Here is a 71,710-nt window from a genome sequence, read left to right as displayed (position 1 = left end):
AAGCCAACCGTATCCTGGGCTGCATCAAAAGGAGCGTGACCAGCAGGTGGAAGGAGGTGATCCTGCCCCTCTACTCTGCTCTCGTGAGACCTCACTTGGAGTGCTGTGTGCAGTTTTGGTGTCCTCAGCATAAAAAGGACATGGAACTGTTGGAACAAGTCCACAGGAGGGCCACGAAGATGATCAGGGGACTGGAGCACCTCCTGTATGAAGATAGGCTGAGAAGGTTGGGGCTGTTCAGCTTGGAGAAGAGAAGGCTGCATGGAGACCTCATAGCAGCCTTCCAGTATCTGAAGGGGGCCTATAGGGATGTTGGAGAGGGATTCTTCATTAGGGACTGTAGTGGTGGGACAAGGGGTAATGGGTTAAAGCTTAAGCAGGGGAAGTTTAGATTGGATATTAAGGAGGAAATTCTTTCCTGTTAGGGTGGTGAGGCACTGGAATAGGTTGCCCAGCGAGGTTGTGAATGCTTCATCCCTGGCAGTGTTCAAGACCAGGTTGGACGAAGCCTTGGGTGAGATAGTTTAGTGTGAGGTGTCCCTGCCCATGGCAAGGGGATTGGAACTAGATGATCTCAAGGTCCTCTCCAACCCTATGATTCTGAACAGGGTTTTGACATGACTGAGGGGACAGTATTGCAGAACTTGGTCAGAATTTCGGTTTTCCTTAGATGTGATGGATCTTGTGTCTCCCTGGCTTCCCTAGCAGAACACAGTATGCCTTCAGCTCTGCTTCCCTTCTCTGCAGCCTCCAAGAGCAGTTAACACACAATGGAGAAAGGATAAAGGCAAAAAAAAAGTGGACCATCTGTAGATGCAGATGGGATTTGTGGATGGTGTGTAAGTTGCAGTCACTGAGTAAGCAGAGATGCCCAAAATATGTCATCCACATTGACCAATCAGGCTGATAAGGGGAGCATTAGCCTGCTTGGATGCTTGTGGGTCTTCCAGGCCCACCCCAGCAACTGTGTGCTCTCACTGAAACTCAGGCTCTCTGTCACTTTTCTTCCCTGCAAAGCCAAGCTGCTTTCACTTCAAAAAGAGCTCATCAAACCCAGTCTGTTTTCCATAGAAAGTTTTTTATTTCTGTTGAGTGTCCCAGGTACATGTTGTCCTGTGTCAGGAGAAAGAAGAGCCAGCTCTGCAGTGCTGGGAGATGGTGGTTTGGCAGAGCTTTCTCTCAAAACAGCTTTGATCAGTGCTGAAGGGGCAGGTGGTTTTTCTGCACACCCATGGGCTAGTGTGGATAGATAGAAGGTGGGAAGAGGAAGAGTTAACTGCTGGTATGTGAATTCCCTGCATGAGCAGAACCTCAGTGAGGGTGATGAGCTCATGCAGAGGTCCCTCAGGTGGAAATTGTACTATCAGGATCTTTTTAAAACCTGGACAGTGTTTCATGCATCTTCACATGGGGATCAGGCCAGGGCTGGCAAGAGGATGGACGCTGATCCCTTAGCACATTTTTCATGTTCATATGCTTGCAATGGCTTCTGCTCATGTGAAAAAAGGCAACCTGCGTTCACTCCTATAAGGAAGCCGTCAAGTGTTAAATGTTCAGGACAGAAGGTGGGACAAGGCTTATAACATGTCAAGAGTACTGTCCAGGGTTGTTGAGTTGCTGAGTCGAATTATGTGCCAGTTTGTCAGCTATAGCCAAACCTGATCCCAGACCTGTCAGCTCTGCAGTGGGGTATCAGAATTTACTTGAATGATTTATATCAGAATAAATGAGATCAAAGCAAGCCATCAAGCATAGTGAGTTGTAAAGCTAGTTCAATACACTGTTGGTTGCCAAGTCCCTGAGAGGTTTTTAGGGTGTCTGAGTATGTGATATCTTTCTAGTGAACTCTCAGTAAAAGAAACGGTGTGGAGAGGAGGGTGGAAAGACAGGAGAGGAGAGTGCAGTGCAGCTGTTTTTGCTGGTGTTTCTGTGAAGCAGTGGGCAGACACTTGCCAAATGCAGCTGGAAAAAAGCACCAAGGGGAGGTTTGGCTACAGGCTGGGTTCCGTCAGAGCAAGTTTTCTTCAGGTGGGGCTTGAGATTCAAACCCCCATGATTGCTGTTAAAGGTCCATTTGGGTCGTTAGATCTTGACAAAGGAAAAATGCCAGCTCGGGTCCTGCATGGCATGCCCACCCAGCATGCCTAGGCTCTAGTTAGGCATATTGCATTTATTTGCTCAAGTATCCAAAGACAGTTTTTATTTCAGAGAGGGCAGTTGTGACTGTGGCAGTTCAGCCTTGCAAGCATTTTCTCAGTTTGTGTTTCATGCCACTTCTTTTAAATGGGCCTGGTGTTTCGTGAGCTGTAAAGAGTCTCTGAGCCTGCTTATGCAGGACTGCAGAGCAACAAACCTCCTTGTAATGCCTTTCAGGATGGCTCCATTTATATTAATTGTGTCACTGAAAATACTCCCTTTTACTTAGGGGAGCATAGTCTGCCTCACAAATCATCCGGATAAGATGAACTGTATCCACAGCTGGTAGCATTTTTTTTAAGGTATGGATTTTTTCTCTGGCAACTTTAAAACAGCACCCACTCTTCACTCTCTTGCAGGAGCTGGTATAGAAAGCTGCTGCAGTTTACTGGCTGGCTCTGTTGTTACACAGCAGAAGTGGTTAGAAACAAAACCATGAGTGTGGCCTAGAGCCATTCAGAACTTTCTCTTTTCATTGCTATTACATTACTTAAGGGTAAACTCAGGTACCATTGTGTTTGGTGAAATATAGCACGATGACCATGCATTTGTTTGTGTTACTTACTCTCTGCTAGGAACACTGAAAGTGCAAGGGCCATCACTGAAATGTCCATCAGGGCTGTCAGGCAGGTTTCGCCTCAGCGAGTGTTTTGTGTGCCTGATAACCATGGGGATGTGCTGTCTGCATCCATGTCACTCATTGCCTGGCCTCCTGAGGAGAAAAACAGAGGCAGCGAGGTGAGTGGACTGATGGAGGGTGGGCAGTGAGAGCTGGGGGCAGAACTGTTCTCGACCCCTGGGGCTGCCAGTTCACATCAGAAGCTTTTTGCTTTCATAGAATTATAGAATCATAGAATGGTTAGGGTTGGAAAGGATCTTTCTTGTCTACATGGGCCTGTGATTCCCAGAGCGCTTGTGTACAGTCACCAAGCTGTCTGCTGTACAGTCACCAAGCTGTCTGCCTGCCCCCTGGCTGGCACTTGGACTGACAATGGTGGTTTGGCACTGCTGTCCATTCTTCCCTGCTGACTTGGACTGAAGGTTCCTCCTCACAGCCTGCTCTGGTTCAAGCTTCCACAGTCACTATGAGTCTTCTCCACTCCCTCCAGTCTTTGGCTTTGGGCCCTGTTCCATGTTGGGCGAAAGGCTGTAGAGCAGTACCGATAGCAGCAGCCTGTGTCAGCTTCTGGGTGTTGCTGTCCCCTCCCACTCTTTGCTACTCATTCCACCTTCCCTGGCTCTGTGCTTTTCCCCTACCTCCTCCAAAGCCCCCCTTCTCTTCCTCCTACAGCCCCTTCCTCACCCAACCAAGTCTTAGGTTCTTCCTGCTTGTAATTTGTCGCTAATCAGCTGTCAGTGTTGGAGCAATGATGAGAGGTTCATCTCTTGCTGAGGGTAATGGCCTTAAAAGTCACAGAGTCAATGTCAATGGGATCGCTCCAACTCAATCAGAGACCTGAATGAGAAATGGCCCCCACTGACATTAGCACTCATTTTGAGCCCAAGCATCTGGGCCCTAGTAAATAACCATCAGTGGGTGGGTCTGGGGGACAGGTCATTAGCCCCACAAAAAATAAATATCGTTTCCCTTGATGGCTGCGAGTAATTTAGCTCAGACGAGGAAATTTCACCCTAGATTAAGTATGATGAGCCAATATCAGTCAGAGGAGGCCAAACAGTGAGAGCTTGATGAGATAGAGGGAAATTTATATGCAGCTGGCTGAATGCAAGATGAGTTTAAAGAAATGATGTTCTCTTCCACTCTTTAGCCATGTGAAATGCCAGGCACTGTGTTCCCTGCAACCCCCTCTCCACACTCCCAGGGCTCCACCAGCCTGTGGGCAGACATTTGTGCAATGCTTGGACTATCCATTGCCATCCCCAACAGCACCAGCCTCTGCTTCCAAACAACTGGCTCTCACACTGACAGCTTTTGCATGTGATGCCTCAGAGTCAGAGCGGCCTCAGCTTCTGGAGAGGAGCTTGCCATGGCTGCGGGCTTGCACACACATCACAGCCATGGCCAGCCCTGCAGATCCAAAAACAGCAACAGGGCTTAATTGCTCTGGAGGCCCTCAAGGCCCATCCCTGTTCCCTTTCCTTTACACAAGGGGCATAATAAGCCTGCCCCTGTATGTTTGCTCTGTATGTGCTTTTTTTTTTGCTACTGATGTAACACATCAATCTAGGACATGATATGCTCGATGGCTAATAATTCCACCCCTCCCCAGCCCCTCTTTAGTGGGAGCACACATTGGGAGTCATGTTTTCTGTCTGCTGGAAGCAGTAAGCAGGCAGCTTCTCTGTCCCTCATTGGCCAGATGTATATACTAGAGCTGTGGCTGGAGGCTGGGGCTTGTCCCACTTTGTGCCCTGAATACAGACCAGACACACTGCAGTAACTAGTTCAGCTCTCCCTCTTTGTCAGGTCTTTTAGCTGGACTCTGTGGGTGACTGGGACAGGAGCGTAGGATGAACCCGATGAGTTGGGATGTCAGAGGAAAACTGAAGCAGGCCAAGAGGAGACAAAAATCAACAGACACTGCATGAAGAAGTAGGTTATTTTATTGTAGGTATGAAACAGGGACCTGTGAATGGAAGGAAACAAGAGGCCTTGCTACAACCAGTACACCTGTTGACTGTCTCTTAGGAGGCCAGTTTCTTGGTGTTAGAGCTAAGAACAGGAGTCGGTCTAGTTATGTGGGAGAGCTGGGTTGCTTTGTCCTTTATTTCTACCTACCTGCTGCGTTTCCTTGTGCCTGAATGTTTGTCTTACTTGGCTTATGTTTTCTGTTGCCCCAGTAAAATACTTCAGCAATGACAGGCCAACAGAAATAGCAGCTGGACTGGGAATGCTGAAGGACATTTACATCTTGCAGGGTTTCCGTGCTCAACCCCCATATATGACCGTCAGTCATTTATATAATTCATGCAGAGGAGTGTCAAAGCCAGTTTTATCATAGCTGGCTGTGTGTCCCATTCTTATCTCTTCTGCTTCCCCCACGCGCCTCTTGTCGCGGAATGTCCCAGCTCACACAGCAGAGCTGGTGTGGATTTTTGAGATTGTTTAGATATGTGCATGGTAGCCTTAAGGCTGGCAGAAAGTCATGTTCTTAACAGTGGAAGGAGTTTCTATCTGACTCATGGAAGTTTCTGTGGGGAGCAACTGAAATATGCTTGGTGTATTAGTTTATTCCATGGTTTACCATGTTACTTTTTGATAAAAAATAGAATTGAGTGTTTTGTTCTAGAAAATGTTCTGAGATTTTAGCTTTTTAACCCACATCAAGGTAAAAACTATTTATCTATCAATCTGACTATTTTTTATTTTATATATATATATAAAATTATTGGAAACTCCTAAGGCATTGAAAATCTGCTATTATTATTCTGCTATTATTCTACTATTATCACATGACTCAGAGGAATAGGAAGAAGAAGAGGTGAATTCTCAACCCCGGACCTCAACTGAGCTACGGAATATGCAAAAAAAATTTTACCCACCAACCAGAGGAGCACATCGTCACCTGGTTGCTCTGATGCTGGGACAATGGGGATGATGGTCACGAAATAGAGATGGACAGGTTATTAATGAGACTTCCCAGCATTGTGATGACTTGGAATAAAGCTGAAGTGAAGATGGATACTTAATCAATGCAGGAGAAATTCTTACCAGCAGTGGGCAGTGGGACTTTCAAACATTAGGATACACATTTACCTGGTGATATAATATTGTTAGCTGAAGAGAAAGGCTGCTTATAGGGGAGGAAGTGGAACTGGTGTTTTCATCTAGGTGAAGCAGTATACCCAACAGAAATAAATGTGGTTACTGACCTGGGACCTCTTTGTAAAGGTGTGGAAATTTTTGTATACTTCTAGCAGCAAATGGAGCTGAAAAGTCAGCCCTAGAACATAGAGGATGTGATTTTGACATTCAGATTCTTGGTGATGATGTGAATGTGAGCCTCTCTTCTCTCTAATGCTTAATGCTTGCTTTGCACATTCTTTGCCTCTGTCTCTTGAATTTGTCCAGGTCTTAATGTAGCAGACATGTGGGTTCTGTTGCTAAATATTTTTACATGTAGTTTACACACAATAGCTTTTTCTCTCTCTCCTCTCTGTTCTGAAGAAATCAGTTGGCAGGACTTCTTGGGCCTGAGCACAGATCCCTTTGGAGGGCGCTGGTCTGTGTTTGGAACTATGGACAACAACTGTATCTCTGAGGATCAGTGCCTGGGATGGGTCATAGTAATGTGGCCTGTCTGACACTCAGCAGCAGTGCACTGGTGGTACAAAGATGGCCCCGTGCCTGCGCTGCTCCCTTGCCAAAGCAGAAATTGCCATTCCTTGTTTTTTTTTTTTCTGCCCTGGTGCCCTCTCCCTCCCTGTCTCTAATCATTCTCTGTGCTGCAGTATCTGTCTCCTGATCTCTTATGTTGGTGCATGAGCAAATTGATGAGCATAGCATTGACAAAGTCCTGATGGTAGAGAGGTTGATGATGAATTGGGGGCGATTATAGCAGGTATTGTGTGTATTCTACCAGCTGACACTGAACTTCCCTTCTAATGCCAGTTGCCTTCTATCATCTGGTAAACGGATTGGATGCAGACTTCTCCCAATTAAAGGCAGTGAGGTCATATACTTCCTAATTACAAGCTAGCCCATTGTGTCTAAATGTGACAGACGTGCTTGGGAAATTGCTTTTAATGCCTAAATAAACATAATGAACTAAATGGCAGATTTGAATCCTAATTGCAAGAGCTCAGTCTCTTGAATTCTGCACTGACTTTCTGATAGCCACTTGTCCTGCTGACCACCCCCCTTTGGGGTGCTTTGTTCTTTGCATAGCAATACTGTTATGTCTCATCTGGGCCCTCACCCTTTCTCTGGGACATTGGTGTTTTACAAACATGCCGCAGGATCACACAGTGGAGAGCAGTGCAGCCCTCCTAGAAGAGGAGGAAAGGGTTGCAAAAAGAGAGACAAATTAAGTCTACACCAGCAGCCAGAGTAAGTGAGTGACTAGGTCTAGGGCAATGCAGGTAGCACAGCACAACAAAGGATACTTAAATAGAGAAACTCTGAGTATTCCTGAGGAATCACAAGTGACTGCCATCACCATCCAGATGGGGAGATGTCTCTGCATGGGTGAATTCTGCTCTCTGGTATTTAGGAAGAAATCTGGACTGTTCCCAGACAAGCAAAACCAGTCACTCTTAATTCAGATCACAAGCATAATGTTGCCTTCCATGCTAAAACTTTGAGCAGGAGAGGATAAGACCTATGCAGATAATCAGGAACAATCTTTTTAAGATACATGTATGTCAAATAAGACACTTAGTGCTGGACCAATGGCAATGTAAGTGTTGTGTTTTATCTGAGGCCGAAGGCGAAAAGCTCGGTTTCCCAGGCTGCTTGCTACTTACTGCTTATATTAGTTTCTATTGGTAGTATTCCCTGCAGGATTATCTAAACTGGCTAAAGCCTCAGTTGCCATTTTCCTGTGTTTTATAATGGCTGATAATATTCAGTGCTCACTAACAGTCACAAATGCCTGCTGTGCCTGGCTCTGTTCTGCTTCTGCTCTGTTCATTCCCTAGGGCTAAGTTTGTATCTGAAGGTTTGACTCTCAGTAAGGCAACTGGGTTTGTCTGTGAAAATCAGTAACCCTCCTAATGATGTCCAGAATAGGTGATGCCATTGCAGGATGAATGTGGGCAAGTTTTGGCCATAGTCACAACTTGTTCTCCAGCGCTTGTGGTCTCAGCCAGCTGCTTAGATGTCTGCCAGCCTTGAGCAGGATGGCTAACAGGCTGGAGGCCATGCCTCCAACCATGTGCTTTGCTAATGTACAACCTGTTTTCTTTGAACCAGTTTAGACTGACATGCCACAAAGTCCTGAAGCTTTCACTTGAAGGGTCCCTCCAAACCCAGGGATTCCGAGCCCTTCCTGGCTCCTAGACACGTCTGCCCAGGTATCTGCTGGGAGCAGAGCTGAATGTATGTTTGTTCCAGCCCTGTTTTCCAGCAAGGTGTCATGCTCAGTGTGGAAATGCCAGCAGAATCATACAGGTACCTTGAGTTAAACCTGAGCAGAAGGATTTTGTGACAGTACAACAGGGGAAAAGTTTTGGGGATTTGAAGCAAGGAATAGGTGAAATGCTAAAGTCAGAAAAGACTTGGGTGAGGAGAGTGGGTATTGTCTTTGTCTTGTGTCATTCATTCTCAGTGTCTGATTGTCACGTGAGCCATCCGTAGTGTATCCTATTTGATGGGTGCACAGCATTTGCTGGCTTCAAAATAATACATCATCTAATCAAACTTTCAGTTGTTCAGAAGTTGTTCAGCTGCCTTCCCATGAGCAATGGGGAGGTGATGATTTTAAATCAGTGAAATTGGTAATGGACATGGTGGAATTTGTGGTGAAGACTGGGTCCCAGGCTGTTTCAGGCAAGGAATATCATCTGGTCCATTTGAAACACTGCAGCAAGGCAACGTCTGATGGATCCTGTTTTAGCATGCCCTGGAATATGAATAAAACAGAAGTATGTGCATGACTTTAAGACTGCAAGCAGCTCTCTTGAAACCAGTGCTGGAGGTTATATGCCTGCATAAGCACCCAGCTGGACTGAGGCTTGACCTGACAGATATTTTCCTGTGGAACAGATCAGCATTATTTGCCTTGTGCTTCATTGCCTGAGTCATTTAATGCTGCCTGAACAGAGAGTGCTGTCTTCCTGCCCAGCTGTAGGGACAAGCTCTCTGGTGTGGGGCCAAGATGATTCCTTTTGCAAGCTGTTTTTTATCTTGTGAACTGATGGGTGTCAGACTTACAGTGGTGTCAAGACAGATGTGAAGTGCTTGGGACTTGCAGTAATGTACTGTGCCCTGTTGTTTTATGTTGATAGCATGCTGGTACAATTTACATCAGCTATTCTGTCTTACCTTGAACTTTAAGGTACAGCAGCTGTTTATTTGTATTTATTTACAGCAGCTGTTTATTTGTATTTATTTACAGCACTATAACTATTTGGGCTATGCTTTTGACAAGCACTCACATATTCCGTGGTGCTCTGCATCCTCTTGGACTCTGATAGACCAACGGCAAGACTAGCGACAAGACACTTGGCAGAAAATGGCCAGCTTGAGCTAGTCAGAGATGAGGTCAGCTCTGAAGGTTTGGGATACACTGCTCTTGAAATGAGATGTTCGTTCTCTCCAACCTGTGTTTTTTCCAGCTACCTATTTTCACTTGCAGAACCTTAACTGCCTTAAAGAGTGTCAGTGCTCCTTCATATGTGGTTACAGTAGATTAGTATGCACAAAAGTTACTGGTCAAGTGGAAGGTGCACAGTCTGAGTCTTTTTTGTTTGCTTTTCCCCATGAGAAGCTGGGTTAAAAGTTAAAAATGTGAATAAAATATGGGGGCATTCATAGCTAGGTGGGAGCTGTCGCTGAATCCAAGCTGCTGTTGAATCCATTGCTGAATCTGAGCCCTAGATCAGGTGTGCTGAAGCATGAAATGAAGTCTTTATTACCCCAAGATGTGTGCTATGTACTGGCATGGGAGAAGGGCTGTTTGCTGCAGCTCTGCAGAGGATTTCTGTCCTTTGCAAATGATATAACATCAACGCTGTTTATTTGGCATGAGGTAAGGACATTAAAATGAAAACCAAGTCTTGCCAGTAAGGGCTTCATTCCTAGGGGGTAGATTTAATACCATAACCAATCCATTTTAAATGACCTAGCTGCAGCAGGCACAGAGTTTTCTGGGAGATGAGGAATGCTCAGGCAGGCAAAATAAGAGCTCTGATCTCTCTCTAACTTTTTGTAAGGCTAGGTGAATTCTGTGCAAATACAGGATGCTCTTTTCCATGCTGGATGTATTTTCTTAGCAGTAATGAAAGTAAGATTTCCTTGATAACTTTGGAGATGAGTCTTCTGCTGTGCTGCGGACTCCTTGTGTGAGCTTGGGTTAGTCACTTAGGTCAAAATCCTCAGGTGTATTTACACATTGACAGTGGTTTTCTGTGGCATGCAGGGGCTGAAGTGCCTTTGACAGTCTGGGTCCTACTCTCTTTAGCTTCATTTCCCTGGCATACTCGAAATTTACCCAGGCAATCCTGCTCCTGTCTGAGATCTGTGTTTTCCTCCCTCATCAGAGTGTTATGACAATAAACACAGCAAAGATTGCAAAACGCTAACTTGATAATAGGAGCCATATAACTATCTGACATGGATAAGCTGCTCTTTTGTGCATGTGGCTGGTAAGAAAAAGTGTTATTTATCCTTGCAGCATCCTCTGAGAGTCAAAAACTCTCTCTGGGCTTCACCTTTAGGCTGATTACTGTCAGCCCCGCAATCATCCTCTGCTTTATTCCCACATGCTGTAACCCACACATTAACTCTTTTTCTCACTTGAATTTATTTAGTGGCCACTACCTCCTTTTCTGCATCATGTGTAGGACCCTTGTTTTTATCTCTGCAGAGCCCCATTGTACAAAAGGAAGTTTGCTGTTTGTTTTCAGTTCATATGGTCACTCTGAGCCCCACTTGACCTCTCAAGTACAGACTCTGGACTGAAAATCAGGAATTAGCAGGCTTCATCTTCTCCTTTGCAACCAACTGTGAAGAGCGTCAGCAGGAGGTTGGCTTCAGGGAGAGGCAACGTATTGGAATGCATTGCAAAAGACACTGTGCAAGAAAACATGGCTAAGTAAATGAATTATTGTTTTTATTCCTGTAGCTGGAACTTGCTTTCCAGCAGGGTTGGAGGGCCCGAAGACCCTGCTGAAGGAGAGACCTCTCTTGGGTGTTGTCTCATGCAGATATTTTCATTCCCAGGTGTCCCATTCTCTGTGAGTGGCACTCGTGAATCCATTTTCCTATGCCCTGTCTGCCTTCTCTTGAGTGTGTCCTGGAGAGCTCCTTACCTGGGATAGAGGAAACAGTGGGTACCACTGGTCATGAGTCTTACTCACGCCAACAGTGAAGGTTGGTGGTAGCCATGGTGGTGAAATGCTGATGAAAGGGGTAGCATTTGCACCTCTGGAAGCAGCTGAAGTTTTAGCAATAAAGGCAAAACTTGGCCTGTAAGTGACAGCAGGCTCCTGTGCAGGGAGTCGAGAGGAGTTATCTGTAAACTCTTCCAGCACTGTATGAGTTTGTGACCAGACTCAATGGTGTAGACCATGCCCACTCAGGGATAGATAGAAGTCATTACTGACACCACCATCAGCGTGTGGATGCTGGGAGAGGGTCTATCTGATATTAATTCTACCTTACTAGTGTAAGGCTACATTATGGTTGGGTATTCACCTGTTTTGTTTCTGTATTTTCTCCTATAACCGATCTTCCTTTTCTAAATGTTTTCACATACTTCAGTAAATATATTTGTCTTGTATTTATTACCCTGTGCATGTGTGCTGTTTGTTCTGTTACCTATTTTGAGTGCCCTACAGAACACTGTAAGTTTAGTCTCTCCATCCAGAGAAATTGTTTCCAGTTTTGGATCCTGCAATGCCTGTTTTAACTCCTCATGCTTGACAATAGTGTAAAAGCAACTGTTCAACTCAGATCTTGATCAGTTCAATTTTCAAAGGAATGCTTCAGAGCATGCTGTTGGTTTTAAGACATTCAGTCCCAGTGACATCTTTATGGCTTGCTTGTAAACAGAAAGGTTTCCAATAGAAAACCCCTAATTTGGCCAGTTTCCCTCTACACCTTCAGGCTGGATTCTGCAATCAGATACAAGCTTCTTAATAAAGCTGTTGTCCCCAGGCTGAGGTTTTACCTAAGCAGGTGCTATATGAAGTCTGAGTATTTCAGTGCTTGTCCCTGCAGCAAGCAGCCTGCTCAAAATGCAGGTTACCAAACATTGAATCAATAGCCAGCACAGAGGAAAGTATCCTGCAGAAGGTAAGAGGTCTCAGCTAAGATATTCTTAAATTTCAAGTGCTGCTATCGGCAGGAGAGCATGGTAGTGCTGTCTCTACATGTCAGCTTTAGGAAGAGACTGCCTGTCTCCTGAATCGCTGTCCAACCTAACAGCAGATCATCCTGTTTTTGAAATGATGGCATTTTAATCAATTGGAAAAAGCAGCTTGAACTGGCAAAGTTCCTCTTCTTTCTCCCCCATTTTTTCTCCCCTTTCCAGCACTCTTTCAGTGCAGTGAAACCATGGCCAGAAAGATTTTGCAGAGAGCAGTTCCAACAATATTCTCGCCAGAACCCAAACACCCTCCGCTCCTTATTTCTGCCAGCAGCAAATTTTTAAGAGTGATTTATAAAGTCTCAGGCCTGGGGGCTTTGTAATGGAAATGCTGACAGACCCTTAACTGTAGCATTGTGAAATGCAATGCTGTAATGCTGTGACTAATATTCATGAATCCGCCATAATGCTGGGTATTATCACTCATTACCATTGTAAGAAAGGGGTGATTAAACTGATAGTTATTGAGAGACATTGCTGGTGACAGGAGGCAATGATTAGAATGAACTGACTTCAATATACAATTTAGAACTGGGAATAATGGGATGTGGCAGGAAGCCAATAAGTGAACATGGCCCACAGCTCTGATCAATGAATTACTTTTTCTCTGCTTTACAGCAGTACATGGTGTTTAATGAAAAATCAATAGCCCCCTGTAACTCAAAACCTTAATCAATCCTTTGACCTGAAGCTTTCCTTTTTTTTTTCTTGTTTCCCTTCCCCGCCTCCCTTCCCAGAGAAGATGTCTTCAGCTGACCACACAGTTCAATTGCAGGTACAGTACTTCACGAGGTTCACAGGAGGAACCTGACACAGATCTGCTGCAATTGATACCAGCTGCAACAAGTATATTTGTATGGAAATGAGGGTTGTATGGATGAGGATGGACTTGGTCAGATGTGGCTGCAGCCTCGCCATCCTCCTGCAGGTCCACAGCTAAGATTGGAAGGTGAAATGAGAACTCTTTGCTTCTGCTTTACCCTCTCATCACTAGCCACAAGGAGTTTTATGGCTATTAGTCCCATGTAGGCCCAGGGCAAGTTGAGAATTGTTGGCCCTTGTCTTCAGGCTGCAGACACTTGTGCAACCCAGAGTTAAGACACTGTGCTGTGCTGGTCCTCCCATTGGTACACACTTGGGCAAAGCAGGTCCTTCAGATTCAGCAGAGCTCTGTTGGTTGACACCATTGGATCTGACCTGCTAAACCTCAACTTCATGTTAAACCTCACTTCACTTTAATGTGAATTAATTCAGCTTTGTTTTGAGGACAGAGATGGGGGCACAAGTGAGAGAAAAACACTGCAGTTGAGTTTCTTTCGGTCAGATAAGTCAGAGCCATGCTTTTGGCAGGTAGGTGGGTTGTGTCATCAGTGCCTTAGACCTCCTGTGCCTGTCAAGGCTGTCAGAGGGGTTTTCTATTGGAGTTTTGCTGTGAAGTAGAAGAGGTGTTGCTGGTAATGCCATCTATCCAGGGTCTTACTGGGCTAAACTGGTAGGAGGTGCAATGTCGGGCTTATGTGCAGTTGCTTCTGAACAGGAAGACAGTCTGGTGTGTTTCAGCAGTGCCTTGTCAAAAAGGATAGTGAAGCTGATGAGCAGCATGTCCATCCCAAGGATAACCCATTTCTGTGAACCAGTAATAAAACCCTACTCTCAGCAGAGTCTGGAAAGAACAGATTTTGGAAAGCTACGGTTTTATTTGAGAGCTACTTGAGCAAGGGTTTGTTCTTTTTGTGTGTATGTGTCTTTCTTCTCCCTTGCTGGCTTGCCCTAGTCTTGTCATCAACTACCAGAATCAGACATCTTCTCCAAGGAAAGAAAATGAAGCATCAACAATGGCAAAGACCTGTGTACTGCAGGATTGTTCTTAACAGCCTGTTCCTGGCTGGTTTACTCAGCCTACTTCTAAATGATTCAGTGACAAAATGTCACCCTTTTTCATTCCAAGAAAGCTCATAAATGGGAAGGTTTTCGCTCGTAACTTAAGCTCTAAGATACCATCTCAGTATGTTAGTTTTGGTCCCTCCTCAAGCACTGACTAAGCAGTTTTCATCCTTGATGCATTAGAAAGATAAATGGCTTAAGCTAAAATTTACAGCTTTTCTCTGGTTCCTCACTCCCCAGACCCACCCCTACCCCCCTTCTATTTGTTGTAGCACATGAAGGAAAGAGAGCTAGCATGTCTCTTGGGTTTGACGGCTCCCTTCTGCTTCTCTGTCTTCTGTGGCCGCTGCTTTGCCTGTTAGCTGAATGGCTGATTTCCTGGCACAGAGACAATGCCAGTCCCTTGGCGGGGAGCTATGCACACGCCGTATTGCCAAGCAACACTTTCCCATGGGTTGTGTGTGCCACAACTCTTGCTTGGTGTCATGTGTTGCAGTCTTTGAACTTTTCTTTCCATCCGGTGAAACAGTATATGACTCAGGACGGGAGAGTGAGTGGGTAGAAATGGGATCTTGGTGGCAAATGCTAAGATGGAGGGACCAGGTTTGCTCTGGGGCACAGCCTTAGTCAGAAAAGCATGTGTGTTTTGGTCTGTTTCAGAGCTTTGGGTGAAAGATGGACTGTAAAAGAACATTCCATGACATAAGCATCAATTGCTTCCCTGTCCAGTGACCTGCTGGGCTGGCATCTGTCACTGCACTTTGCATGCCTGGGCTGAACATGGCAGGTATGGCCCTGTAGGCAAGCTGACCTTAGGGGAAACCCAAGCACTCTGACAGCTCTACACTACTGCTTAGGTTCCCCCTCTTCATTCTTCTCTCAACAGTGCTTTCCCTAAAATGACTGGTATTCCCTGTGTAACATCTTACTGGCCTCTTTGCATTGAAAATGCAAGTCTTGGTTTGAGGAAAACCTCCTTGTATGTACAGACTGCTATAAATTCTGGTAGCCTGAGTAGTTGCACTGTTGTGCTGTGTCCATGCAAGCTAAGCAGTTTCTGCTGTGGTTTCTTTTCTCTCCCCTAGTTCCCAGAACTTTGTTGCTGTTTATTCTGAAGGAGGACCGGACAAGGGCTTTGAGATTTGGCTTCAGGAAAGGTGATGCCTTTGACACGAGAAAAACACAAAGAGTGAAGCCAACTTCCCTCAAGAGCTTGCTCCCTGCTGCCACCAGAGCCACATTTGTGGCTACGAATTGTCCACCTGGTCACTGGAATGGTGTGTACCAAGTACCACCTCAAATGCAGCAGGGAAGAAGTAATAATGCCACTAGTAATGGCTTTGTGGGTCAGAGAGGCAGTGAAACTCTCAGTCTGGATGTGGCAAACCTCATCGTGCTGATGGAATGAATGAATTTGCAATAACACTGCAATTGCTGCAATGGCAGCTTGTCAGACGGCTGCTGGAGCAACGAGAGCTCTCAAGCTGTGGTAAATACACTCTGCATCGCAATTCTCTAACACACTATGTCCTATCCCCTGCTCCTTTGTTAAACAAAGAGAGCCAGCTCCTTGCTGGTGTAACTGGGGTAGGGCTGCTGACTTGGATGCACGAGGGCTGAAGTCTGGCCTGCTTCTCTGAAGTCTCGCCATCAATCTCTTCATCTCTTCTCATGCCATTTCAAGATGAACCTGTATTTGTACCTTCTGCTGCGTGACTTAATTGATTTCTATTTTTTTTCCTAAATACTATTTGTTAATTCACATTGTGTATTTGGCCGACCAATTATATGCATGGCCATATTGTGTGACTGTAGCAGTCTGGTGCAGTGCAAGGAATGCCACATCATGTGAGACGCTTCATCTCCATGAGTAACCTAGTCACTGTAGTAAATGAATACATGAATACAGTACACCCAAAAGAGATTAAATGCATTGACCGGTTCCTCTAGTCACCACGCAAATGTCATTCTTTTTTAATTCTCCCCCCCGCTTCTTGTTTTCCTGACACCTTTTGGTCCTCTTTTCACTTCTCCCCTTTTCCCTTAAGTAGAGATGACACAGATCAATACCTTTGATGGAAAGTAATAATCAGGCCTATTAAGTGACAAAGGTTTACTCTGTAACAGCTGTGCTGGCGGGAGAGGAGAGCTTGTCTGACTAATGAATCATGAAACAATCAGGCAGTAGCCATTTGTGTTTAGATCTGTAAATATGGTGTGGTTCAAGTGCCAGACCATCTCCAGCACTCCAGCTGGGGGCACAGATGGTCCACATTCAGAACAGCACAAGTGTAAAGAAAAGCTTCCCCCCCCGCCTTCCCCCTCTATTCCTCTGTCCCATACTGCCCCTCTCAAAGGAGCAGATCAGCTCGCTTGAGGATAAGCTTCTGTTGGGGGCAGGAGTCCTAACATTGGCCTTTCTCACTGAGCAGCTCCCAGCAAAGTCTTTGCTCCATTATTTGCCCAAGGCTAAAAAAATGCTAGGAAAACCCTCCAATCCTATATGCCATATATAGATCCAAAACTCCTACATTTTGGACTTTTTTTTTTTTCCTTGCTTTCTACCATTTTGATTTCTTCTTCATGCTGCACTGACAGATTTCCTTCTGAGAGGCATGATGATGTCAACATGTTAGGTCCTAGAGGGCAGCAAGTGGCACATCAGGGATTCAAAGATGAATCGCAGGAGCATGGGCCCAGGGGGAGAGATAAAGTTGTCAGGAAGTCCACGCTGTTGCCACTCTCTTGACTTGAACTGAGACTGCTGCCTCCAGTGCTGGCTCTTGGTGCAGCTCTTGGCCTCTTGCGGGAGGCTGGGACTCTCACCTGACACTGAAGATGCTTCTGATTTCCCCCCTATCAAGAGCTGGTAATGAATCTCTGTTCAGAGTTTTCTCAAGGCAAGGCAAACAGCAAACCAAGTGTCCCTCTTTATGCAGCATAAAAGGGGTTCCATGTTGACAAGTTTCACTGTGTTAAACATGGTGAATTAGACCTGGTTTGCTGCTGTCTTTTACACTGATGGCACTCCAGAGAATCCAAACAACGGGGACAGCATCATACAGAAATAACAATTTCAGGCCACAAAAGTCTCCCTTTAATTTGCGTGTGCTGGTGGATGCTTAATTGCCATTGCAAGTAAGCTGACTACTCTGGAACATTCTTTTTCTTCCACAGCATGTATAGGTGTTTGTATGTATGTGCACTTGTGTGTGTTTCTAACTATGTGCAATACATTTGCCTTCTGTCAGCTCCTTATTCCCAGCCCTTTGGAGCCATACCTCAGTTAGGCTTAGTGAAAGAGGGTGATGCTGCAGTGGGGCTGTTGCTATTGCACATATGTATTCTTTGGACAGGCTTCTGATTTCTTTTGCTGCTAATGGGTAATTTAGCAGAAGATGAAACAAAGAAATAGCTTTACGTATGGCATACCAAGATGCACTGGCTGGTAGAAACAGGGTGAGCGTACAGCTAACTGATTGCCTGGGAGTAGCCCTTTTTGTGTGTCTGAGACAATGTTTGCGTAACTATATGTCTGTCTTTACCAGGCAAGGATTATGGGATGTACTTGAAAGCATTTAAAAATGGTTTTGTTGTCTTTTTGTTGTCTTCTAACGGGGGAGATGGTGGTGGGATACCATTGTCTGCATAGGTCAGTGAAAGGAAAGGATGAATGATGAGCACTGTGATCTGTTCTTCAAACCTCTCTGAAGAAGGCAGTACTGGCAGAAGTGAGGGCATGACTTGCCATTCTTATTTTAGTACTTATTTTGGGAGTATCAAGTCAGCTAACATCTCTGCTCTCTGCTGATTTCTTTTACAGATTGCCACTCCCCCAGAAACTTTCTGGCTGCTGAGGGAAACATCCTTCTAGAGCATGCCTTTCCAGCGGGTCCCGCCTGAGGCTCCAGCTTTGCCTAAGCAATCCTGAATGATTTTGCGCTTGTTCCGTGCTACACCTCCCGTGATTATTCCTGCTCAGACAGCACTGCACTGCAAGCGTGAGTCAGTGAATGCATTTCAGTTGTTAGTAATTTATGCTCATTTCACTCTTGCGGTATAAATAACAGGGCACAAGGCAGTGAAGAGACACATCCCTCTTTTCATGTGAAAAAAGCAGATAAGTTTTCTGTGCTTGCATTCTAACTGCATCTGACCCTCTTGGCAGCCTACATGGGCCAGAAACACATAAAGCCATGTGGTGTCCAAAACCTCCCGGGTAGGTCACCCCACCAGCTGCTTGATGGTTGAGACATGTGCAAAGAATGGAGCACACCACAGGCACTTGTCCTGTAAAGTCTGCTTTCTGCTGTGCAGTAGGAAAAATATCTGAGGGGCTCAGTGAACGGATTTCTGCTGGCAGGCCCACTAGTTGAAGTTGGTCTTCTCTTCCCTACAAAGGGTCAGAATCTAGATGACATCATGAGCACTCCCTGCTCAGTACAAATGACCTAAAGTGTGGTGGAATTCAGTCACCTGTGTTTTGGACTGCCTGAGGTGCACTCTGTGAATTTAGTTATGCTAAAGGACTGTACAGACCTGTTTGAATTGCATAAATGTCAGCAAAGGAGGGTGATAGCTGGCTTGGCTTGAGATGGGTTTTTGTTCCTCAGTGTCCTAGTGGGAGGCTGGTTTGGACTCTAATCCTCTTCTGTTGTGAGTGAAAAGGGCTTTGGTGCTGATGTTACTGCAGACCAGCATGTCTAAGTGCAGTCCATTCACAGAAAGTTCCTGAACCCAGAAACAAATATCTGTATCTCAACTGAACTGGGGAGGAGTGTATTGCACTTGGAAAAATACTTTAATTCAGATGCCTTTATAAAAAGGCTATTTGAAGTGTAAAACGAGGCCAAAGTAAGCAAAAAGCCCTAAAGAGAGGCAGGAAGACAGCAGAGTCTCTGAGGTTCTGGGTAGCCATATGGCCAGAGGTACAGCTTCTTGTCTGACAAGGGCTCGGCCCATGACGTTTGCCCTTGCAGGGCTTTTTCATGAGTGTTTAAAAGTCCCTCATCCGTGATAACTCAGAATGACATAGTCTGAAATAGGGATAAAGGGCAAAAGGGGAGAGGGAGTGCACCTTTTTCTTTTTCTTTTCTTTTTTTAAGCCATTATTTGGAGTGGACAAAGAAGCAAGTTTGCCAAAACCCAAAGAAATACAGATTTTTTTTTGGACTTCAACAATAGTACTATTCTTTCCAAAAATCACATTATGTCCCACCTCATTTGAGCTGGTGAATGGTTGTGTCATGCAGGAAGGTGGATGAGAGAAGAGAGCCCCCAGACTCTTTCAGCTAGATCACTGCAATCAATAAAGCTCACAAAAGTAATTATTCTGTGATTTAAGACCTGCTCTTCTGTTTTCAGTATTATTTGCTTGCACTGATCAAAATGCTTTGGAGAACAAAAGGAAGTTTAAACTCATGTAAAAATAATTTCTCCAGGAAGTGGTTTTCATCCTGCTCTTGTTCAGTAACCCTTCTTTCCTTTCTTCTTCTTCTTCTTCTTCTTCTTCTTCTTCTTCTTCTGGGGAGGAGGATAATTTCTTTTTCTTTTCCTCAGGAGCAAGGCTTAATTTTGCATTTTGAAGGCATCTTCATAGAAAATGTGACTGGGGCCATGCGCAGCTGGCTTGGGAAAATTGAGTTTCAACTGAAACTTCCCTGCTATTATCTTGACAATCTTCTTATTATCAAAGCATGCAAATATTAGGTAGGACAATGAGTGCTCCCAGCAGGGAGGAACAGAGCTTGGCCATCAGAGGAAGGGGGCCACTAACAATTGTGCTCCCTGTTGCAGGAGCCATAATAATTTAATATTCTCATACTGGGAGTCTCCATATTCTTGGGCCTGCAAAGAGCCACTGAGCATGTTGTTTCCTTTTGGCCAAACCACAAGGGCCATTCCTTGAACATTTTGCAAGACTTCAAATAGAGGATCATGCTGATAATGACTTCAGGGCAGTTTTTTTTTTTAATTTTATTTCTTTTTTTAGCCTAGGAATAAATGATTTAACTATTAAACTCAGCCAGGCTTCTAGCTTTCGAATATGATTTATTTCAAGGTTGTGTTAAACTTGTTAGTAGATGAACCATTTTTCTTCTTTTGCCAACCTGCTTAGCAAAAAATAGGGAAGACAGATTAGCTAAATGTCATTGACTTGGTGTATTTGAAGTGTCACATATTGTAATCATTAACTCCCAGCTGCATTATCTGGGTATGAGGTTTAGTTTTTAGGCTGTGTTTATTCTGGGCTACTGAAATACATCAGCATATAGCAGGACATGTTAAATGTCTCATTTTAAAGACAAATAGCTTGGCAAATTGGTCAATTAGGTGATTTTAACGGATGTTCATGTTTCTTTGTACAAATGTGCTAGCTCCTACAGGAGTCAGACATCAGGACTTCCATCTTCCTGGAAGACAGGCCCTTTGAAACCAATTAGTTCTATATCCACTTGAAGTCCTGTTCTGATGTGCAGAGGAGGAAGTGTGCAGAGAGGGGGCTAAGCCTGTCAAAGCTGGCTACTTGAGGTGAAGTAGCACGTGAAGCAACAGCTCAGTCATTTCCAGCTCTCAGAAACCTGTTTGTTGCTTTTACGTAGAATACCAAGGAAAGAGAGTCCTGGGACAAAACTGCTGTCTTCATTAGGGCATTGATTTACCTGTTTAGAGTATCAGAAAGCTCAATAGCAATTTTTATTGATCAACTGAACTAAAGGAGCAGGGGTGATATGTGAAGAATTGCAGGCAGTAGCTGCCGCTATCTCATCATTTAAAAGCTGTTATGGGGAGTTACCTCTTTCTCTTCCTCACCTTGCGTGCATGTCTGTGCATATGCAGAGTGCACAACATTTTGCAAGTAGATATGCACCTGGAAAATGTTAAAGATAGTTTAGGCAAAGTTCACCAAGAAATATAGTGTTACAGTTTTAAACACATGCTGGAGATTCCCATGACCACAGGGGTCCTGCCTCTTGTTTAACAGCGTGGTGGTCTGAAACTTCAAGGTCAGAGTGCATCTATTGGTCTGTGTATCTATTGTCTGCATTTCTAACTTGGGCTGGTGAAAAGGATTATCATGTCTGAGACAACCTTCTCTTCCAAGCCTGCACCATTTGAAGCCTGTTCATGAATTATTATGGGGAGATACTTATGCTGGGTGGCCATTTAGAGACAAGGAAGAAAGGCCTCTTTCTCCCAGAGTGGGTACTGGGAGCAAGGTTTGGGTTAAGTTAGCTGGGGCACCGGGGTTAGCACCCTTGATCTTCTTTTGTTCAAAATTGTGGGATTTTTGGCATGCAGAAAGCCAGGGTAGGGAATTCCTGCATTTCCACAGGGTTTACCAGTGTCCCGGCAGCGGGGATGTCAGCCTCTGTCTCTACAAGATTGCCGTTCTTTTTTATCACAAAGGTAGGACTTCTCCTACCTTTGTGAGAAGAGTAGATCACACTGACCGAGGTGAACATGGGCTTGCAGGACGTGGGGTGATGGAGACCATGTGGAGAAGCACTTGCAGAAATTTGTCTTTTTGATATGCCTGTTGTCATGAAGAAAACATTTTGCAGCTTGTTCTTGTGAGTTGCCATGTTTGCCTATCCCTGTTTGACTTTGGAAGTCAGTGAAGGCATAGCTGGAAAAAGAGAAGGGGGTAGGTTGTTGCTGCCAAAGAAAGGAATGCTTGAGGAAATTGAAAAGCAGGATATTGCTTACAGGAAGAGATAATAGGCCCTTTTGTACCACTGACCTTTTCCCTTTGTTACTGTCTGTAACTGAAAACAGTTTCAGGCAGGAAGTAGATTTTTAGCTATGGATATTGAGTGTTGCTTCAAGGAAGTCACTGTGGCTGTCTGCAGTGTCCCCGGACTGCCCAGTTCTGCAGTCCTATGGTCAGGAGAGTGTTTTTTTTAATGTATTTATTTATTTTACTCTGTGTGAACTCTTCACAACTTGATGGGGATAAGGAAGGCATTCCTCCTGCAGGCAGGTTTCTCTTGCAAACCATCACAGCAGATACCGTCTGAACCTGCTGTCTCTGGCTGGCTACTGTGGCAGGCAGGATAGCAGGCTGAAAGGACCTCTCCTCAGCACTAGCTTGTCAGTTTCCACAGCCTCACAGCATAGAACAGCAGGTTGAACTTATATTAAACTCCCCACGGAGACTGTCAGGGTTGCATTGCAAATGAGACTTGTGCAGGTACGTTGGAAGTTAGTTGCGTTCCCTTGCAAGTGACTTCTGAGGGGGAAACTTGCTGTATACTGATGAGGGACACAAGGCTATGTTAAATTGGTGCATTATACTGCTCATAGCATGTAAATTGGGGTACAGTTTGGTCCCTTGGGTCCAGTGGTTTGATCCCGTAGCAGTGAAAATTAGGATGGTTGATCTCATTGTAGAGTGAGAGAATGCAAGAGGAATTCAATAAGGCTTACTAAGGGATTTCTGTTTGCTTTACCACCCCCCCCCCCCCCCGAAGTAATTCTAGACAACAGTGAGTTTGAAAAACATTCCATGTACTTAGACATCATAGTGATGAATTTGGTGTAAGCATCAAGGGAAGGCAATGTGCAAAGGATGAAAAAAGGCACCCTAGGCTTACATGCAACCAAATCACATTAAGCTGAAAGAAAATCTGTCCTAGTGCTTGAAACATAGACCAGGATGGAGGGAGAGGAGAATTGCAGCAAATCTGACATACTTTTGTGAGTGTCTTCCAGTGGGGTTTGGAATACATGCTGCTGCTGTGAGGGTGGTGAGGCACAGATTGCCCAAAGAAGTGGTGAATGCTCCATCCCTGGCAGTGTTCAAGGCCAGGCTGGACAGAGCCTTGGGTGACATGGTCTAGTGTGAGGTGTCCCTGCTTGTAGCAGGGAGTTGGAACTGGATGATCTTAAGGTCCTTTCCAACCCAAACCAGTCTGTGATTCTATGATTCTATGAGCATGTGAGAATGACTGGAAATTCCTTGAATGTTTCTCAATCTGCATGTGGAGTCTGCTTTGTAAATCATGGAATTGTTTTCAAATCCCCAGCAGATGCCTAAGGCACTGCTGGCAGGGTAGGGGTTAACTGGGACATCACCTCTGGGTCCCACTATTTGGGCTCATTTGCCATGGTGTGGCTTCCAGCCCATATCAGAAACTTGAAGATGTGAAAAAGATGGAGCGAAACCAATGCAAAGTGGGCTTAAAGTGACTGCTCTTCTAAATTACAACTGCACAACTAAATATAACCCGAAAGTAGAATTTATGCTTTGCACTCCTCTGCTTTTTTATTGTGGTGAGAGAAAAGCCAGGAACTCAACGGGCTGTAACTTTAATAGGTCATTCCAACCAGTGCTTACCTTTACAAAATCTTGATAATACCAAAAAGACAATGCAGCGATCAAAAGCAGTGATGAGATTTTTTAGCAGCATTAACCGTCATGACCTAGCAAAATGAAAGAAAATGGTTTAACAGAACTGTCAGATTCAATATAGCTAATAAAGGCATGGATAAATGTTTATTACATACTGGAGACAGATCATTTCTGTACAGAAATTGAGGATGACCTTTACTGATAACTCATATCTGCCTGATATCCTGAATAAGAAAAAGAGAGGGGGAGAGAGGGCTGCACTATGGCTGATATTTATGAAAGGTGGAAAAAAATTACAATTTGCAGATGATTATTTTTAGGAAAGGGCTCTCAAGAAAATAAAGATATGGAACTGCTCATTCTGCAGAAGAGATTTCAGTCTCTGGCTTGGCTGTGTCAAACTTAATGAGTTTGTCTGACCACAGGGGACTGTTTAGGAGACTTGATTTTCATACATTTTGTATCTGTATATATTTGTGTGTGCATGTGCCTGTGTTCAGGGGAGTACAAGTTGAATTCATATTGATTTTTCTCTCTGTTTAGGATGTTCCACAGTTACTTGGGTAATGCTGCTGTGAGCTGTCTTCCTGCCAGCCAGGTTTCTAAGCTGAGTTGAAAGCAGACTTCCAAGAGAAACCAGCTTCCAAAAACTTCCATTATGAGTCAGTGGTCAGACCTGTGGAGGAAAATCGGAAATTCAAGCCATTTATTTTGGACTATAAATGCAGTGTAAGCTTTTTGAGGCAACTTGCTCTCTTCCAGTTCCATACAAAGAAGCACTTGAATATTTGAGATGCAGGTAATTGCAGTGCTGAACCTGTCAAATGAGGCTGCAGCAGCCCCACCTTATCTGACAGCCCTGCAAATATGGGAGTCAACAGACAAGTCACTGGGCTGCCTAAAGCACCAGGGGGGCAGTAACCCAGTGGGTGGGCTAGCAGAGTTCTGCCCGCAGGGAAATCACTTTAAACACAGCCTTTTTTCCACTCTGCCTAGAGTTCAAGCACTGAAGATGTTCTCAGTGTGATGCAGAAATTCATATGCTGAAACCACAGCTGTAGCCATGAGGGCTGGCCTCTTCCAGAGCACCGGAAGCATCAGCAGCTGCCTGTCAAAAAACTGCCTGGAATGAGATGTGAGTGAAATCAGAATCAGGACTACTATATGCAGTTGATCATAAATAATGCTGTCTTGGTAATGGTTGCCATTAGTTATGAACTTAAATCATTTCTAGCGTTTCCATGTTGGCCAATTATGCTACAGAAATTATCAAGTAATCCATAGCACATTAGTTTTCTGTAATGCCATTGTTCAGAGGTACTCAGGTCACCAGATCCTCACCAGGATGAATTATCATTGCCCTCTGAAGCACAATGGTGCTGTGCTGATTTACACTGGCTAAAAAAAACTGTCGCTTTGTCTGCTGGAGTTGTAGCAGGAGCTAGTTGAAATCACAGCTTTGCAGGGAGACTCTTAGGACCCACCTGTATAGAAATAATAGTAGGTGTGTTTTTTCTCTCCCTGTGCAGATGACTTATTAGATGACAACAGTAATTTCTAGGTCTGGTGGTAGTTCAACAGTAAACTGAAATTGTACTTTAATAGTGCAATTTAAAGGTAGGAAAAGGAACACGTAATTAATGGTTTCATCTGACTTCAGAAACAGAGAAACATATCAGATAAGGACATTGCTTAAACTAGTGCTGATGGGCAGCTTAAAACTTGCTTATGGACTTGCCCTGCAGCTTATTCAAATGCCTTTAGGTTTGATCTTACAGGGCTGCAAAGGTGTGGTAGGACTGTTGTTTGCTGATGGGCAGATACGGTTATTGTGCTGTGGAGACACCTTGTTGTAAGCCTCAGCAAAATGAAGCAGTACTATTTGTTACAGTCCCTTGAATGCTCCTTGTCTGTTGGTTGATTTCTTCAGAGAACCACTGACTTTTCTGTTTATGTGAACTTTCATTTGTCAAGTGATTTAGGAAATAATATCCTTGAATGCTAGGAGGTACTTCCATGCTGGTAACCTTAAAATCCATGGTACCCGAAGTGTTTAGATATTTTGCAGCTTCCACACTAGGCCCATACACCCACTGTGCTATTTTGAGTGAGAATATCACTCTTCACACTCTTTTTGATGAGATCTCAAGCTCTGTCTTTGTTAATTGTAATAAAATGAGTCAGCAGTCTGAGTGCTTCAGCCTGGTGTCTGAAGATCTTGTAGCCGGGTGTAGGCTCTGTGGTTTCAGAGAGGATCGTCTTAAAGCAGAAAATCTTGGGGGAATTAGTTGTTTTAAAGCTGGCTATTTTGTCAGAATCAAATTTATTTCAAGGAGGAACAATCACTCTAATGGCTGAGAAGAATGCAAAGATTCATGGAGGTATGAATAGCTGTAAGATAGCACAATTGCCACATCAGAAACAATATATTTGTAAAGTTAATTCCTCTTGAACATGAAAAATCTCCTTACACTTGACCCCTCTGTATTGCCTCTTCCATGCTTGAACTCTCCTTGAACTTTGAAGATCCATCTTAAGAGTATGATATAGCCATCTCTTTTGCATCTGGTTGTTTTAGCTCCAATTTGCAGCCCTAAAATGGCAATTAGGGTGATATATTGCTCAAGTCACCCGACATGGATTAGTATCGGGATCAGCGCGTTTATGCATGGGAGTAGTGAATGGAGACTACAGCTATAATTTTAAATGACTTGATTAATTCTGAAACAACACTTCAGAGTCCATTACATCCAGCAGGTGTTGGGGTTCAGGCTGTACTTCCGTTGCATATTCAGGCTGCCTTCCATTCAACAGCACCAGCATGTTACATTTATGGCCTTTTCCTTTTTGTTTTGTTTCTCTGTCTGTGTGTCCAACATTCCTTTCCTCCCACACCCCTCTTTCCGTAAAAGTTGAATGGCCTTTGGGGGCAACTTGGATAATAAATCACCCAGTGGGATCCAGATTGCCAAACTGTAGCATATTTCTGGATTAAAATCTCTGGGGACATGGCCTGACTGCTGTCAGGGTGAAGGCTATGACTTGTTGGACAGCAAGACTGGTTTTTGGCTCAGGCTTTGTTGAGTCTGCATGGAATACCTGACCACATTAGTATAAATATCGCTGTTCTCTCAGAAGTAACTTTACTTGGATTTCTTCTCTTACCTCAGTGGTGGATGCTGGGGCCCTTCTCTCACCTTTCCTCTCTGTGTTACCTGCCATGGCTCCCTTGGAGAGCTCTTAGGAAATTGGGAACTGGTCTGGGATATGGTTACGTGAAGTGGGTTATGTTTTCAGGTGCTGTGCAGTGCTGTAGTTCCCAACCAAGACTAGACTTGTCCTAAAAGAAAGAGGATAAAATGATTTGCCTAATCAAGGGGATCCATGTGCTTTTGATCTTGGAGCTGTTACCACACTATGCAATTCTGTGAATGTTGATGTCTACCGTGATCTGCATTAGCCTGAAAGCAGGATGAGGAGAGGGAGGTTTAGCATGGAAGTGTTTCTGCTGAGGGGGCTGTGGGTCAGTATGCAGAGAGGAAGAAAATTACAGCAAACCACAGAAATCTGCTGAACTTGAGGGGTAACTGAATTTGGAGAAAAGCCATGCTGAGAACTCTTCCAATACATCACTCTGATGGTAGGAACAGTCTTTTGTAATTATCAGTTGTCATGTGGCTTTATTATGTGCTTGCTGCCTTCACTGAAGTCTTTGTGGCCTGATCCTGATGCTCTCTGTGTCTTGTTTCAGCTGGAATAATTCTTCCAGTTTGCTGGAGTTGAGGCAAATGGAGCGGCAGGCCAGGCAGCCACTGCACATCTAAATGAGGCTGTGTTCAGTCAGGCACCATTGAAAGGACTGCTCCATGGCCAAGGTATGGCTTCCCATGAATAAGGGCACAAAAGCTCGGGGCTAATGAGAAGCACAGCATTAGAGTGTTTGTTTTAAGAACAGTGGCTCATTCTGCAGTCTGTGGTACCAGGCAAGAGAAATTCTGTCTGGGGTCAGGAGTCTCCCAAAGGAAGTTGCTTCTATTTGCAATGAACATGTAACTCTCTTGGCAGAGATGACAGAACATGGGCCTGCTCTGAAGTCCATTGAAATCAGTAGAAGCCTCTCTGTGTGCATAGAATATCCATAACAGGACAAGCACAACACTTGGCTGAAGTACATAGAAGGAGCTACTTGGAGAAATCCACAGGGAGGAAAAAGGTGCAGAATGTGTCCTCAGGCTCTGCTGGAAAGTGTTGCCCTGCTCAGACCCGCTGAGTGAGCAGAGGGGTGATTTGTGCAGTACTCTATAGGAAGTTACGAGGGTTTAAACCTCTGTGAAGAAGTTTTCAGAGAAATACCTGGCATGGCTTGGAACATGCTAAGGAGTGGTTTGGGACTGTTGTGGATTTGGGGTTTCATTCCTGTAGGAAAAGATCTAGTGAAAGGCTGTTTTTTTCCCTTGATGCTTCATGAGACTTCAATTTCCTTTTTAGGGTAGATGGGCAATAGCATAGACTGTTCTTTCGTGGAAATAGTGTGTTTACTATGAGAAGTTTAAGTGCTTTGAGAAAGAAAATGGCTTTTAGAAAACGGCTATAATTCTAGAGCAATGGTGGGATTTCTTTTACCCTGAAAATGGAGTTCGATTAAAAACTGAAATTGAAACGTGCCTAAACATTTGTATTGGTTGAAATCTGACCCTTGAAAGCTGTGAAGAGCTAGGAGCAAGCCTGGCCTGAGTCTTAGGAGCACATATCTGTTAATATAATCTTTTCTGTGTAGTAACTTTACTGAGCTGAAGTGTTGGGTCAGACAGGGAGCTTCTGGAGCTGCCTGGGGCTGTGTATACTGTGATAACATAGGTCCTTGCCAGGTCCTTCTGTTTCCAGCAAGTGAAACCTGTTCTCTGACCAAGAGAACACTAAATAGCAGTGGAATAGGGCAAGACAATCTTTCACCTCAGGGCTCCATGGTAAGTGCCCTAGTGTTTCTGGGGCTCATAGGCTGACAGTTTTGCCTTACTTGCCTGCATTAAAATGGAAGAGGGAGAAATTGCTGTTCTTTATTATCAGTGGCGCAGGAGGGCCTAGAGGGACAAAAACTACTCTGGTACATTACTGTGGCAGCCAGCAGCAGAGGTGGTGATTGACAGGGTCTTGTCTAATGCCTGCTCTGTTCAGGAGCCCATTCTTTTTGAAGCTGTTCCTGACCTCAGCTGTGTTTCTGTGCAAGCTGCCTGCCAGGTGATGTTTAGTGGTCAGCATAGCCTCTCCCAGCCTCACTGAGTGAGGGGACTGCAGTGCAAAGGCACAGGCTGACTGCAGGCAGCCAGTGCAATACTCAAACCACGGCTTTATTCCTATCCCAAATCCCATTTCTCAGCACTGTCAAATTTTTCCCTTGTACAGAAGCGAAAAGACAGTTAAAGGGACTTTTGGTGACATCCCCCCTGTTTAATGAAGCTTAGAGTTATGGGCAAGTGACTCAAACTGCCGTTATTATCTGCATGAGTGACTGAAGGCCGATGGTCTAGCAGCGTGCAAAGAGCTCCTCTGCAAATGTGCACATTGATCATTCCTAATCAGACCAACCAGGTCAGGGGTGCTTCAGAGATGGAGAGCACTGAAAAAGCTGACAAATGAAGCAGTGGAGCTTGGGGGTTAATGCAATATTCAAGCAGAATGAGGTATTCGTTTTCTTATGAGCTTGTCACTTTTCCTTCCCTCTGACATTTTGCCAGAGACTACAATGAAGAGGCAGAGTGAGTGTGAGAATGTATGAGAGCAAATAGTCCTAATGGGTTGGGGGGAGGAGGAGAAAATCCTACAAGTAGATCTAAAGAGCAGAAGAAAAAAGGCCATTTTTCCAGCTCTTTACACTCTTTCATAGTAGACCACTTTTTTTCTCTTTTTTTGAAAGGTGATTCTGCTTTAGGACTGTTTATGTTTCTGCACCCAACACTGCAAAAAAAAAAACCTGTTCAAGCTGTATTGTTTCTAAATTTAATAAGTTTAGGGTGCTGCTGAGGCCAGAATTGCATTCTTCTCGAGGCAAACAGACTATGTTTAGCATGGTAAGAAGTGAGGAGCTGTGCTGGTACAGTGTTTGGGTTTTTTTCAGAACCACTGTATTGAAGATTGTGGACAAAACATATGCCATGTGTCAGAAGCATCATTCTTGCCTTACATGGGCTTCTCGTAACTTTCTGGCTTCTTAATCATAAATGCCTCACCTGAGGAATTTTAAGTACCTGCTAAAACCTCACTGTACTCCCAGTGTGTTGCATGCTGGAAGCCAGGTGCAATACCACAACTGTGCTTAAGTGGCATAAATGGTATCTACCAGCTCCTGTTGTATAACTGAACAAACCAGAGCACGAGGTTGGTGGCTCATTCCAGTCATCTCTGCAGGGCAGGAGAAGGACTTGACAATTCCCTGTTTTCAGCTCTGTCCTCTAAGCCCTGGAGTGGTCAGGTTGGTGCAGGGGAGGGTTTTGTACTATCTGAGGAATGGAGGCACCTTATGCTCCAGGGAACTCTTAGCAAAAGCCTGCCTGGAATTAACGATTTGTGAGATTGATTTGGTGCTCTATAGGTTAGAGGGACTTAATGCTCTGAAGAATGAGAAAGCCTTGAGAAATTAAGGGTCAGAGCTCCTGTAAGATCTTCGCTGACTCAATAATTACCCTGGCATTGCGACACTGTACCTGATGCTGAGGTCAGCTGCTGTCAGTGATGAGACTCAGAATGCTCAAGAGCTGGAGATCTGTTGCCGATCAAGGACCAAGTGCTTATCCTTGATAAATTTGGCCACTCCTTCTCTATACAGCTGTTGATTAGGAAATCATTCCTGAAAAATCAATCCCACTTTCTTTTTTTTTTTTTTTAGTGGAGATTCTTGCCCATCAGAAAACTTCTCACATTCTATTTCATGCCTCCCCACTCCTTTTCCTAAGCATTTTCTTACTCTTGTACTGGCAGGTATTTCTTTTTCCAACTATCAGGTATTTCAGAGTTTACAGCAAGGAGGCTGTGAATTGGGTTTGGCTATTTCATCACAGATGCAAATAACTCTAAGCCTGCCTGGCAGGATATGGCAGTTCTTGACTGGAAAAGACATAGAGGAAACATGAAAGTTTTCCATTTCAGGCTGCTCTCTATCATAGCTTCATGATGAAGTTGGAGGGAGAAATGGGAAGGAGAGGAGAAGGAAAAGAAATGTATTGCTGTTTGTCTTGTTCCTTTGGAGTGCATTACAACTCCAGTTCAGCAGTAATGAGATCAGCCTGTTATCTTCACTAAACTTTAGGCTGCAGTTTCTAAGGGTTTGGTAAGCACAGCTCAATTGATCTCATTGGAGCTGTGTAACAGCAACAGCAACAACATGTGACGCACCAAACCCTCCGAATTGTTTTTCCTTTCCCCCCCATACTGTGAAAAGCACAGAAGTTGAAGGAAGGCCTTTTGGGGGAGCACTGGGCTGGGTCTCAGGAGATGTAAATTCTGCTCTCTTCTTTCTCACTCGGGTGATACGGGACCTGGGATAAACAGCTAATTTATTCTTTTTTTCCTTCTCTTTTGCACATCATTTCCAGATGTTCTTTTTTCTCCGATTTGTTTTGACTATCAGTTCTCTGAGGCTAGCAGGATTTCTTACTACATTCCTTTTACAGAGGGGCTTTCTTCTGGCTAGAGTCTGTCCTGAGGTACAGAAGAACGCTATTTGTTAATGCCCGCAAGGAGAACTGTTTGATCTTCCTGCTCCTTTAAGCAGGACTGCAGTCTGTTGTCTGCCTGCAACGTTGGGTGGTTGGCAATGTTTTTCTAAGACAAGCTCTCTCTCCTCATCAAGCTTCTGTCTTGGAGATTCATGTGAAGCATTTCAGTTTATTCAACCTTTAATCAGATGCCTGACCTATTCTGAGCAGTGCTCAGCTTATGACCTCTTCCTAATAAACAAGTTTTAAACAAGCTGCCACATCAGATTTTTTTCTCAGAAAACAAATGTGAGACAGCAAGGGTTGCTCATCATGCCAGACAGTGCTCTTTGCCAGGACTCTTTTCTTCCCCCCAAGAATTAATTGATGCTTTTGTCTCCCTGAAGAGAAATTATGCCATTTCTTTAACATCAAGAGATCTGCTGTTCCACAGGGAATGAGGTGTATTTAAATAGGCAAATTGTGCTTAATGACTTGTCCTGAAATGAACACTGTCCAAGGCACTTTTTTCTGCTTACTTTTCAGACTTACGTGTGATTTAAATGGTGATGGTAAACACTATGGAGGTCGGGACCACTGATGCTTTGCACATCAAGTATTTAAGAACCTGTCATTTACCATGAGAGACAAGGAGGGGATTTGGAGAACTCCCTGTCACGCTGCTAGGGCTATAGGCCCTGATTCTCAGAGTAATGTAGGGTGCAAGTCATGTTGGGGATCTCAGTAGCTTGGAGCTGGATCTTAATATGATTTTGGGTTTGGAGTTTTTTCCTCTTCTTTTTTAGATCTTAATAAGCAGTGGAACTGGAAAGGGAAAATGAAGAAGATAGTGATTTTTTTCAGTAACTGCAGTTGTCTTGACCAAAATTGCTATTGTCTTAGTACCATCTTTGGAATACTTTCTGGTAGCTTTCACAACAGATGATGAAGCTCAAATGGGTAAGGGACTGAATTCCACACACCATGAGGGTGAGCATTGCAATGGCAGGTAGCACAGACAGGATGCTGTGCCTCATGTCCCTTTTCAGGCTCCAGGCTCCATTTGTGACTAAGCACTTCTTTCACTGCTTATCACCTTTTTCCCAGTCAAACAAAGGGGAAAAATCTTGAGGCTTTGCAGTGCCATTCCCTGCAAGCATGGTATGCTAGAATAGCTTGGGGCAAAGTATTATAAATGTTGGTGATTAGGATATGAGTTCATTAGTGTTTGGGAAGACAAGGCCTGGGAAGAGCAGAAACACTGGAAACAAACAGAGATAAATACAGTAAATTCTGTTACAGCTGGTTGCTGGCATCATGATGCAACTAAGCATTACTGCAGGGAAAGCAGAACTGATATTGACAAGACTTTGTCTCTGCGCTAAACAGTAGAATCACAGGAACACCACTGTTTGCTGATCATGTTGATTTGTCAAACATTGTTTCTTATGGCTCTGTTCTCCAATGTTTCTGTAAGAGGTGTTTCAATTAGCTTAAAGCAGAGGCATCATCACAGATGCTGTCAAGCAAGTTAATGTGATTTGTCATGGCCTTGATGACACATGGACCTTGTCCATTGATGAAGCTTAGTGCCAGTAAACAGGACTAGCAGTAACAGTTCCTACTTACTTTCTTTTCTAGTCTCTTTAGACTGTAAAACATTCCAAGATGGTTTGGTAGTAGTTGAACATGTCCCTTTCCTCTGCTTCTTTACGTGATGCTGAAGAAGTCCCAACAATGGAAAACCGATTTAGTGAAAAGTTAGTCCGTTTGGTCCTGCTTTGTGACACTTTGAGTCATGTTAGAGGAGTGCATCCTATAACTTCTTGTAAGTAGCTCATAGGACAGGCTGAAAATGTGCAAGGGGAAGGTAGGAGCTGTGTGTTTTCCTCTTGGGAAAGGACATTGTTGAGGGAATTGACCTTAGGCAAATTATTGCTGCTCCAGCGTGACTTGCCTTCTCTGTTATGAGAGTTGTCTGTGCAGAAAGGAGCCTGCAGTGTTCCTGTAGTGCTCAGCACACCTGAGGCTCTCCAGATACTCCAGTCACCACAAAATTTTAAGCACAACTTGATTTTCTTTAAATTAATCACGATTGTTTCTAGTTTATCTTGAACACTCTAGACTGTGGCTGTTGGTCAGATTAGAAAAGTATTGTTTTCAGACTTCATAGGGTTTAAGAAGCTTTTGCCTGTGTTTTTCTTAACTGGACTTCAGGCAAGAGTTTAAAAGGGGGAAATGCCTGGAACCCTCTGGTAGTTTTTGCTCTTTCCCACTTGATGGCCAATTGTGTCAAGTTCAAGAACCATTTTGTGTCTTGACATCTAGAGGTCCTTGGTGAGAAGCATGTCTCTCTACCTCCCAAAGCACAGGTGCAGAAGTGAGACACAAAACACGCTGCTTAGGGCAGGGCCCTTTCAGGCAATACCCTGCTGGGTCATAAATCATTTTTTCTATCACTCAAGTTTCATAATCTCTCATTCCCAATTGAAATAGAATCAACTAGGTTGGAAAAGACCTTTAAGATCAAGTCCAGCAATTTCCCCAGCACTTCTAAGACCACCACTAAACCATGTCACTGGGGGCCTCATCTACACAGTTTGTGAATACTTCCAGGGACGGTGATTCCACCATTCCCTGGGCAGCCTCTTTCAATGTCTGACCACCCTCTCTGTGAAGAAATTGTTCCTCATAGCCAGCCTAAACCTCCCCTAGTGCAGCTTGAGGCTGTTACCGCTTGTCTTATCACTCATTACCTTGGAGAAGAGACTGACATCACCTCACTACAACCTCCTTTCAGGTAGTTGTAGAGAGCAGTAAGGTCACCCTGAGCCTTCTCCAGACTAAACTCCTCCCAGTTCCCTCAGCTGTTCCTCATGAGACTTGTGCTCCAGGCCCTTCACCAGCTTCATGGCCCTTCTCTGGACCTGTTCCAGCGCCTAAATACCTTTCTTGTAGTGAGAGGCCCAGAAGGGAACACAGGGTTTGAGGTGTGGCCTTACAAGAGCCCAGTATAGGGGGAACAAGGGATGATGCACCCATTAGGAAAGTAGGAACTGTAATGAGCAGCATCCCTTGAAACTGCGTCTAAGAAAGGAAAGCAATATATAGCAATGTTTTCTCTTTGCTCAGTTTCCATACCTATTTTTGTTTCCTTAAAATGGCTTGGCACCAGTTTATACTTCATATTTATTATTGTCTTATTTACATTAATTTTGAATGCTTGTTAGAAATTTGATCTCTTTCTAGTTTATATGTTCACTGCCCAATAAAGCAATTAAACCTCAGCTGCTATGCAGGAGAGAGTGAGCATGAGTCAAATCCTTTTCCCAAGGACTGTTCTTTTATAGATTGCTCTTGTATCCTATTTGCCTGGCAAGAATTGAATTACACTGAAGAAAAATACAAGTATTTACTATTTCACTTGGGGATGGAAAAACCTAGGAATCCTTCAGGTTTCCCAAAAACTGGAATTGCTGATAGGGAAAGCAATAGCTGTGCTTATTATCCCCCTGCTATTCTCAGCATGTACAGAGCAAGATCCATGATCATCTTGCATGACCTCATGCTGCTCACAGTCTGACTTCATAGAATCATAGAATAATTAGGGTTGGAAAGGACCTTAAGATCATCTAGTTCCAACCCCCCTGCCATGGGCAGGGACACCTTACACTAAATCATATCACCTAAGCCCTCGTCCAACCTGGTCTTGAAGAGTGCCAGGGATGGAGCATTCACAACCTCCCTGGGCAACCCATTCCAGTGCCTCACCACCCTAACAGGAAAGAATTTCCTTCTTATATCCAATCTAAACTTCCCCTGTTTAAGTTTTAACCCGTTACCCCTTGTTCTATCACTACATTCCCTAATGAAGAGTCCCTCTCCAGCATCCCTATAGGCCCCCTTCAGATACTGGAAGGCTGCTATGAGGTCTCCATGCAGCCTTCTCTCCTCCAAGCTGAACAGCCCCAACCTTCTCAGCCTATCTTCATACAGGAGGTGCTCCAGTCCCCTGATCATCCTCGTGGCCCTCCTGTGGACTTGTTCCAACAGTTCCATGTCCTTTTTATGCTGAGGACACCAGAACTGCACACAATACTCCAAGTGAGGTCTCACAAGAGCAGAGTAGAGGGGCAGGATCACCTCCTTCGACCCGCTGCCCAGGATACAGTTGGCTTTCTGGGCTGCGAGGGCACACTGCCGGCCTATGTTCATTTTCTCATCAACCAACACCCCCAAGTCCTTCTCCACAGGGCTGCTCTGAATCTCTTCTCTGCCCAACCTGTAGCTGTGCCTGGGGTTGCTCCGACCCAGGTGTAGGACCTTGCACTTGTCATGGTTAAACTTCACGAGGTTGGCATCAGCCCACCTCACAAGCATGTCGAGGTCCCTCTGGATGGCATTCCTTCCCTCCAGTGTATCAGCTGAACCACACAGCTTGGTGTCATCGGCAAACTTGCTGAGGGCGCACTCAATCCCACTGTCCATGTCGCTGACAAAGATGTTAAACAAGACCGGTCCCAACACTGATCCCTCAGGGACACCATTCCTTACTGATCTCCAGCCGGACATTGAGCCGTTGACCACAGCTCTTTGTGTGCTGCCATCCAGCCAGTTCTTCCGGACAAGTGCTGTTGGTGTTTTTGCAGAGGTTCAGTTAAGTTGCTCTAGAGCTGCATTTTCATGTTTTTTAATCAAGGAAGATGGCAGTTTGGGCAAAAGCAATGATTTCTGTCATCCTTCTCTGCAGATTGGCACTCTTTAGTACCCCGTAGCCATCAGATGGCATTCCTTTCAGTGGACTGTCTTCCTCATAGACTCCAGCCATCTTTGGTTGTCTCAGGTGATATGTTTTGTCTGCACTTGCTCTTACCTGCCCTTACCCTTGTCAGTAAAGTGCAAACACAGTCTCTGTGGAAAATGCACTTGGAGTTCCCTGTACAGTGCAAGCTGAAGAGAAAAATGACTGAACAGTTCATGAGACTGAGTTTCTTGCTTCAATATGCACCACACCAAGCAAGGGAGAAACCAGTGTGAGAAAGCAATGAGCTGGGACTACTGAAAGGTGTGTTCATAACAAAATGGTACCAACGGGCCAGCTTACTACAAGCTCCAGGCTGATGCAGAATGTGGTCTGGTTTTTGTAATCACACAGAGAACAGGAATGGGGTTCTGGGTAAGTGCCATTTGTAGACAAATTAATACATTCAGGCTGAACAGAAAGAAAAAGCTATCATTTTCCATGGGAGAAGACCCCTCCAAAACCAAGAAAAAAGCAACTCCTGTGAAATGCTGAGGGGTCTGCAAAAAGGCTGGCACTTTATGAAACAAATCTTGCTGATTTTCTTGGGGGTTACAGTAACAAATTCCTTAGGTGCTTTTCAAAAATTTTCTGTAAAGAATCTCTTGTCTGATTCCATACAACAAGTGTCTGGCTTCATTCACAAAGACCTGCTCTGTGAGTGATCTCTTGACAGGATTCATTTTAAGTCAGGAGAATCTTAGGACTTGAAGATTTTCAAGATTTTCCAAAACCTGGTGTGAGTACCTATTTAATTGTACTGTTAAAGAACAAACTCGTTTTTCAAAACAATTATTAATTCATGTAAAATTGACATCTTAATATTTATCCTCACTTTTTTGGCAAGGATTAGGCAGTGGGCATTTAAGCGTCTTGACTGCACAGATGAAACTACATCGTACAGGCTTAGTACTTGATTGAGTCTTGATCCTAATTCTACTGATTTAATAAATGGAATTCATCATTTTGCTTCTGTTATTTCAGAAAAATCCTGGAAAATTCGAAAGGTGAAAACCTCCACAAGCCCCTACTGAAAAAAAAAAAAACCACCCAAACCTCTTCCTTTCGAAAATACTATAAAGAATGAAGAGTATAAGGAAACTAAGCACTAACAAAAGAGCCCCCCAAAACCTAATATAGTAGAGTGAAAATGTTCCTTTTATGTTTAAAGGGTACTTTTAAGTGTTTTGAATTAAATTATTTATGATCTGTTAAATTCTGATTTCCAGTTCTACAGGTTATTTTTTCACTTATTACTTTTTTACTTTTTTTTTCACTAAGTTATTTTTTCACTGAAGTTTTCACCATGTCCTTGAACAGGCCAGAGTGTTGTAATCCCCATATAACCAGCCTGTTCCCTTCCCCAGTGTCCCAGTGTTGTGGCTGTGACAGCATACAGTGATCAGCTGTAAAAGCAATTGAAAGGCCTCACAAGCAGGAAGGGAAAAACAAATCATCTGTTTGAACATCTTTTTATTTTAGGTTTCTTCATTACATTTCCTACTTGACACAAAGGAAACAACCTGCATTTCCTGATGAAGTAGTCCCAAGCCTGCCCTGAACTGCTTGGGTTTACTCTTCTTAGTAGGGGATGAGCTGTCCCCTGCCTGCTGGAGTCGAGCCTGCTGGAGTCGGGTGGTTCAAACGCTCCTGAGGGACAAAGCTGCACCTGTAGGCCCTAAGGTGTGGAAGAGTATGGAGACACCAAGTAGAGGCGACGTGGCCCTGAGGTATCATGAAGGTGCTGTGTGATGGTGAGGTGTTGTGGGCTGAGGCCTTTGGTGGGTGAGGAATGGCATCCCATGAGCAAAGGCTGCAGGACAAACCAGTGAGTTCAAAGCAAATGTGGCTGTGGTCCACGACCTATGTGTTAGAAATGGCTTGAAGCTTTTGCTTGTGCAATTTTAGAATAAAAGCATTTTAACGTTTGTTTCAATGAAAATGCTGAAGATCTGTTTTTCTCCTGAAGTCTATTTTTCCAATGCCATGTTTATTTTTGCTTTTAAAGGTGGACAGCATTCATCAAAATGCTGTTTTTCTCTGAAATTCATTCAGCAGATCCAAACCTTTAAGGTAAATGTTGAACTTGATGATCTTAAAGGTCTTTTTCAACCTAGCTGATTCTATGATTCCTGTAATCAAGATGCAAGCCATATAATTTCATTTTGTCAGTCTGCAAGACCAGGGTAAGTCTAAAGACAACTACCATGGTGTGGCTGTAAATGTGCTTTTATACTTCCCCACAAAATTTGGTATTTCTTGGTTCAGAGGAAAGAGAAAGATCTCCCAGTGCTTTTACTCACAGAAGGCCATTTTTATTAAGGTCTTGTCACTGCTTAGCATCCTTGATGGGGAGAGCACATCCTGCCTGAGCAGATTTCAGGAATCATAATCACAGAATGGTTTGGGTTGGAAAAGACCTTAAAATCATCCAGTTCCATGGGTCCCTTCCATGGGCAGGGATGCTTCACACTAGACCATGTCACCCAAGTCTCTGTCCAGCCTGGCCTTCAACACTGCCGGGGGTGGAGCATTTACCACTACTTTGGGGAACCTGTGCCCAGTGCCTCACCACCCTCACAGATCTAACCTGAACTTCCCCTGTTTCAGTTTGAACCCATCACCCCTTGTCCTATCACTACAGTCCCTAATGAAAAGTCTCTCTCCAGCATCCTTATAGCCCCCCTTCAGATACTGGAAGGCTGCTCTGAGGTCTCCATGCAGCTTCGCCAGGCTGAACAGCCCCAATTTTCTCAGCATGTCTTCATAAAGGAGGTGCTCCAGGCCCTTTATCATTATGAAGGGCTTGCAGTACTGTTCCTGTACAGGCAGGGAAGCAGAGTCATGGGGAAAGAGATGGCAGCATGTTTTCGTACTGAGATTTGAAGAAAGGAAATAATTGTGAGTATATCAGTTACATGTCAGTCATACTGTCTGTTTCAGTTTTGAGACATTCAATTGTACTGACTGGTGGTAAAGAAGATGAGAGTGTTAGGGAGGCTTGAAGGAAAAAAAAAATTAATGGGAGGAAGCAAGGGGGAAAAAAAAAGCCCTGTCCAAGACAATTTCTGGCAAGCAGTCGGGTTCTTGGTGCAGACAGATTGGCTGATGTTGATTGTTGACAGCTTCTGCAGCTTGCTAATTACAACTGTAAAAAAATTCAGGTGAATGACAGTATCTTGAAATTTTAATTTTGCTTTTTTTTTAATTTTGCAGCTGCAACTGTTAGTTGGCTATAGCCATAATTGATGGACACTGCCAGTTGCTTAGACAGATGGAAATTAATACTTGTGTTACCATTAGAGCTCACTATCACAGTCTCATTTTCATTAGTCTCCTGCACTGAATTGGTGTGTACAAGACAGTGTATTCAGAAGGAGCAAACACAACTCCTACCTGCAAACCAGCCAGTGGTACCACATTCTGTGTGTACTCACTGTCTGTCTGTGCAAGGTTGTGCACCTTTAGATGGTGGGCAAAGATGATGAGACTGGATTAAGAAAGAGTCATTGTTCTGGGTTCCTGTGTGAGCAGTGGGTTAGGTGAGGCACCTGAGAGTGGCTTTGTGGTGGGTTCCAGTCACTAGGCTGGCTTTGGAAAGGGACAGCAGGGGTGGCAAGGAGGTACCTGTGCTCAGTGGTCCCCTACACAAACTGTATTCAAATAGGGGTAGTTTTCTAGTACTGTTTTCTTAAATCTGATGGATGTGGGAAGCCTTAAAATGTGTAGCAGTAGCTGGGATTTTCCCACTGTTGCCAAAATGTCCCTCTGCCTTACATGAAAGAGGAAAGGCTGCAACAAGGCAGAATTGTTGTGCCTGTTTGCACTGAAGACGTGTACTTGGGGAAGATATTTACACGTCTTCCAACACCAAATGCACCAAGTGTATTACCTCCCAGTAAGGCTGGGAGGGATGAACTGTGACTCAAGGGGGCTTCCCTGCAATGGCAGCACTAGAGGTGGCTTTCACACACAAGCAGGTTCTGCAAAGTGTTCTTCAGTAACAGTGTTGGTTTCTCAGTATTTCCCCTGGCCTTCTCTTGCCATGAAATTTTTTTTTGTCTCTTGTAAGCAGAGATTCTCTTGGGTCCTGAAGCCTCCATCAGGAAGTAGCAATAGAGTTTTTGGCATTTTTATTTTCCCTTTCTTTCTTTTTCTGTATGTACTCTAAATATTTGAAAGGAGCAAGTACTTCTTTTTCTGTGCTTAAATTAATTGAGACTAGGACTGTCAGCTTCTGTCCTGAAAAGTGTTTCCTGGAGATGAGTGTGCAGCTGCAGATGTTACCAAAGCTTAGAAGAGAAAAATGAGAGAAATACTTGCTTTCCAAGATACTGGAGCTGTCTGTTGAACATAGAGCAGGTCACCTGTTTACTAGGATGGTGCATGTAAGAACAGGCCCTCTGTTTTTCCTGAGCTTCTGGGAAAGTTTAGATGTTGTTTAACATTACCATAATAATGTGGGAATCTTTTAAGGCTTGTGTCAGAGTTGATGGAATCTTGTGGCTTAACTTCTTAATTGTCAGAAATGCAGGTAGTATCGTCTCTGAGTTGTAGCTACCTGCACATCATGTGAGCTTGGAACTAATAGTGGTTGCAAGGGAAATGCCTAGAGGTAGGGTAAATAAAAGCAGTTAAGAATCTCAAGTAGTACATGGAGAAAACAGCAGTGGGTTGAGGTTTTCCTGGGTAGAGGTGTGAACTTCTAGGTGGAAGAACGCTCCTCACCTGCAGTGAGGGAGAGCTGCAGAAATATTAGTCAAAGAAGTCACTGAGACACTGGCTACTTTTTGACACAGAAAGTAAATTCGTAAGTTCTGAGCCCTCTGAAGCTTGCTTTTAACATTTTGCAGAACAGTTTGCTTCAAGCTAGTGAGGAAAATCCATCTTCCCTTGGTGTTGAGTGAAAGCAGTGAAGCGGGACTCCCTTCTTCCCTGGAGGCGTTTGTGAGCTGTATTTAGAGGTAAGCTGGCAGAACTGATCACAGCTCAGTTGGAGGTGCAAACGTATCCACTTGCTGTTGTGTTGACCTCTTTGGAGGGGAGGTCCTGTGCACCTCTCTTCCCATCTCTCCTTCTCCTAACCCTGCTCCATGACCAGACTGATGCCTCAAGATCCACGAGGTCTCGCTGGTAGTTCTGACCTGAGACCTAAAGTGCAGGCAACAGCACGGGAGATCTGTGCTGCCCTGGTTAGCAGAGCTGTGTTGGAGGTGTAGTTGTGCACTTGCATGTTGCACAGGAGATGTTCATATGCAAAAGTAAGGTTGTGTTACCTACTGGTATGCCAATTACTGGATATTAATGGCAGGATAGCATGCACATGCCTAAACTGGGAAGCAGAAGGTTAATAGATGAACAGCACCAGAAGATCCCATTTATCAGTTTCTATTTATCTCTCCTTGGGAGGTGGCAGGTTTACAGTAAATACCTTCTGTCCTCCTAATTTCCAAATGATGGGGATAATGATGGAGAATGGTGAAGTCATTAACTGGGACAGCTTCTGTGCATCACTCTGTCAACCACATCTCTCAAAGACCTGCAATGAGAAGTGATGGGCCCCAGCTGTTCACCAGATTCTCTTCCCTTCCCCCTCCCTGTTCTCAACCCCAATTATAGGCTTAGCAATTAAAAAGAGGGGAAAAAAGAACCCCCCAAACCCAAAAGACAAAAGCCAGTCCCTTCCTCTTCCACTGCAGTGATAGGCCAGCCTGCCCTGCACTTTGTTATGTGTGTGTGTTTGCGGGGGGAGGATCGAGTCAAGTGCAATGGTATCAGTGTCAGTCAGGCAAGGGTTCCAGGTGAGGGGAATGGGTAACTGAAATGAGCACAACATGGAAGCAGGTTGTGCTTCTGGGACAGAGGCGTTGCAGAGAGTACAGTGGCCGGGCTTTGCTTCTAGATGCCACTGCTTTCAGGTGCAAGTTCTGCAAGGCAAAAAGGTGTCTCTGAAACACAAGCCAAGGTGCAAATGAAAGTTCACTTAAGTAGATTGTTGCTTTGAAAAGCTTATTTTTCCCTATGACATTTCTTTGTAGCTGACTTGAGAGTTAGGGGGTTTTCTATTGCTATTTGTTCTGCATTTGGACAGCGGCTGTGACTTGATGTCTGTTTCCAGAGAGAGGTTTAGCATTTGTAACAGCCATGCATTCATCCAGTGAGTACCTGTGATTTATTGCTGGCCTTGTTGAAAGCACTGCATTTCTGTCTGTGAGAGGTGGGAAAAATCCACCCTACCCCAGGGGCAATGGCGGTTTTCATTACAATGAGAAGGGAAAAAAATTACATGTGCTTTGTCATATGTTCACAGTATCCTGGTTAATCCTGAGCCTGTGTACAAGTGTCTTCAAAGCTGCTTTCGAGTAATAGCTCTTCAGTGAGCTGTCTTTTTTTCATGCTACAATTCATGAATTAAAGGAGTAGCTTTACCTGTAGAAAAGCTACTGGCACTTGCTGTGGCCTTGAGTGTTGTATAATATGGTGGAGCCATGCAGACCTGCGGGTCATGCCTTTTGCTCTTGATTGTCAGCCCGGCCTCCTGCCTTGGCGTGTTTTGAAAAGAGAGGCCTGCCTGAAATACAGATTTCCTCCGCATCCACTATGTGTCAGGCTCATGAAAGAATTCTTGAGCTGTGTGAGCTTTATATCAGAAGGGTTCATTAACTTTCAAATGTTTCAATTGAGAAATTTCAGAGCTCTCAGCAGTAGACCAAGGTGGCTAGCTCAGCCAAGAGTGTCTCCTGGCAGTCAGGTACAGATGTGATTGCTAGTCAGAGCACCGTAAGAAACCTAATAGTGTCCCAGGAAGTGTCATACTTGAGCTGGAGAGACTTAAACCAGATAGCCCAGGGAGACTGTAAATAATTTTTATTAGGTTTTAAGAGATAGGAGCATAGAGGAGCCTTTAACTTGTAGAATAGCAGGAATTCAGTCTACAAGGTTGCAGAGCCACATATTTATGTGGTTCATTGTGTTCGTTTAGCTGTCCTGGGAAATATGACAGGAGGAAGGAAAATACAGTTGTGGTGAGAGAAAGAACTCTGGTACTGGCCTAATTCTGAGCAGGTGATTGACTATGTTCTTAAGTGCTTTGGGCCAGGGTACGTCATGATGCTACATACTAACGGAGGGACGTTAGTTTCTGGCTAATGTCTCTGGAAATGTGGTATCTGCACAGAGAGGTAGATTAACACTGAAAGACAATGGAACTTTTGAAAATGTGATGTTAGACAAGGTGGAGAGTAAATGTTCCCTAAACATTTCTTCTTTATTTTCAAATCCTAGGTACCGCTCTTTGCCATATGGACCCACAGAGATGTTTACATTGCTCCAAACTGGTCTGGTAGCTGTGTGTCAGGGAGTCTTCTTCCAAGGGCTTAGACTTGGGTTAACCACCTCTGGTATCTCTGGGTTAATAATTTTATTGTGTATCTTCAGTCATAAATATTTAGGCCAGGAAAAGTGGAGTTTGATTTCATGTGTAATAAAGTAGGTTACTCTCATCAGCTTTACACTGACTGTGCTCAAGGATTGACATCTGACTAGTCTGTTCTGCAGCTTTGGTTTAGATGTGTGAGGAGGTGCCAGTTTACTGGGATTCCAGAACAAACTGGAGGGTGGGGGGGTCGAGTGTGTTTTACAGTGTTATCCCTCTTGTTGGGCTGCTTTTCAGTTAGCTGGCCTTGCCTAGGTTCTTGTGCAGACAAGCTAGCTAGCACTTAACAAGGAAAACAAAGTTTTGGATTTCAGCCCTCCTGTGTTGCCTTGGTTTCCACAAGAGCACCTAGCTGGAAATCAGAATATACCTCATTGCTGATGTCTCAACTTGCTGCAATGCGTGGCTGTTGGGTGTCCTGTGGTACCAATACAGGAGCATCAGCTATTCCTGTGGCTAGTCTCTTGGTTTTGACACCTCGAGCATGACACAAATCAGGCTAAACAGAACATGCAGTATTAAACATCTGTTGACTTCTAAATAGGGAAAATGGTATTACTCACTCTAAGCAATCTGTATGATAATTTCAGGAAAACATGAGGTGGCTGTTCTCTCAGTGGAAGAAATAGCTGATGGATCTTTTTACATACATAAACTAGTGGTAGGAAAGATGTAAGAGCCTAGTACAGAGGGAAGTTCTACTTCCCTGAGAAATGTTTGATAGAATCATAGAGTGGTTTGAGTTGGAAAGGACCTTAAGATCATCTACTTCCAAGTGTCCTGCCATGGGTAGGAATACCTCACCCTAGACCATGGCCTTGAACACTACCAGGGATGGAGCATTTACTACATTTCCTACTTCTTTGGGCAACCTTGGTGGAGAAAATAAAGGCAAGGCTAACTGTCCACTGCTGGGCATTTGTTTGGTTAGAACAATATCTACAGTTCCAAATCATGGGGAAGATGAATGTTGTTACAGATAATGCTGTTCAAGTGAAAGAAATGTCACTGGAGCATTGTAATGTCTATCCAAAATAATTTTTTCAATTATGTGTAACATACAGCAGCGGATGACTTAAAAAATTATCCTAGCTGACAGCACGAAGGCAGCAAAATCTTATATTCAAGTCCATTTTTATAGGTTCAGAGTGTACACATTAACCCTCTGACTATAGATGGTTTGGAGAAGACAGAAGTGGCTGTTCACGGTGAGTATTTAGCGCTTGTTTCAACTTGTCTAACTAATTGTGTTCCAGCACTAGCTATTGAACACAGCACAGCTTTCAGAGTGGGGTGAAGCAGTGCATGTCTGCAGAACATTATGGATGCATCTAATGCCTTACATTGGTTAAAGTGAACTTTGGCTTCCAGAAGCTTTGTCAAAAAGGAAGTTATTTCCTTGAATAATTTTCCTTGAATAATTAAATTTTTAGTATCTCTGCTAAGTGAGGTATTTGAGTTTGGGTTCAGTAGGATGTATGTGCTGTAAGTGGTAATGCTTACTGGATGTGCTATACTCAAGTCTGGGAGAATTCAACCTGCTCCAGTGTCTCACCACACTCATAGTGACGAATTTTTTCCTAATATCTAATATCTAAATCTTCCCTCTGTCAGTTTAAAGCCATTCCCACTTCTCCTGTCACTACAATCTTTGGTAAAAAGTCCCTCTCCAGATTTCTTATAGGTCCCCTTTAAGTACTGGAATCTGCTATGAAGTCTCCCCAAGGAAAATAACTGAATGTGACTTGGCTGTGTTCTAGCAGGTCCACACAAGTTGGTGACAGACTTGGGAGCAGAGCCTTCCTGTGTCGTAAGATCACATTTTGTTTGAAGTGTGTTGTTAGTTTGCAAAGTTCTTAGTAAGTTACAGAATCTGTCAAAATTCTGTAGATTATTTGAACCTGTGGATGGCCACAAAGGATTCAGCTCCGTTAGGTAAAGCTAACACTACTGAGAAGTAATGCCTTTTATGCTTGAAGTCAGTAGAGTCTGTTTAAAGCAGAGGTGGCTAGGTATCCAGTATATACCACTGACTGTTGTAGCTCAGAAGGGGTGTCAGATGCTGCATTTACCATAGCAGTAGGGTGTGTAAATTCCAAGAGCTTCTTTGAGATTCTAAGGATCCGAGGCTTCTACCACTTGTCTCTTCCAGAAGAGTGCTGTTGTGATCAAAGAAGTTCTTTCCTGTGAGAGTGGTGAGGCACTGGCACAGGTTAACCCAGGAAGTGGTGAATGCTCCATCCCTGGCAATGTTCAAGGCCAGGCTGGACAGAGCCTTGGGAGACATGGTCTAGTGAGAGGCGTCCCTGCCCATGGCAGAGGGTTGGAACTGGATGATTTTAAGGTCCTTTCCAATCCGAACCATTCTGTGATTTTATGATGTTTTTTTGCTATAAAGGAACCTCCCACTTGCTGATCTCAGAAACCACACAGTGTAAACCCTTCTCCTCCTGCCCGTTATGCTGACTCCTAAAAATCCTTAATGTTAAGTACATGGTAATGACCTCAGCTTTCACCCAGAGTTGTATTTTATTTGCGGTTGCTTCTATTGCTATATTTTCATTACTCTGTGTACGTCTTTTCCCTTCCTTTCTTTGCTCCTGTTAACAAAGGAAACGTGTGCAGTTCTATCCTGCTACCATTTTATTTCAGATAAACCATCTGTGATACAGACCTCAAAGCCAGAAACTCTGGCCACAATGTTCTGTAGACTGTACATACAACATTTCGGGGGTAACTGCTGTAAAAAATGGGCAGCACTGTGGTGCAGAGTTCTGCCTTCCCATTCCAAGGTTTCTGTCTTACTTGCATCATGCAGCAAGCATGTAACATGCAGTTCAATGGCGGTTGCTTTGGCTGGCTACACAGGCTAAATGTAAGAGCATTTCTGTCACTTTTGCTGTTCTGGCCACTGCTCTTCATCAAAGAGCTGGAAGGAAAGCTCTCATTAGAGAGGCTTTCTCTCAGTTGTTCAAAAGCCTCCACTTGGCTAATAGAGGTTTTAGAGAGCTCTTGCTTCTGGTTAGGGTTGCTCTACTTGACTTGATCTAGACCTGAGGCAGAATGGAAAAAGGGCAGGCTTAAAATAAATTATGTCTGAGTAAACACAATTGCTAGAGATGTGCAGGATTTTGTTCTGTAAGGTGGCTTAGTGAGGGAGTAAAAGAGTTGCCCTGCTATAGCAAAAACCTGCTGGTATGCATGTGACTGAGGAGATTGTTGCCAACTTGTATGTGTCATGGTTTAAAACCAGGCAGAGAATTGAAAAGAATGCAACTCCCACGGGCTGAGATAAGAACAGTTTAGTAACTAAGGTATAACACAAATCACTACTGCTACCACCAATAATAACAATGATAAAGGAAATAACAAGGGAAGAGAATACAACATCTCACCACCAGCTGACCAATAACTCGCCCCCCCCCAGCCCGACCAAGCACCGACCCATACCTCCTCCAACCCTGCAGTCCCAGCCCTTCCAGGTAACTCCCAGTTACATCCTCGGCATGACGTGCTGTGGTATGGAATACCTCTTTGGCTAGCCTGGGTCAAGTGCCTTGTCTCTGCTTCCTCACGGCTTCCCCTCCTCCCTGGCAGAGCACGAGCCTCACAAAGTCCTTGGTCAGGGTGAACATCACTTAGCAACAACCGAAAACATCGGTATCACCAGCACTGTTCCCAGGCTGGAAGTCAAAACACAGCACTGCACCAGCTACCACGAAGGAGAAACATGACTGCTACTGCTGAACCCAGGACAGTATGTGGAAGAGGGAGTCTATGGAATGAATTAGTGTTTTCCTGTCTGTTGCTTGCATGTCCAGCAGTCAGAGCCCAGGCATTGTGCTATTGGGTGTGGAAGAAATGGGAGTTCAAGGCAAGTTGTGTGGCGGAGCCTCTATGGAGTCTGAATGGAGGAAGCAGGTAGTTGAAATGCCAGGTAGCTGATCCTGGTGCTTAGGCACCAAGGCTCGCTGCAGGCTGAGCAGTCTTTACAACTGGAAGCACTGTGTTTGTGGTCCTCATTTTCTGTAGAAAAGGAAAGGTACCAGCCTCTGAGTGCCTAGAATAATGTAAGAAGCTGCCTAGAGAAGGGATGCAATGAATGCAGGTCACCTACTGAATAGGGTAGAGATGGAATCCAGATCCAAATGGAGACGGAGCAAAGGAGAAAGGGGAAGTCAGTGGGGTGTTGATCAGATGTTTGCTGAATTCCCATATAGCATTCTCAGTTGGGCAGGCTTTCTCAGACCTATCACACTAGGTCTGTTCTGTCAGGAGTCAGCACAGAGATGAAGGGATGGATCAAGAAAGGAGACAGAGTATAAGCAATGTACATGATCTCCCCCAAGGGACATGTTAAATTTAAGTTTCTTTGTTAATAGTTTCATAGCATATTAGTGGCTGACCTTGCAGTGAGGGTATATAAGTACTTTCCACCTCTCCTCTTTCCTTGCTTTTTGCTTTTTATCTTCTTGCAGAGCAATAAAGATGCTTGGCTCCAGAGAGCTCCTACAGGAATTAAATTCTTAAGACACAGCATCACTCTGTGGAGAGAGATGGAGGAAGTTATGAGGACAGGAATAGGAAGGAGGTTTGTCAGAAATAATTTTAGGATTGATCAGAGCAGGATGGGAGGAAGGGGTACTCCTGAACAGGGTATGCTTGTTTCAGGAGACGATATACAGCATCAAAGTCAGAGTGCTTGGAATCCACAGTGCTGGGACCTCGATTCTGTAAGAATTGGCCCCTGCTCGGGGGTGCCACTTTTGCACAGAAAGAAAATAAGAACTAATCACTCTTCCTATGTACACAGTCAAGGAGGGCTGCAGGCTCCATTTGATTAGGGGAGGGGCTCTCCCCACTGGGTAGCAGGAATGGGACTGAAACTTGGGTTTCTCTATGCTCTAAATGGAGCTATAAATGCAGCAATGAAGGGAATAGCTCTCTTGGGGTTTCTCTTGATAATGTTGTGTCTGCTTTGGTTTAGACTCGTGTCTACTACCAGTGGTTCCATGTGGGATGCTCCCAGTTGAGGGATCTGAGGCTCTGCAAAAGAGGGTAACAGAATGGTTATAGAAAAATAATAATTTATGACCTGTAGGCCACCACCAAAGGGAAAACATATTTTCAGCTCTTCCAAGGCACAGGCTGAATCTTCACCAGGGTAAGTGCAATTTGGTGTCCTTTCTGAACACAGGCCAAGGACAAGAGTCCCAGTGGTGCCTTTAGTCACACCATGTACCTTAAACACTGTGCTGACAGCAGATCCTTGGGTGAGGACCTCAGGATTACTGTGAGAAGATGAAGGTGGGACCCATCCAGGGTAGCTGCCATACCAATGTCTGCCAGCATCTTCCAATGCCACAGTGGCTTCCAAGTGTAGAACTGTGCCTAAGGATGAGGGTTTCTCTGTCCTATGTCTGCTGTCCATCTTTTTGTGTTGAGGGGACAGGGACCTTTGTTTGAATGGCAGAGGATCTTTAGACAAGCTGTCTGCATTGATATACAGAGATGACTTTATGTGTTGGAGATGGAAGGTGTGGCTGAGCAGGGAGGGGCAGCTATGGAGGTCTCCAGTGACCAAAACACAGGTTTGCTGATAGGTTTGATTGAGTGAGTGATGGCTTGTCACACATGAGAGATGTCTGTATGAGTGCTTGGAAGAGAAACCCACGGGGAGTTGTTAAACTCAAAAAAGCCATCCTGAGCTCAAGAAGTCACAGAGTTACAAGTTCTTAAGGGCTGGGAGCGTGTTCTGAGTAAGTGTCCCCATGTGCCTGCTTTATTCCTGTACCTTTACAAGGTGTCTGCTTCTGGCCTCTGTGACAGCATGCTGGGCTAGGTGGTTCTTTGGTGTGAGCCACAGCAGATGTTCTTCTGGAAAAAATTACTGTGGAGATGATTTAAGACTAAAAGAGCCCTGAATGCTTACAAAATGCATCCATTGCTTCTTAAAGACTTACCTAATTTTACTGGTTTTTGAAAGAAATCAGAGAAATCTGTGGTCTTGGTCTGGGGGAGGTTGTGGAGGGGGGGCAGATGTGTTCATCACGAAATGGATGTATCATAAGGTTTCTTCTGAATTGGTGAAATGCTAATGCATTGTTAAATGACAGCCTGTGGCTTTGTGGTACTGACTGCAGGGTGCTAAGGTCAGGAATCTAGGTGGCAAAGTAAGCTCTGTGCTCAGCTGAGGAAGGAGAGTTGCCTCAGGTGTAAGACAAGAATGTTGCTGTTGTGCTATCAGTCTCTATGTTATTTCTTACTGTCCTGGGTTCAGCTGTAACAGTTATTTTTTTCCTTCTTAGTACCTAGTGCAGTGCTGTGTTTTCAACTTTAGCCTGAGAACAATGTTGGTAACACACCCATGTTTTCAGTTGTTGCTAAGTAATGCTTACCCCAATTAAGGACTTTTCAGTCTCATGCTCTGGCGTTTAAGACAAGGGTTAAGAGCAGTCAGCTAATGCTAAAACTTACCTTTTGACATTTGAGTGTATGCTGCTGTAAATAACTATGTATACTCAAAGAGACTATGTCTATTAAATTATGGAAAGCTTAAAGAGGAAACAGAACAGGGTTGTGCAGAGGTAACAGAGTGTGGAAAATAATAAAGTAGCAAAAAAAAAAAAAACAAAACCAAAACAGGTTGTCTAAATGTCATCTCTGTTGAGATACATTTTCCTTTGGTTATTTTTTTAATTACTGTTGTAGTCTACTGGACTGTGGTAAGTATAGTGTGTCAGGAAGGAGATAAACTCTTAGTCCAAGATGGAAAAGAGAGTTTTTACTTCAAGAAATTCTCAATACAGAACAGTACTTCAGAAGCTCTAGCTTGTAGATACTCTAGAGGCTCCTAGAGACCCCAGTTGTGAGATTCAGGGTAAGAATGAAGATCCTGATCCATGTCAAGATCTGCGGTTATTTTTCTGTAGGACAGGATTCAGTCCTCCTATATCTAAAGTTACTTAGATGGGGGAGCGAAAGGTAGGGATCAAAACTATGAGCTGTATGTGAATATACCCCATCCTGCTAGCATGTGGGTTTCTGTTCAGCTCGCAGGGTTGACACAGGTTGCTTTGACTTGAGAGGTTTTACCTGGCCTGGGCTCTTTGAGGTAAAGCAACCAGGCTGGAGCAGAGTCTGCTGTTGGTCATGAGTTTCCAGCTCACTGCTTATGCCTTTATTGCTCTACGCAGCTAATTTTGCAGTCACCCCGTTACACATCTTCATAAATGAAGCTACTGCTGAGGTCAGAGGGCAGAAGCTCATGTGCAAATGAACATTCCACACATCCTCGTTACGTTACACATCCTCGGACCTTTGAGATCAGCTCTAACAAGCATAATGCAACCAGTGCTTTAGTTTGTCACATGCCACTGGGAAATTAAATGTCTTCCAAGCACTTGTCACTTAAAATTTGCAGTGACATTTACCGCATTTGACAAAACGTAAGAAAAAGAGGTTCCAATTAACCAGAACATCAAACACTGTAGATGGTGCAGTTTATTTTGGAGGCATGATATTCAGAAAGGTCAGTCTCAGGCAGATAACCTTGGCCCTGTGTACCATTTGCTGTGGCTAATGAGCACTTAGCTCAGTTACATGATGAGTAAATTCTTGTTGTACAGTTAATGTATGTATGTGGAGAAACTGTCTTTGCCCTGTAGAGGTGCTGTGTGAAAACTCTGTAATGTGCTGGAGCCAGGTGGCTTTTATAGAGACTGTTGAACAGAGGGGTCAGAGTTCAGCACTGTAAAATCCTGTGTAAGTTAAACTGGGAATACTACTTTTTAAATACAAGCTACAAAAAGTTACATAGGCCCTAATAATCATTGGAACATCGGTGCTTGTCCTCCCCAGTGCAGCAATGTAAGAGTTAGTGCTGTAAAACATAGATTAGGAATTATCTAGCTGGTAGGTGATGCTTAAAATAGCTTACTACTTTTTATATATGCTTAATAAAGTAAAAATAAAGTGTTTATTCCAATAGTGTAATACTGTGTAAGGCTCCTTTAGCAGCTATATGCAGGATACACGTGTGATTTAAAAATCAAAACTGCACTGAGGTTTGGGTGTGGTAGATGGAATTTCACTTTTGCAAATGCGAGCAACAAAAAAATGGGATGAAGGCAATGGTAAGAGCCAGGAAGATCTTCATAAAAGAAGTTTGGGTGTTTTTACACATCCTTTAAAACATTTCTTTTTTTTTCTATGTCCTAACAAACCCATGTTTTCACCTTGTACTATAAAGGTTTTTAGATGTGCTGTAGCCCAGTTCTGTTCTTCTGGTTTAAGTAATAGATGACAGGGCAGTGATGCTGCAAATGACAGGTCTTTGAGCTGTTAACTGTTAATACTATTTGGGTATCTGAATGCTTCTGTTCTTGGCAACTTCTTGGGAGTTCTCATTTGAACACAAATGACAGACAATTCAATGTGCTGCTGGGATAATTCTAAACTTTACTTCTTTAAGAATTAAAGATAAACCCATATTTTCTTTTAATACTGTATTTGTTTTCCTTCTTTGAGCTTGGCTCCCTGTAGGAACAGTTTTGGAGGGATGTTCAGTGCTTTAAAGTCAAATACTTGTGATTTACTGTGCTGCTAGGCAGGATTCTACTCAGTCTGCTTTCCACTGGGCTGTGCTTGATTCCATGGACTGGTGGGAGAGAAGGAGCAGTGACAGTAAGAGAGAAAGCTTGTGCTGATTTAAGTTTGGTGGGAGTTTGATCACTGGCCAGAGCAAGATTAAGATAGTTGTCTTCAGTCTATGGGAGGAAAAAAGATCAAGAACTTGGAACGGTGGAGCCTAATATTGTCAGGCTTTTAGCTAAAACAGGCTTCCTGGGTCACAGTGTAAAAGAAATAATTTCTTGAAATAAACACAGGTCTCTTCATACTGAAGTCATAGCAACAAGATGACCTCACACTGCAACTTTACTCCCCCTTCCTTGTACTTGTTGCTTCAATTTCCTACAATATGTTATTCTTGTTGTTTGGAATCATGGGGAGGAGGGAGAGAGGGGAAACCAACCTGTGTAAAGATTAGCTTTGAGTTATTCCATCTGTGGACTCTTAATTTTGTCATGAAAACAGAGAAGCCTGGCAGGAAGCTAGCTTTTGACTGGCTTCATGTATCCTCTTGTCTGGAGCTGGGTAAGAAAGTGTGGCATTTAGAATGAAAGCAAAAGCTTCATTTCTGGAACTCTGAGTGTTTGCCCAATTCTTTGGCCATCTGTTTTTGTTGACAACCACCTCTTCGTGTTGTGCCAAAGTTATTTTGGCTTTTAGAATCTGTATATGCATGTGTGTATGTGTGTACATGGTGGTGTGGTTGTGTGTGGCTGCATGTAGATCATTAGGGCACTACTTACTGGGTGAGACTGCGGGAAGTTGAATGCACAAAAGCAGTTATTTTGGGAGAATTGGATCACCATGAGGAATACAATGACTAATGCTGGCTTCTCTAAGAAGTCCTCAAGTCCTATCCACATTGTTGTCCTGTTTAAAAGCTGCCAGCTTCCAGTAGCATTCCTTAAGTGGCTTTGGTTGTGTTGCTGCTGTTTTGAACATGCAACTACGTGCCTCAAAGCTCAGTACTGGGTTTAATAGCACTGACGGAATGCCCAGCATCAGACTGAATAGCAGGTGGTTCTCTGTGCTGCATGGTGCTAGAGTGGGGGCCTGTTTGGTGGCAGTGTCATGGAGGTGCTCAGTCACATTAGCCCCTCCTTGGCTTCACTCATCTTCCATTTTTGATATCAGTTAGAAGGGTAAGTACTCATTCCTGTATCCTTCATCTGCTAATTATATCCACTATTGGTATATATTGGAGATGCACCAGAACAGATGATATTCAGAACTCCATCACAGAATTGCAGACGCATTTTGATATTCAGCTTCAAAATCTAGTGTGAGACACTTGTGCTTCTTGAGCATGTTTGATTTTGGATCTGCATTTTCTCTGCATTGTAATACAAATTCTCTTGTTTTCTTTCAAAAGCCATATCTAGAAACTGAGAATTCATTTTCTACTGCTTTCCACACTTAGCTTTTCCAGCAGTGAGTTGTGAACTCTTGCTTGGCATGAGAGTAGGGAAGAGTAACATATATAGCCTGTGACAGCAGCAAAATGAGGCTAACAAATATCCTACCGAGGATGCAGTGTGACAGCTTCATCCATCCAGCTGAATTTGCATTGTGAGTATGAAATAGCTGTGTGTCATGGGCCACTGCCATTGCACACAATCATTTATTTAATAACTCAGTGCACAGACGTTAAAGGGGAGCCATGCAACAGCACATCATTTTGTTGAAGACAAATAAGGAATTAAGATATGGCAACATTTAGGAAAATCTGGTTTGTACTATTCCATCAGCATAACTTTAATGTTCAGCCAGGCAATGCCTCAGGTGTAAAATGGACAGTTTTTAATGAACAGTGGCCAAGGCATGGAGTGCAGTGTCCCTGGCTGCTTCCCAATGGTGGTTTCCTTTGTGCTGAATATGAAGGTGGCTATTTAAAAAGATCAGCTTATTGCATTGCAATGTAATGTATTAGAGTTAGTTCTGCAACTTGCACTAGGTGTTTTCTGGCACATGAGCCAGGTAGGGTAAGCCTCCTTAAGATCTTGACTATTACTTTTTTTTTTCCTCTAGAGAAAGACAGACTTGTTCAGCCTGAAGAAGAGAAGGCTCTGGGGACATGTTAGACCAGCCTTACAGTATCTTAAGGGGGAAAACAGGAAACCTGAGGAGGGACTTTTGACATGGGCATGTAGGGAATGAACAAGAGGGAATGGTGTTAAACTGAATGAGGATAAATTTAGCTTAGATATTAGGAAGAAACTCTACTATGAGGGTGGTGAGTGTTTCCAGCACTGGCACAGGCTGCACAGAAAAGCTGTGTCTGCCACATCCCTGGCAGTGTTCAAGGCAAAGCTGGATGAAGCTTGGAGCAGCCTGGTCTAGTGGAAAGTGTTCCTGTCCATGGCAGCAGGTTTGGAACTGAGTGACCTTCAAATGTCTCTTCCAACCCAGTCCATTCTATGATTCTCTGATAATTCACACAGAGTTGATTGTATTTGATGAAATGCCAAGTGCTGCAATTCCATCAGAAGGAGAGCTAATTTTAAGTCATGTGGAGTGCCTTGAAATCAAGGTTCTTAAATTCATCCAGAGAGGAAAAATGGAGAAAGTAAAATTCCTGAAACAGGGGTCATTCTGAAAATATGTTAATAAGTGTGAAAGAAAATGCTCTGTCACCTTAGATGTGTTCCCAGGAATTGCCTTCAACCCATGTGTTTCCATGTGTAAATAAGGTGTCAAAGGTCAATGAGGTTTGTTGGCATGTACAAACACCTCTAGTGAGTGGTAGTGCAGTTGTGAATGGACAGTGACAATATCTCAAAACCAAAATTTAGGAAGGCCAGGCCTAAATTTAGGTATGGGCAGTTTGTCACACTGAGAAAAGGGAACAGTGGCAGTTTTATTGATGCATAAACAGAGGGTTTTATTGTTGAGAAAATTGTAAAGGAAGTTAATAGAGTCCAGATGTGAAACTCTGAAATCTTTTGCTTGCACTTTAAAATAGTGGTTTTTCACTGCAGTTGGAATAAAGGATTCTTCAATTTTCTCATCAGTGGGAGTCTAATTTTAACAGTGTAAAAAAGATTCCATGTTGTCTGCTATAATAGTAAGTCATCAGACTAACTAGAAAGGAATGCTAAAGGTTGTCGCTCCCCCTTAGCATCAGCAGTGCTAAAGCTTTCCTCACAGCCAGGCCAGCTCTAAACCTTCAGTTCTTATTTGCAGCACTCAGCTGTGTGCATGAAATGTCTCCTGGGTTACTTTGCTTAATAGCAGTTTAGAATAGAAGGGCCTCACAAGTGAGGTGTTCAAAGAATTGCTGTTCTCGAAGGCCTGTAGAAAGGCATACTGGAAAACCAGAAAAATACCAAGGGCAGAAGCTGCACAGAACAGCTCAAGAAAAGAGGGATGACTGTTTTGTTGTGTTTATCTTCACTGACATAACACAGAAAATACAGGTTGCTGTTGTTATTTCTACCATTACTACCACAGCTGCGTGTACAGGCTGGCTGCAGTGGTTACTACTTCCTTGCCCTCTCTAAAATTAGGGCAGCCTAGTTGCAGGCTCAGTAGGTAAGCAACTGTCTTAGTCTTGGTTGGAATTGGATTGGCCACTGGTGGCCTATTTATACCTGAAATACACAGGAAAGATCAAGAGCATGTTCTGCAGCTTCTGAAACCAATACTGAGTATTCAAACTGTCTGTTGGTATAAATGGATGCCACCTCATGGATTTCAGTGGCATATCATCCACTAAATCAAGGAGAGGAGGTGCCTTGGAAGGCATGTAACAGAAAGGAAATGCTCATGCTCAGTTGTGTGTAGTTCTGTGTTGCTGTTATCTTGTGATATTTAAGGCAGATTTTGACTTGAGGCCAATGTGTGTTTGGCAAGATGGCTAAATAGCTAAAAAAAAAAAAAATCTCTCTAAAAGCACAAGAAAGTTACAAGATACTCTACTGGCAGGAAACAAGTCTAATTTAGCTCAAAACAAAGCAATGTGGAAACTCTTAAGAGTTTTGCTCCTTAGCATAATAGTTTATTTATCCTGCACAACTTGTCTGCAATTACACATTCTTTCATGAGTCGATTTCTAAAGCAGAGCAGCATGGACGAAAGGGTGAGAGCTCTGTCTGCCAGTTAGGTGGAAGGGCAGTAAGTATCCCTATGCATTCTTTTGGTAGAAGCATTTTTCCTGTGATTTTTACCTTGAGCTTGCTGTCAGTGGATTTAGGTCCTCTGCTCATTACTGTAAATGAATCCAGAGGCATTTTTTTCTAATCTAGTTTCAGATGTGGCTTTAGCTGATGCTGCAGATTAGGTCTCAATGTTAAGATTTTGTGCTGTTTGGCTCATCTGAGGGGAGGTACTTTATTGCACACCTCATCCCAGAGACCTGTGTTTTATCCCTGTGAGCATCGAACCATGCATAGCTAACATTTTAACTCCTTTAGGTGCAAAAGACGGGGAAGAAGCTGATCTCAACTGCCAACTCAAAGGAAACAAAAGATAATGTGAGTCATACTGAATGCCATTATCATAATAAGGTTCTCCTCTGTAGCGCCCAGTGGCTATAACTTCCCTCTCACAATGTATATGTGTCACAGGGCATGTGCTACATTGGCCTTCCTATCTTGGCCTGTTGCTAGTAGCAATGCCATTACACTGCAGTTTGCTTCAGTGCTGTAGGAGTAGCTTGGTGTATATGAACAAAGGTGGAGAAACAATGGAAAGCCCCACTGGGAATTGTTTTGGAAACAGATTTATAGTTGTCCAAAGAAAACAAAACTGTGTTTTGCTCACAAGACTCAGGATTTGCAGTTTTAAAAGCCTTTTTGGTTTCTTCACAGCTGTAATTCCTGAGATTTATCAGTCTATTTGGAGCATTTTTGTCCTGAACGAAGTGTCAGAGATGGCTGCTAATTCTGGCTAGAAAGCTTGATTTAGTTAGTGGAAATCCTGCTTTGCATTTGCTAGATGCTTTGTGGTATATCAGAAAGGTTGCTTCTTGGTTGAGGAAGTCTCCAGGACTTGAAAACCAAATCTCCATTTCTTCCAGAGGGATAAAATTATACCAATGCGTGAGGACCTTGATAATTTAGATAAGAGTTTTACATTGTTTGTCTACACCACACTGTTTTTTGTCATCAGCTGTCTGATCTTGTTAATGATCTTTTTTGTAAATTTTAGGCTAGATTTGGACTAGATTGAATAGATAAGTTATGACAGACCTGAACTACAGCTCAGTTCTGGAACTTGTAGAGCACTTGAGTAATGTGGTGTCCTTAAACGTGTGAGAATGTAGGCACAAAGGGTTGTATGAAGAATAAGAGCATCAAAATATAAAAGTCTACTATCTCCTTTGACTACATAAGTGAAATCAATGGAGAAATATGCATGCTGTGTCAGCTAGAATGAGTACTAACATAAGAGAAAGCACATGAGCAAATGAATTTAGGGGAAGGCGCATAAATCCTGTCCCTCAGACTTGTTCATGGAACATCCTGAGTTTCTGTGTTGGTCAATAGCCTGATCTCTGGGATAGTCTGCTTTGATGGTGTTCTGCTGCTGCTACAAGGTGTGACTGAAGGAGGTGAGCCTGTCCCTCTACTCTGCTTTTGTGAGACCCCGCTTGGAGCATTGTGTGCAGTTCTGGTGTCCTCAATATAAGAAGGACTTGGAGCTGTTGGAGCAAGTCCAGAGGAGGCCACGAGGATGATCAGGGGCTGCAGCACCTCACGTATGAAGACAGGCTGAGAAAGTTGGGGCTGTTCAGCCTGGAGAAGAGAAGCTGCATGGAGGCCTCAGAGCAGCCTTCCAGTATCTGAAGGGGGTCTGCAAGGATGCTGGAGAGGGATTCTTCAATCAGGGATTGTAGCGGGTAGGACAAGGGATGATGGGTGTAAACTGAAACAGGGGAAGTTCAGGTTAGGTATAAGGAAGAATTTCTTTCCTGTGAGGGTGGTGAGGCACTGGCACAGGTTGCCCAAAGAAGTGGTGAATGCTCCATCCCTGTCAGTGTTCAGGGCCAGGTTGGACAGAGCCTTGGGTGACATGGTCTACTGTGAGGCCTCCCTGCCTATGGCAGGGAATTGGAACTATATGATGCTAAGGTCCTTTCCAACACAAACCATTCTGCAATTCTATGATTCTAAGTGGATACATAAACACTCTTTTATTTCCTCTTTCTCACGTTTTCTTGTATGGTAGGAAAGTATAGGAAAATTATACACTGATGTTATGTGCTCATGCTCCACATCACTGAAATCCATCTGTAAATATAGAACTGTTGCCACACATCAGGTCTGTATGCTGTGTATTTTGCAAACAGCTACACCTACTCACCAACAGGATGAGGCATCGGGGCTTTGATTCTCAGGATGCTGTGCGTACTTGGAGCCTGCAAGTGTGAAACTGCAGTCATTCCAAGGCTGACTCGACTGATTTGGCTAAGCGTTACTGTTAGCAAGTACTTCCAAGGCGTGGGGGGAAAGGGGTTTCTGGTTCTGAATGGGGAAGGCTTGATGAAGTTGCAAGGCAAGCTACAGCAAAAGCTGCAGGGCCCTTGCGGTGTTTGTGTGGGCGCATGCCTGTAGATGAGGGCAGGTGTAAACTGCTTGGAAAAGCTCTGGCTCTCCGTATCTGCTGTGTCCTATCGGGATATTGATATAGGTTCATCCTGGTTCTCCTTCATGTGATGTGTTGTAAGGGTAAGTGTGTGTTCCCCATCCTCCCTCCCTCTTCCTTTTCCCTTCCCCACCCCCCCACAAGCTGGAGGGCCAGAAGGTGGGGTGGTACCTCAGGATAATGGTAGCAGAAGGCGAAGGAGGCAGACAGCTGGCAAGTTCTGCCCCAATATGCTTATCTGAAAGAGGCAAGGAAAAATGCAGAAGATGGGATGCCTGAATGGCCCACTTTGCAGCAAAAAGGAAGATTAAAAGTAAAATTAGTTAACATCTTGCTCATTTCAAACCACCACACGCCAGCTTTTTGCTCCATCCCCCCCTTGCCTTTTCTCTGTGGCTTTTCAGAAGGGAAGTAGGGGAAAGGCAGGGAATCTGGGACTGCAGAAATCGTTGTCATGAGCAGCACTTCTGAAAGACTAAGCTCTCCAGGGAGTCTTCCTGCAGGCTCTCTAAGTGATCTTTTTGAGACAAGGCAACTGGTCCAGACAGGCACTCAGCCAGAAGCTTTGGTTCACTCTACTAATACAGTATCACATGAGTGTTTGGGAGTGTAGGGTAGGAAGAGGCACAGGCAACAGAACTGCTCAGTCTGATGCTGGAGGGAAGCTCTTAACCATGACCTTTTGGGAATGGGTACCCTTAGGGTAACAGAAGACCTTATTGAGATGTTGAGTAGGGGAGATCTTGCTGCTGTCTACAGCTGCCAAATGTGAGAGGGCAGAGAAGGCAGAGCCAGACTCTCCTGGGAGGTGAGCGGGATGAAATGGAGCACAGGAAATTCCAACTAGATGTCAGGGAAAAATGAATTCCCTGGGAGTGTGTTCAGGCATTTGAAGAGGGACCTGGAGTGCTGCTGGGATCTCCATTCCTGGCCTTGGTCAAAACTTAAATGAATAATTCCCTGAAACAGATGTGTGTGTTTACTTGACCAGCTGCTGCTTCTTTGGACAGTCTGATCAACACATCCGTAATTTTCAGGATGCTGCAAGTGTGTGGTGGCTTGGTTACACCATTACTACTGGGAGCATTGCTTGAGTTCCCTGAAGAATGCGGTAGAGATGGCTTGGGGGATGGCTTGGGTTACTCAGCTACATGTGTGTATGCTTTGAAATGTGAACTAGTTCCATCCTCTTGTTTTTTTTCTCGCTTCCCTATTACCCTTCACCTGACCCAAGCATATGAATATATGAGGTTCACATGGAGTATGCCTTATTTCATATATTTCTCTGTGTACCTCTGATGGTGTGGGGAAAAGAATACATTAACAATGGGAAGTTATTTAGTGCTACATGGAGCTAATTGCTTCTAATCACTGCTTACATCAGTCTGGTTTTATGGTAGACAACAAACCTCATCAATGGATTTGCTCATTAGACATGCTGTAAATCACAGAGCTGCTCTGGCACCTTGCATATTGTGCTCCCATTAGCTACGCTGCCTTTTCATATAGCCTCGAACAAAGGATAGTAGTCAGTTGAACATGGAGAGATGCATTGGACTTTCCTCTTGGGAGTGCACCAGGGAATGATCCCTTTGAAGTTCCCTTGTAAAAATGTGCCAACAGGCTGTTGGGTTTAGGTGGGAAAGCATGTGGGAAAGCTGTCAGAAGCTTGGTGAAGCAGCAGCACGGTGCACAGCCGTGGTTAGGAGGAGTTCAGACAGATGTTTCCATAGCTCCTTTCCATGGCTCGGAGTGGGGGGATAACACATCCTTGGGCTGAAACAACACATTTCAGCTTGGGCTGAGGCAGCAGTGTAGGTAAAAGGCACAAGTTGATAATTCTTAACACGGAAGAATGTCATTTGAAATTCAGACTCAACCTAACGTTGTTTGCTTTTCATTCACTATTCAAGAAGCTATCCTATAGCCCTGTTTCTTGTGGTGAGGGTCAGCACCAGGTAGTTCCCGAGGAGTGTGAGAGAATGGCTGTTCTGGTGTTGAATAGCCTGCTCAAGTGGAAGTTATTGCTGAGTTGGCTGCTGTCACCTTGGTGAAGGAGACCTGTTCCACGGAGGAAAATAATTTCCTATCTGAGCAAATTCACTTTGTCAGTTAAAAGAAGGCATCAGAGCTACAGTTTGTGTTGTGCTTGCATGAAAATTCTGCATGGTTTTGGGAAGCTGATTTTGTTGCATAGAGCAGTTACAGAAAATTCCTTGCATGAGAGTAAAGGGAAAGAAGAGTGGTGAGTTTTGCAGGTTAAATAGCAATGTGGTGGGAAGAAGTTTGTTTTAGTTAGCTGAATTAGTGATTTTTTTTTTTCTCTTTGGTTGTTCCAGTACATGTCAAACAACTAAGAGTAACTTGTTCATCTTCAAGTTGTATACTGGGTCACTTGATTTCCTTCTTCCTGATTAAAGCATGAATAAACGTTTAGTCTTTCTTAACAAAGAATCTTTTCTGTCACTTCAGTTTGTTTCAGCCTTCCCCAGTAATCTGAGGGTTTGTGCTGCTTTTTTTCTTACTATTAGCTTAAATGGAGTGTAAAATGGGAGTATGTGGTTCCTTTATGTTACTTTGATATAACTTTCTTACAAATTAAAATGGCCAGTCTGTAAAAGTGGAATTTAGGTGGACAAGAGAGTTCAGAAAGGCCTTTGCTGAAAAAGATGACAGGTGCTTTGTTTTGTCTTGGGATATGTGATCCACTTTGCTCATTGGAAATCTCTCACGGAGGATGGCATTTGCCTTTTCCCTTAGCAGTGCCTTATTTCCTCTCCTGTATACCTATATTAATACATGTGTCTCTTATCAGGATCTCTTATTCTGCTGGCTATGTTGAGTGCTATGAGAACAAATCAAAATTGAGAGCAGCTGCTTTGCCATCAGATGTAGGAACACTGCTTGGGGTGGCATAACAGTTGCTATTTATAAACAGTTTGAAAGTACGGTCACACTCATCCACGTGGCATCTCTTTGGGACGCCCCATCCTCAAAAAGAAGAAATTAAAATGCTTACTGCAAATTAACTTCTCATTTTGTCAGGCAAGTTGTGTCAAGAAGATTTGTTTTTCTTTTGATGTCTTCCTAAGAAATAAGTAGAGTTTTGTAAGAGGTTTTGGCTCCTCTTTCTCAGGAGAAATAGAAGTAATTATATAAAGAAACAACGTTATGTTGATTCAGATGTGTACTGTCACTCAGCAGCCCTGCCAAACTCAGTATCTGGTGCAGCATGATGAAAAGATGTGGTTTGATGAATGGTGTGTGTCTGGGCATCCTATTAGAGCACATCCACCCTGGGAAGATTAATTGGTTCGGATTGTGCCAGCAGCTTTCAGGACTCAACATTCCAGGTTTATCTCTCTGTCTTCCACATCAACTATAGTGTATGCTCAAGTCCAAAAACATACAGGTGAATTAAACTGTTCCTTATGGATAGATGGAGGCTTTGACTGTCTTCTGCAGCTCCTGTTACCAGGACACAGTGGTTTCCAGGACAGCATAGGAACCCCCAGGAGTATTAGTTGTGGGTAAGAACTCTTCTGCTGCATTTCTGGCTATTGTTACTGGGTTTTTCTTCAGTCTCTATGCTCCCAGCTTTCTGCTTTCCTAACACTCACAGCAGGTGGCAGCCTCAAGCATGCAGAGCTGGGAGACTAGCGCTGCAGAAATCCTGAGGCTTTCAAACACTGGTAGTAAGGAGTGGGGAGAAAGGGCCTAAACAGAATTTGCTTCTTGATTTTCTAAATGTGCAGGTTTTTTGAAGCTTTTTAAGAAACTGCGACCAGGAGAATGAGCACCTTGATATTTGTTTGGCTTTTGTTGTTGGTTGGTTGTGTTTTAATGATGTTGGGCAGTGTAGAAACTGATTCATACAGCACAGTTGTTGATGGCATGAAACTCAGGAGTCTGCTGAAGAGTAGAGGTGGACGTTGGAGGCACCAAAAATTCTGCTAGTTCCTTTCAGCAAGAAATCTGTAGATGGAGCATTTCGGTATGGGTTGGAACAGGGTGGTGAGGTACACTGCAAACAGTGAAGTGTGGAGAGCAAAAGGGACTGGTGCCTAAGAGGAATGTATTTTATACAGAAAGATATAACACAGGAGAGAGAAGTCTGAGGGGAAGGTACGTGAGCACGCTGTATGGATAATAGCAAGTAAAGAAGCTAATCTGGTCACCAGCCAGTGGCAATTCCCGGACGAGTGGAGATTAAGGAAGGGCCAATGCATTGTATTCCATATTCCTTGTGCTCCTAGGGCTATCTGAATAATTGATCAGTTGTCAAAAGGTCTGTATGGACAGGCTTGCTTGTTGTGTTTGCCTATATAAACACATAATGTGAGGCATCCCTACTTATGGCAAGGGGTTGGAACTAGATGATCTTAAGGTCCTTTTCCAAATCATCCTATGATTCTGTGTATACATCCCCCTTCTCAGGGCACTTGGCCTGTGCAGTGATAAGCTGCCTGTGAGCTCTGAACGTTACACACCGCTCTACAGAGGCACAGATACTTGGAAACACAGCTTCCTGTCATGTTGGTTGCTGTGCACTGAAGCAGAGAAGCCTTGCTGCAGTGTGTGCATGTGTGGATGTCCTCTGCCTCCTGTACCCTGACTGTACAGTTTTGTAAAGGCAGGGAATTGGGAGAATGACAAGTGGTAGCAAGGGCCAGCAGCTGGTAGAGGCAGAATAAAGAGTAAGAAAAAGCAAAGTAGGAAGGTAAAAACATTGGGGAAAATAAGAGGGACTTGAAATAGGAAATATGTGATCAGATGACTTGGGCTGTGGTTTGTGCTGTGGCAGCTCTCATTCAATGGCTAATCTGAGATTGCTTAGCACCTCAGCAAAACAAATAAGCTAAGAAGCCAGGCGTCCAAAATCCAGATCTTATCTTCTCTATTAAGTGTATGAGAATCTAACAGGTCCATAAGGCTCTTGGAAACTACACAGGGGCCAGAATGGTGTGAGTGGGGGCTGAAGCTGCTTATAGCAGTACCTCTTGCTCAATGTTTTAAGAATCCAGCTGTGTGTCAGGAACACAGTGGGAGAGCCTATGGGTACTTGAGAGTGAGAGAGGTAAGACAGCACAAGACCCTAGGTGAAGTTAGTGGTATACTACTTGTGCTCATGCCTCTGTTAGCTGGCTAGTTGGGTTTTTAAGATGGGGAAATTCAATATAGACCTAAAGAAAATGAAAATACCTAGGTTATTTTGTGAGTGAGGCAGTCTGAGAAAGATGTGCTTGAGGGAGAAATGACATAATCATAAGAGATGGTGGTAACCATTTTGGAAGAACTGAGGCTCCCAGCCAAGCTGTGAAAGCCTATGGCTTGTGAGCACATGAGATGACAGTGTTCAGTGAGTTCTCTAGTTGTACTCTGCCATTCCATTTTGTATATCCAACTGTCTTTCTGCATTCACAACTATGCGGTTTTCTTTAATCATCCTGGCCTAGAAGGATCACAAGGCCACACACAGGGAAAAGCTTGTTCTATGAGTACTGTGAGAGTTTTGAGCTGCTGAACACTTTGGAAAATCGACCAGTTAATTAGTTGCCTGATTAAGGAATGACTGTTGGGGAAGGTCCCCATGTGCTTAATAGAGTTCATGTAATGATACATAATCCAGCAGAGGGTAGGGAAGGATAAAAAGTCGGGGCATCAGAGGTTTGCAAATAACGCTGCAGCTTCTGCAGCTTGAGTTTTCTGGCAAAGCACATTCTCGCAGCCAAAAGCATTAAAAGCATTCGATGTTAACATCCCTCCCAGGCTGCTGGATTTAGCAAACCTCTGGAGTTCTTTTTTTTTTTTTTTTTCTTTTCTTGTGTCTTTCTGTTCTTTTCCCTGGCCTCATGTCAGGCAGTCTGGACTTTTGGAGAGAATTCCTCTGCTTCTGCATGCAGAGCTTTTGAGAAATTGCTGCCTGCACTGATGTGATGTCCCTGTCCCCTGCTCCTATTACATGCGTTTTCAGTTTAATAATTGTGTGTGGATGGCAGATCTGGTGCCAAAGCCCTCTGCACCCAAAGTCATTTGGTGAAGGAGTCCATTATGCTTGTGGCTTGCAGTGATAAATTCCCTGTGATGGTGGCAGCTCACAGCAGCCTTCTCTCGTAATGGCATTCTGCTCTTGTTGGCAGGAATCCCTAGGCAGGAGACACTGCCCTGAAATAGCAGAAATGATGAGAACAACAATAGCTAGACAGCTCTGGGAGACCAAAAAATCATGGAGGGATTTGAGTAATTCCTTTTTTTTGGGATCATTGTGCTGAAAGAAACTTGTAAAGGAAATGTGAATTGAGTGTCTTGATGTTCCCAAGGAAAAAAGAAGTAGTGGACTAACCAAAGAAAGAGATGCGTTCCTAAATTAAGTTTTCCAAAGTAGATCAAAGCGATGTACCTGTAGTACCTTTGTAATTGCAGAAAAAAGCCTTTTGTAACTTAGGCATAAAGTATGTGGCAGGGGGTGAGGGGGCCACAGGTGACACATCCGAATCAGGAGCAGCTTCCAAATGAGGTACTTTGTCAAAATCATCTTTCCTTTGGTGTATGGAACTCATAGGAACTGCACACTAACACTTGGATAGGTTTGTGCCACATCTGTGCTAATCTAATTAAAGCAGTACAAGCTGCTTGTCGTGGCCCCGAATGAAGTAGGGTCATGTCTTTTATCTGTATTTTACGAATATAGTAATTAGGGCATAAAATAATAATCAAGAAGGACATCCTAAGTGGAAATAGTTTAGTAAAGTACTGTTAAGAGAAGATCCTGAAATACCACTACTGTTTCCAGAGACAGCTAATCTGTATTTATACATGAGAAAAAGATTTCCCAGAGGATGGCTGGAGAAAGAGCTCATATGTGGACCAAAACATCTAATGGAGACCTTACTGTTGTTTGTTCCTCTCTCCTTTGTTTCTCATCAGGTTAGTTCAGTTGGCTCATTCTGTGGTAGTAATGCACTTTGATTTGTGTGGTCAGGTCTGTTGCTCACAGACGCGTGAATATACAGTGCTCTGTATGGCAAATGAAAACGAAGCTTTGATGATCAGGAAATGGTTAATAGTGAAAAACTTGGGGGAACAGGCACTTGGAGGGTGTTATGCTACCTGTTTCCTAATAATTAATTTTAATTGGCTGCTTATCTATTTGTACTGCAGAAGTGGTGGGGAGTCTTTGTCACAGACCTGGGTCCCAAGCTGAGAAGTGCTGTGAAGAGGACGGTGCTGACAGCCTGGTCTGGTGAGGGACCACAAAGAGATTGGTGGTGGTCTGAGAAAAGAGAACTTGGTCACTGAAGGGAGCAGCAGAGTTCCCTTGCTGACCATTTTCTGCAGGCTCCTTTCATGATCCCTGGGCAGTGCACAGGAGCGCTGAAGAAATCATAATTTCATCAGCTATTCAGTGTATTTTAAAGACTGTTCTGCACACAGCTGCAGAGAGCAGCACAGGCATACTTCTTTGCTAACTAATTTATTAAAAGTGTGGGTATTTCTTTCAGTGTGTTATTTGCAAGTCCCTTGCTCCTCTGTCATTTGCCCTTGGCTGCAGTATAACCATAAAACATTTACTGCGAAGCCATGAAGAATCCATATGTCCATTTGATCTGTCAGGCCACCAAGAAACCGGGCTTGTGGGGTAGCATAAGGATATCTGAAGGTGACACATGCAGTCATTTGATGAACAGAGAGGCAGAAGGGGGTTTCTGGCAGCCACTACCTTGGCATTGACAACTTGTGATGGTGACCAGGTGGGGTGTGTTATCTTAATAGTCTGGAGCTCTTGTGAATTATTTGCTGATAGATGTAAACAGCTGTTATTCTTGGTAATGGAAAGCAATTAGAAACATCTGTACTCTTGGCGATGAGTAATGCCTCCCATCTTTGCTGCTCCCAAGTGCCAATTGGAAATAAGTACATCATCAGGATGGGGCTAGCAATTCGGCACTGCATTACGGACTGATGATTAGTACTGAGCTGTGACGAACAAGAGGTGAAGCACAGTAAAATGAGCCTGTACCTGTGCTTGCCACACAGGAAAAGCCAAAGGAAATTATTGGTTTGGTTATGCAGAGAGAAGCAAGCTGCTTAACACCTCCCTATTCAGTCTTCAGGTAATGGGATGGTCAGGAGCCTTGAGCTTTGAGGGCTTATGGGGCTGTAACTCAAGATCAAGCCATGACAAAGTGCTGTGCTGAGGTACCAGTCTGCCATGGTTTGAGGGAACGGCACATATCGCTAATGCCTCAGGCAAGCCTATATGTCCAGATCTTGGAGCTTATCCACAGCTGTGATGAGGTGGTTGGTTTGCAGGCACTTGAGAAGGGAGAAGACCAAGCGAGACAGAACAACTCAGGATCTGTCAGTAAGGCTTCTCCAAGAAATGCCTGAAGTTTAGAAGACCCTGACAACAAAAAGTGACTAATAGCACCTTGAATCCTGTGTTCAGTTCTGGGCCCTTCACTACAAGAGAGACATTGAGGTACTGGAGCAGGTCCAGAGAAGGGCAACGGAGCTGCTGAAGGGCCTGGAGCACAAGTCTGATGGGGAACGGCTGAGGGACCTGGTGGGGGTTTAGTCTGGAGGAGGGAAGGCTCAGGGTGGACCTTATTGCTGTCTACAGCTACCTGAAAGGAGGTTGTGGTGAGCTGGGGTTGGTCTCTTCTCCCATGTAACAAGTGACAGGGCAAGAGGAAATGGCCTCAAGCTGCACCAGGGAAGGTTTACATTGGATATTAGGAATAATTTCTTCCTCAAAAGGGTGGTCAGACATTGGAACAGGCTGTCCAAGGCAGTGATGGTGTCAGCATTCCTGAAAGTGCTCACAAACTGTGTAGCTGAGGTCCTCAGTGACATGATTTAGTGGTGTCCTTGGCAGTTGGACTTGGTGATCTTAAAAGTCTTTTCCAACCTAGTTGATTCTAATGACAATGAAGTGTCTTGTGCAGGGAAGCTTTTTTGGCTCTTTGGTGACCTCTGAGGTGTATTTTCAAAGCAACTAGGGCAGGAATCTTTTAGGTGGTCTTTATTATTCTTTGTAAACTACAACAAACTCATTGTGGCTTCTTGTGGCTTCTGAATCACAAACTGTCGTGCTTGTTTTTCACAGCTGGGGCTAAATGAGGGCTGTTGAACAAAACTGAAAGTAGGGATAATTTAGTAGAAAATCCTTAGCTTTCCATTTTTGAATGGGTAATTTTTATTCATGATTTTTCATGGGCTCTGGAAAAATAAGAAGCCAGAAAAAAAACAGAATCTTCGGGGGAAAGCATCTGTTTTAACCCTTCCAGTAGAAAAGATTGTTGCAGGCTGCTCTTGGAATGGTGTGAATCTGATTATTTCTTAAGTTGTAGTTTGGGAGTTGAGAAGAACTGTTAGTATGGATGAAAGTATTGGAAATGGGCAGCAGAGGAGCATGCTAAGTAAGCTATTTGTCCTTTTCTTGGCATATGAGTTAGTTCTCCCAGGCTTTGTGGGTTAATTCTCCACCAGGAAAAGGTGTGATGTGTGGAAATAATTTGGCCATTAAGTTTATGGGGTCAAGGAAAACCAGGAGAAATAACTTCTGCATGCTGTATCTTCACACATAGCTGGGGAAGACTTCCTTGGCTGCTGTGTGGTATTTTGCGGTGGTGAGCTGACCATCTGAGGATTCTTCAGATCCTGATGAAACAAGTGAAGGGTGGTCTCTTGGCTTTGGGCAGTACTGGATCATCTGTAAGGAAGAGAGAAACTTTCAGGGTTTGTCTTTTGGTGCCTCAGAACTAGGTGGATGCATAGTTCCTATCCATGCCATGTTCCCAAGCTTTCCTTGAGGTTCCAGTGTTGTGTCTTCATTTTGTAAGTAAGTGTTCATGAAAAAGGGGGAGTGGAAGAGGTGGCGCTGGCCCTTGGGTGAGGATCCTCCAGCAGCAACCTGTGCATGTTCTCCTGTTAGCCTAGTGTCGTGGTTTAAACCCAGTCAGGTAATTCGTTCACTCACTTCCCCCCCTTTCTTGCCCTCCCCCTGCTCCCGGAGGGATGGAGAGGAGAATCGAAAAGAATGCAACTCCCACGGGTTGAGATAAGAACAGTTTAGTAACTAAGGTATAACACAGATCACTACTGCTACCTTCAATGATAATAATGATAAAGGAAATAACAAGGGAAGAGAATACAACACCTCAGCACCAGCTGACCGATAACTCGCCCCCCAAGCCCGACCAAGCTCTGACCGATACCTCCTCCAACCCTGCAGTCTCCCAGCCCTTCCGGCTAACTCCCCGTTAAATCCTCGGCATGACGTGCTGTGGTATGGAATACCTCTTTGGTCAGTTTGGGTCAGGTGTCCTGTCTCTGCTTCCTCCTGGCTTCCCCTCCTCCCTGGCAGAGCATGATGCTCACAAAGTCCTTGGCCAAACCAAAACATCGCTATCAGCTCTGTTCCCGAGCTGAAAGTCAAAACACTGCACTACACCAGCTACCAAGAAGGAGAAAAATGACTGCTACTGCTGAACCCAGGACACCTAGGAAGTGTCACAGGCTACAATAGCACCGCACAGTGATGTGAGTGTGTGTCAGGGAGAGTGAAGAGCATGAGGAGAAAGCCTTTCTCTAAATACACAGCTGGTTCTCAGCTGGATTAGAGAGGTTGAAAAACTCATGGACAGAGCTGAGGGAAGAGCACAACCTGTCTGAATCATTCTGGCTGTCCCAGGTAGTGGGTTTTGATCAGTGCTCTCGCAGTACCTGCTGCTGGGTGAAGGATTAGGATGGGCTCCAATTGCTGGCTTTTGCTTTACAGATGTCATAAAAATGCATTTATCAAGCCTGTTCAATCCTCCAGTGCTGCTTTTCCAGATGGGAATTACAGAGCAAGATTCAGTGAAATCTGCTACTGTGTTACTTAATAGAAAAGAATTACAGTAACCTTTTCTAATCCTTTAATTTCAGGTTTGATTTACCTGCTATACTTTGATCAGAAATTTGTGTAGTTTTACAGGATTAGGTATTTTCATGTCCAGTTTGTGTAGTAAATAAAATGTTCAATGATTATTTTACTTTGAAAGCTGGGATTAAGCTGGGATTCTTGATTAAAAAGATATTATACAGAGATTGGGGGGGGTGGGGGGTTGGGGGGTGTGTGTGTTTAAATTCTTGCCTAGCTGTGTGTCTCTTCTTGCTTGGAAGAAGGCAAAAATGCAAGCTGTTTCCCTGGCAGTATGTTAACAGAGCAGAGGAATTTGGAAATATGGAAGGCAGAAATTTGTTTTACTTCTGAATTTCCATGTGGGAATTCCCTTAACTTCTCTGCTTAGCACAGCAGTAAGAACAGTTGCTTTATGTGGTGATCAGCTTTTTGAGAAAAGGGATGTGATGGGTAGTTTTCCTATGAAAAAAAACCCACCTTTTATCATGGGTAAAAAAATATATGGTCCCATTAAATATGTGAGGAGAGAGTGGGAATTAGAGACATGCTGCAGTTGTGTTGTATCAAATGATATAGTCCTGGTTGGCTTGGAGCTTAATGTGCAAAAGAAGACCAGAAGTTCCAAATGCCAGTTATCAAGCAGTTTGTTTAACTCTCTGTCATGGTTTAAACCCTAGCCAGACAGCTTGTTCACTCACTCCCAGTGAGTGGTGCCGGGCTGGAAGCAATTGAGGCCCCCCCCCCGGGGGCTCTCCCCTTCCCCGCTCCCAGGGGTATGGGGAGGAGAATCGAAAGAATGCAACTCCCACAGGTTGTGATAAGAGCAGTTTAGTAACTAAGGTATGACACAAATCACTACTGCTACCACCAATGATAATAGCAGTGATAAAGGAAGTAACAAGGGAAGGGAATACAACACCTCTCCACCAGCCGACCAATAACTCACCCCCCCCAGCCTGACCAAGCACCGATCCATACCTCCTCCAACCCTGCAGTCTCCCAGCCCTTCTGAATAACTCTCAGTTACCTCCTGGGCATGACGTGCTGTGGTATGGAATACCTCTTTGGTCAGTTTGGGTCAGGTGTCCTGTCTCTGCTTCCCCCCAGCTTTCCCTCCTCCCTGGCAGAGCATGAGGCTCACAGAGTCCTTGGCCACACCAAAACATCATTGTTATCAGCTCTGTTCCCAGGCCGAAAGTCAAAACACAGCACTGCACCAGCTACCAAGAAGGAGAAAAATGACTGCTACTGCTGAACCCAGGACACTCTCTCTCGCTTAGGAAATCACTCTGAGGATATATCCACTCAGAAAAGATTAGCAAAGCTGAGGAATCTCCAGGTTGATAAATAGGAAGATTATACGGGAACAGCGGGAAAGCTACTAAATACTCAAGTCTTCCCCCTGAGAGCCAAAATAAAAGCTTTTAACTAAGCGCATTTGGAATGAGCAAGCCTGAAATTGCAAGAAAAGATGGCACAAGGAGGGAAGATGACAGCTGGAACCCAAATGAGCTTTTTTGTTGTTTCTACTTTCCACTGATGGGAACTTAACAGGAAATAAGACCAGGAAGAGGCAGTGCACCATAATTCTAACTGCTTTTGTAATTGAGACTGTGATGTGCTAAGCCTGCATGGCAGAAGGCTCTACTGGTTAGGAGAAGAGAAAGACAAAACCAAACCTATGCTGTGCTGGAAACCTGGGTACCAAATCCTGTTATACTGTGGTACGGGTTGTAAGAGAAATAGTTGTTAATATCGTCTTAGTCATGAAATCACAGAATCACAGACTGCCAACCCTCTGCCATGTGCAGGGATGCCTCACGCTAGACCATGTTGCCCGAGGCTCTGTCCAACCTGGCCTTGAACACTGCCAAGGATAGAGCATTCACCACTTCTTTGGGCAACCTGTCCTTGTGGATATGATAGAAGCACTACCTAGATGTAACCACGTGTGGGGAAACTCTTCACAGTGAACAGGACTCTCTGCAAACAGAAAAGGCAGTGTAAACTAAGTATGAGTGGAAAGAAATATAAGAAGAATGTTATCCTCATTTTAGAACAGAGACTCCAGAGCCAGCTCATGCTGCACTGAAAGTGTTTTAAAGAAGTGCAATTAAGCTTTTATGTGTCTCCTTCTAGTTAGAAATTGTCAGAAACCCCATCCTTTATCTAGAGGTGTACGTGCACAAGCTGCTCTGTGACACACACTAAGGTAGCATGGGATATGTTCA

General features: G+C 44.0%; 1 long non-coding RNA gene across 2 annotated transcripts; it reads left to right on the top strand.

The window, feature by feature from the left end:
- Positions 1–14,785: 14,785 nt before the first annotated feature.
- On the top strand, positions 14,786–46,149 carry LOC130610206 (uncharacterized). 2 transcript variants are annotated; one of them, XR_008974991.1, is made up of 6 exons: positions 14,786–14,859; positions 15,158–15,349; positions 17,896–18,073; positions 23,971–24,562; positions 40,773–40,883; positions 46,007–46,149. It is a non-coding gene; the product is annotated as an uncharacterized LOC130610206 (long non-coding RNA). The 2 variants fall into 2 exon arrangements; XR_008974990.1 differs by lacking the exons at positions 40,773–40,883; positions 46,007–46,149 and having other exon boundaries at positions 23,971–25,633.
- Positions 46,150–71,710: the final 25,561 nt, after the last annotated feature.

This window comes from Pezoporus wallicus, unplaced genomic scaffold (assembly GCF_028554395.1).
Source record: "Pezoporus wallicus isolate ANWC-B61680 ecotype Strahan unplaced genomic scaffold, APGP_CSIRO_Pwel_v1 contig_5696, whole genome shotgun sequence".
NCBI classification, from domain to species: domain Eukaryota; kingdom Metazoa; phylum Chordata; class Aves; order Psittaciformes; family Psittacidae; genus Pezoporus; species Pezoporus wallicus.
The sequence above is the reverse complement of the archived record's forward strand: the minus strand, read 5'-3'. Positions and strand labels throughout refer to the sequence as shown.